The sequence below is a fragment of the Drosophila serrata genome, unplaced genomic scaffold (genome assembly GCF_035046125.1).
Source record: "Drosophila serrata isolate PLE 108 unplaced genomic scaffold, ASM3504612v1 contig_78, whole genome shotgun sequence".
Taxonomy (NCBI): domain Eukaryota; kingdom Metazoa; phylum Arthropoda; class Insecta; order Diptera; family Drosophilidae; genus Drosophila; species Drosophila serrata.
The window spans coordinates 2,048-70,393 of NW_028256976.1; the positions used below are offsets into that span (position 1 = coordinate 2,048).

General features: G+C 40.1%; 2 protein-coding genes across 6 annotated transcripts in view; both read left to right on the top strand.

The window, feature by feature from the left end:
* beat-Va (beaten path Va) overlaps positions 1 to 6,713 on the top strand; it is an 8,220-nt gene extending 1,507 nt beyond the window's left edge. The window contains exons 1-6 of the mRNA XM_020957295.2: positions 1 to 37; positions 3,722 to 3,875; positions 3,945 to 4,153; positions 4,221 to 4,354; positions 4,456 to 4,711; positions 4,892 to 6,713. The exon at positions 1 to 37 is cut by the window's left edge and continues 1,507 nt beyond it. Of these exons, the coding sequence (XP_020812954.2) occupies positions 1 to 37; positions 3,722 to 3,875; positions 3,945 to 4,153; positions 4,221 to 4,354; positions 4,456 to 4,711; positions 4,892 to 4,998 (897 nt within the window). The 3' untranslated portion in view covers positions 4,999 to 6,713. The remainder of the gene's footprint in view (positions 38 to 3,721; positions 3,876 to 3,944; positions 4,154 to 4,220; positions 4,355 to 4,455; positions 4,712 to 4,891) is intronic.
* A 25,587-nt stretch (positions 6,714 to 32,300) lies between these two features.
* On the top strand, positions 32,301 to 38,397 carry LOC110187757 (calcyphosin-like protein). 5 transcript variants are annotated; one of them, XM_086839508.1, is made up of 6 exons: positions 32,382 to 32,582; positions 34,160 to 34,280; positions 35,772 to 35,920; positions 37,621 to 37,740; positions 37,847 to 37,904; positions 37,960 to 38,397. In XM_086839508.1, exons 2-6 carry the CDS (start codon positions 34,266 to 34,268, stop codon positions 38,272 to 38,274), a joined length of 657 nt encoding a protein of 218 aa, XP_086695634.1. In that variant the 5' UTR covers positions 32,382 to 32,582; positions 34,160 to 34,265; the 3' UTR covers positions 38,275 to 38,397. The 5 variants fall into 5 exon arrangements, with proteins under 5 accessions (XP_020812879.1, XP_086695634.1, XP_086695643.1 ...); XM_086839517.1 differs by having other exon boundaries at positions 32,431 to 32,582; positions 33,913 to 34,280; XM_020957220.2 differs by lacking the exon at positions 34,160 to 34,280 and having other exon boundaries at positions 32,301 to 32,582.
* The last annotated feature ends 29,949 nt before the right edge of the window (positions 38,398 to 68,346 follow it).

Consider the following 68,346-nt stretch of genomic DNA (forward strand, 5'->3'; position numbering starts at 1 on the left):
GGCTGGCTGATGTTTCTCTTCGTCGCACTTTTAATTGGTAAGTTTTTTCGTGACTCTCCTCCGGAACGGAGGAAATTATCATTGTTTTTAATTTGCTTTAATGTTTTTTCCTTGTTTTTCCGCGTAGTACAATATTTGTTTGCTTAATGAAGCGGTGGCGCGGATTTGTGGACACCGCGGCGTATACGTAATGTGAGCCTCTGTCAGTTTGTTTGTAGCTCCCTCGCCGGGAATCGGTTTATTATTATTATTTTAATTGTTATTGGTGTTTGCCGAGAACAGCAACCGCAAATCAATATTGGCAAACTTTTTGCCCCTGGCTCTTTTAATGACTTTCGCCATAATTCCAACGGCTGTTCCGACGCAGTTGCAGTGCACTCCTACCATCCCTTTTGGCATTTGGTAATTTCTGCTGGCACAACTTTTGCAGCAGAAGCAGCAGCAGCAGCAGCAGCAGCACATCTTGAGTGCAGTTTAAACTTAAATTGTATTTTTGAAATGTTCGCAATTAGGCAGACTGCCAAAGGCAGTGCCCCTTCCGCTCGTCGAGCTCTCATTCCACCCTCCTCTCCTGCACTAAAATTGCCAATGGCAATGGGGCAATTAATTTGCAGCGCATTAAATGAGCTGGCTGACTCCCCTACTCCCTCACCGCCCGACGAGTGCTCGGAATTGTATTCCATCATGTGTGCCGGCGCTCTGGAAAAGTTTAGGAAAATGCAGTTGGTAAATTGGAAAAGGGCAGCTGATAGAGCCGGTTCTCACTTTGGCCTGGTTACGTCGAACTTGGTACTTACCAAGTGCTGGGGGTTTGTTCAAAAGCTCGATGAAAGTAAATTGAGGTAATGTTTAATTTTATTCTTAGTGGTGAAATGAGAATAAGCTTAACATATGTATACTATAAAGAAATAAATTCATCAAAATAAAACATGTTAATTCATCAATTAAAGAATTATTACGGGCACTCAAACTAAACATATTTCATATTATTCTTAAGGTACCACAGCACCACTTTTATAGCTTAATAAGCACAAAAGTTTAAATAATTCATAGTTAATTCATACATTTTATTGGGTATTATATTAAATTATTGACTATATATTATATATATATTCCCTATTATACCTTTAGACACCTAGCTCAATTCAATGCTAAGTACAAATTGAATATACACTTGACTGACCATTTGTGAAAGTCCATATGCAGGGTTTCATTTAACCTATTTTGCGATTTATCCCACTGTGGCTGACACATTTTCCGCACACACTTTCCACACACACACACACACACACCTGAGTGCAGCAGCTGGGAACAGGGAATCCATGCAATCCAGGACACGAGCACAAAGGATTGCCCCACAATGAAAGCCAGAGAATGGAGTCGCAAGAAAAGTTCTGCTGGGGAGTTGTAACTTTTCAATTCATTCTATATTTCGAGTGTTTGCCGACAACAACAATTTGGACAGCCTAATGGAATTAAATATTGTCCATTGTGGGACATCCAATTTACGATGTCGCCCTGGGAGACCACAAAGCAACTATAACAAATAACAAATGGCCAGGACTTGTTTATTTACATTGGAAATCAGTTGGACTCGCTCTCGCTTTCGTCCTCTGTCATTCGGCACCCAATTAATTTGTGGACTTGGTTGCAACTAAAATGGGAAAAACACTTTTAGTATTTGCCAGTCTCTTATAGATTCTTTTTCTCCACTTTGTGGGTTTTAGTGGCTGAGCTTAAGCCTTCCGATGAAATAAATATTTATGCATATGGGTGGAGCCCGAAAGACAAATGAATAAGAATACACTAAGGAAACTGCAATCAAGTATATTATTTATAAATCTGAAAACAAGAAACAGAATCCAATCACAGGAAAAAGAATTATTTGCAACAATTACTATTATTATTATTATTAGAAGAAAACTATACAATTTATGAACAATTTCTCTTCTAATAAACATTCTTAGCTAGAGTAGTATATGCTATTATAACCGGAACTGCTTTACTTAAACATTGTATTCTTTGGATACATATTGTATGTAGCGGTTGAAGAAAAACTACTCCCTATCTGAACCACAGATAGCTTTTAAAAAAAAAACATGCCACAGCAAAAATGTTTGCATAAATGTCTCGTCTCGGCCTCTCTAAATGAATTTATCACCAAAACTTGGACGGCCTGGGTCCTGCCCCAAAAATTCGTCTCTGAATTCAGGCTCTTGTGTGTGGGTTGGGATTTTGTTGAGTTAGTTTTGGGGTTGGTCGTTGTCTGTGTGCTCTTGCCGTTTCTCGAATGAAATGTGTAGGTTAATTATCAGCAAAGTTTTCATGTGCTGAGGTGTAAATATATCTATGTTTGTATCTCGGTCTGGGCTTAGCCCCTTCATTCCATTCTGTGTGGTTAAGCGGGTTCGGAGGTTAACCCACAAAAAAGGTAGGGGTTTCTGCCCCTGCATAGCTTAAACAGTTTTAAGCCGTTAGCTTGTTATTTAAAGATGCCAAAATGTTTATTTAATTAGAATTCAATTCTGAGGATTCTAAGGATACAACTACACTATCTAATGTATTTGTTAATAATGGGATAAGCTATTACCTTTGATTTGAAATGTTTGAGCAAACAGTTTCAAAAATGCTCCTTCTTGCAACATTACAAAGCTCTAGTCTCTTCGGTTTGCATTTGAACAAAAATACCTTATACATCAATGACAAAATTGCAAAATTTGTAGCATTGTAACATTTGTAATTAAAGAACCCCAAAGTGTAGTAGCAACCGCTTCTGATGGTAAAATATTGTCAGATAACCGGCCAGTCGAGCGATTTCCTGCCATCGATTGTGGGGCGTGGCAAATGAACGCTCCACAGGGGATGAGTGCCAGTACTTTACATGGAATTCTACCATGTCCGTGCAGCGGACACGAAAACCCACTGGCCAATGACAAAATTTTGGTCACCAAAGTCCAGAGACATGTTCGGCGGCGGTGGGTGTCGTGTGCGTATGCGTAATTTTTAATTCAGCCCAGGTGACTGACCTGGGAAAATGGGAAATGGGCGGAGGCGGGGCCCAAACGTGGGATGTGGGACATGGGAGGCGGCAGGTGGTGCGGGTGGTGCTTTGTGGCCAAGTTTCTGGCACATGAGACATCGAATAAATTTGGAAATTTCATGAAATGAATATGCAAAACAGTTAGTTAGTCAGGTAGCCCGGCAGCAGGGGCAGCCTGAGAGCTGGTAGGTGAGGTGAGGGAAAGAAACAAAATGCAATGGATATGGGGCCATATGTAACTGGCATATGTAGTTTCCAGTTTCCCTCTTACAAGGTACTTCTCTAGAGCAGGCCACCGCTGACCGAATAAACAACGAGCAGTGCTGGGTGGTGGTGGGGTCCGAAAACTGATAAGAAATGCCAGCAAACCAAAATGTCAAATGACTCGACTTTTGCCTTGGCAAAAATAAATTTAACATGAGCTGGGAGATGCGTATGATGCAGGAGCAGAAGGATTGTTAACCGAAGGGAACATTGCCAGCAGGACATGATAAATATTCAGCAGCAGAAAATCTGTTTCGGGAACTTTCTAAATTGAATCAGGCACTGTTTGCAAAGTAGAAGCGAATATTTAAGTAAAAAATAAATTATAATTACTTTTACGTTTTCTGTTACTAATCTTTTGGTTCAAAAATCCTTGAGCAATAACAATTACACATTTTATGAACAACTTTTTTATAGATTACCCAATCGCCTCCGCCCTTTTCGTGACGGACATCAGTGTGCCGGAGATTGTGGATTTCCGGGACAATGTCACATTATCCTGCAGCTACGATATGCGAGGACACACACTGAACTCGGTCAAGTGGTACAAGGATCACGAGGAGTTCTTCAGGTACTTTCACCAGGTGTATACTCTTTTGTAGAAGCTTTTTTTACCAGCGAAATCCTCACTCTCTGTTAGGTATTCCCCGCTAGCGAGTCCCATTTACATGACATTCGGGGTGCCAGGACTTCAAGTCCTGGACGGAAAGTACATGTGCAATGAATCGAGCTGCAGGCTGGATCTGAGCTTGCAGGGAGCCAAATCGACGGGCCTTTACAAGTGCGAGGTCAGCGGCGATGCTCCGCATTTCAAGTTGGCCGACAAAGCGGACAACATGACGGTGGCAGGTGGGCATCCTTTTGGGCTAACTTTAGGCATAAATCACATTGATTGCTGTCTTCAAAATACTTATAGCTTTGCCGCAGAGCGACCCGCTAATCGAGAGCTTCAACTCAATGTACCGCATGGAAGAGTTCCTGAGCGCCACCTGCTCCTCGGACTATTCCAGCCTGCCCACGCGGCTCACCTGGTTCATCAATGGCGAACAGGTAAGCAAAGATATATAAGAAGCATTATATTAATGGGAATACAAAATATACAAAATTATTCTAATAATAATAATAATAATTCCATTTTTATATTTTCCCAGCCTCTGATGGGCGAGCTGCAACCCACTATCGACACCAGCATAGCGGCCCACGACTATGTCCTTCGCCGCCAGCGACTGCAGGTTCACTTCTACCTGCAAGGACAGCGCTTCTTCCAGGCCGGCAAGATCCTGGAGCTCAAATGCGTTGCGGAAATCGAAAATTATCCTGAACTGAGGCGCGAGACGTCACTCAGTGCATCACTTTCGCAATTCGACAATTTCAACAACCAAATGCCACTGAGACATGCGAATACAAGTGAGTTATCTCCACAATATAACCCCATGAATAAATATATATTTTCAACTAAAAATTCAGTTCTTTTGTTTAAGATTTGTTCAATATCTTAATTTAATTTAACTTCGTTTATAGTTTCAAGGCAATTAACTAAGCTACCTGACATTTCCTTTTGCTTACTTTACCTCTCCACAATTAAAGACTCGGCAGCGACACAAAGGACTTGCATTGGTGGCGACAGGACATCGCTAATTTCCGTCATCCTGGCGGCAATCCTGCTCGTGCAGTTCTGCCAACGCCCCTCATGAACACTGACATTCACAAGGAAATTGGAATCGGAGGACGAAGCAAAGTCCCTGGATTCATAAGGGAAATCGCCGCGTATGGCAACTTTGTCAACTATATCATCACGTTAGTTAGTCATTCAGCTAGTCACCTAATTAGTTAGTTAGTTAGGAGAACAGATAAAGGTAAGACCGCGATCTAGCCAATAAGGAGAAGCTTTCGGTTGCCAAATGTAAATACGATTTATGGAATAGTGGCAACTTTAAAGGTGCCAAAGGTTACAAAGTTTGAAAGCTCCAATGAAAACTATAGTAAAATTTAAGCATACAAACACATTTAGTATAAATTCAATTTATATGGATATCAAAGTACAACTTTAAGTTAATAACTCTAAGTTATACATATTTTTAAATCAGTTAAAATGTTTAAACATTTGTTAATATCCCAAGTTCAAATTAAAAGTTTGAATTGCTAAGTTAGTTATGACAATGGTATTTTTTCTGACTCTTTGATATTTATGCACTGCGACAACCGTTTAGTTTTATATGAAGTGACACATTTAATATACCAAAACATGAATGTTATTTTTTTGTTAAGGTCATGTTTTACTTAAAATAATATATTTTCACGTCGGTTAGTTTATCAAGCAAAGAAAAAACAAATACACTCCAAATTGAATCGAAGTAAAACTGCCAGAAAAAATTGTTTTACCTGCCTGACACTGATACTAGCCAAAATAAGTCATTCTACAGCAAACCAAACGAATTTCCGATGTATATGTACATATAGGGGTGATTTTTTCGATTGTTGTTTATAAATTGATTTTCATTCGTATTGCACATGAAAAGTTTTTCGAGCAAATATATCTGTGCACCCTCCGTGCCGATGGCATGGGGTAGAGAGTATGAAAAAATAACACGTATGAAAAACAATAAAAATATATGTGGAAGAATACAAGCCAAAATAAGGGAATAACATGCGATTTTATCAGTGAAAAACAAGAATGCAGATGCTGTAAAAATCATTATAATTAAGTCTAGCATAAATATGCTGTAAATACAATTTTAAACATTCAAAACACAGGACAAACAACTACTATAAATCATGTCCCAGAGCCACACTCAACCAAATACGTATGTATGTATATAGAGAGCTATTCACTATATCTCAGCGTGTATTTAAAGCCAACATGAAAAACAATCAGACAAAAACCTAGCAAAAAGCAGTAAACATTTCAGTTAGCTGAGCGACTACAAATAGACACTAAACATTATCCGCCGGGTCAAAGCCCTCTAAAAAACGATCTGGCCGCAGATAGCCGACTAAAAAACATATATGTATTTATCCCATTATGCCGCAGTCCGATAATGCAATGGGGCCTGGACATTTCTGAAATCACTTTTTGTTAATCAGTATATCCAATTAAAATAAAACTCAGAGTGTGTGATGAACAAACATGCATAGTATATAATATAATATAAATGTATAAATTAATTTACCTACTCATTCGCACATCTTTCGGTTGTAAAGAATAAAAAACTCACACGCAAATAAATATAATAATAAACGAGAGCAAATAACGATAATGTATATAAGAGCATTTATTATAGTTTTTCATTTTGGCGCATGGCCGTTAAATTGTGTAAAATATTTCAAAAGGCGAACTGCATCGCATTTGTTTTTTGTTTCCTTGCTGTTCATGAAAAATTCAAATAAATAAGGTAAATAAATAATTCAATTTATGGATTTCAATGCGTTTATTCAAAGTTCGAATCGCTAATCTGTATTATAACAGACAGCTTGGAACTCGACTGCACCGTGTCGGTTTTAATTGAAGGGCGGCACCTGGTAAATGGTAGTAGGCTGGTTGAAAAATATATTTACAATGTGGGCACTCGACGGATTAAATCAGTTTTAAGCCCCTTCGGAAAAACTCGTCTATTTCACAGCTGTCATTCAGCAATAGTTTGAAATCAAAAAATGGTTTGTGGTGTAAGTTTAAAAAATATTTTGTTTACATTACATCCTGGCTTATTAAGTGCAAAATGCCACTTTAAATTTTAAAGTGCATTATGGTTTATTTTTTCTAGAGTTATATACCCTTGGTGATATTTTATGTTACCTCTTTATTTCCCTTTATTTTCGTTACTGACAAGAAGTCACGGGGTAATTTCAAAGAAATTATGATTAAATTCCCTGACAATTTCGGCTTCTTGACGGTGATGAAACGTACTCGTTTAATTTGAAATAATAACTTGTTTAACTACGCAAATTTGCACAATTAATTATGCTAATGAGGCGCGGACCCGAAAAGGCAACGGGCTCTGCTCCGGAGGGCCGAAAGTCGAAAGCCGAGAGAGCTTAAACAATAAAAAGGGTTAAATAATTAATTTCAATGCTGCTGCAATTAGTTGCCACTAAATGTTGCATGAGTTCTGTCCTAGAGATAGGATACACAGGACACACACACACAGCAGAAAAAGGGCGATGCAAAGATGAAAAGCCGAGACGGAGAAAGGACGAAAACTAAGAGGGGTCACCCAAAAGTGAGGAGGACAAAGGCCGGGACCTACTAATGAGACCCTGGCCCTGGGAGCTAATCAAATTAGACGGCCCATGGACTTTTGATCAAAAATGCCAAACTTTTCGCGTTTTCGCTCCATTTCGCGCTCTCAGCGGCCACATGGCGTATGCGTAATTTATGGGATTTTAATTAGCCAACTTTTTGTCTTTTTGAAAACATGCATGACTTATGACGCATAGCTGTCATATTCATGATTCGGCAAGTCAACCTAATTGAAATTAATTTTGAATTATTTGTCCCTTCACATTTTTAGGGGACTCCGTACACTAAGAGAAAAATGTTTACCTCTTATAAAAAGAAAGGAACCAAATAACCATGCATTTTCTTTAATATTGATGTTTAAAGTCAAAAGTATATATTTTGTATTCCTAAAAATTTATCCTTCATTTAAATGTAATTTTCCAAGCCATTTTTATGCTCAGTGTAGTGCTTATTTCGAGGCCGACAGTCGGCATGGAATTTCAAACATTTTCAATTAAGAAACGGAAAGGGAGAGACACAGACAGACGCTTATCAAGTGGAAGTTCTTGAGTTGAGTCTAAGTTACCGAAAATAAAGTGAAGTGAATTTTTCGCGCTTTGGCATTTGTCAAAGTTTCTTTTTCCCGCCCCCTTCGCTGCCAGAGTGTCCTTTTCAAATTTTTTGCCTTATTTTTCGCTTATTTTTTTGTATTTTGTGCTGCAATCGTCGCCTGTTTGCGATTCATTAAAATCCATTAAAATACTGCAAATCAAATTAAAAGTTTCAGCTTCGGTCTGGCAGTTGGCAACGCTGTCAGGCCATCATCAGCCGTTTAAGGATCTTTCTCCTCATTTGCATGCGCAACTGGCAATTGCGAATCCTGTTGTTGTGCAGAAATTACTTTTTAATTTCTTCGCTAATTCGCTGAATTTGTGTTCGACCAAAGTCCGAGCCGAGCAGCGAGACAGTGAAGGCCATTGTTTATTAATTACATGTGGCAGGGCCAGCCGGGGGCGGGAGTTACCAAGAGCCAATATACATACATATATCGAAGCGAAACGAATCTGTTGTGACCCGTTGACCCATTGAGGACTACGTGACCCACAATAGCTCATTTGTATGTGGCCCGGATTCGAATGGCAACCTCATCGCTCCGCCTGTCGCGCATACCAAGCAGTTGTTTCTGCCTGCTGGATGCTGGATGATGTTGATGTTGACGTGGATGTTGACACAGGCGCTGTCAGCTGCGAGTTGCTTATTCCCAAATTGATATGCAAACAGCACAGGATGGCACTGAATGGCCTGAAAGAGGCCGGAACTCGGTGGCAAGGTCGGGCTCCCCAGCCACCTAAAATATCATTGTCGACGCTGAGATTTCAATTTTGATTCAAACTTGTCCTCTGAACGTTATAATCACAATTGGTAAATGCTCCTGGATTTGGTAATATCGTATAAAGACTTTGAAACATGTTTTGCCAATTGATTGTTAACAATAGTGTGAGTAGTTGAAGAAGCTTTTTTTGTCAGTTCTTCATTAACCAACTCCTGACTTTATTCCATTCGACACAACTTCTTCTGACAAATCCGAGCACTTTTCACCTTGAGCCAAAATGCCATATAAAAACCAAACACAAACATGTTAATCAAGCCAACGAAATGCACACCCATTCAGAGATCACATAGAATCCAATGCCACTTTACAGCACAAAGAACACACAAAGAAGGCCCAAACAGAAAATGGCTTGTAAAACGCCCTGTAAGACAACAATTGAAAAGAATTACCTCCTAAACCGGGTGCAAAAGCACACACGCACATAGAGTCTCTCCCTCTGTCTCTGGCAAATGTATGCAAAATGCTTTTTTGGCAAAAGAGGCCGACACAGCGACTACTTACGACTCTGACTTCGAGTTGGGGGAACTCGGGGGCGGGAATGCCGATGGCAAAACGTAAACTCTTCAATAATTGAACGTGTAGTCATGAGGAAGCGATAAAATCGAATTGCTTCCTTAATGTGTGAAATTGATACAGGAAACAATTTTCCACATTGTTATGGCTCGCACATGGTGCAAACGAAGGGGCAAAGGCATCGGTATCGGCATCGGCATTGGCACTCTGGCATCTTCATCGGTGACATAGGCCAGCTATCAGTTGACGCTCCTTAGCCCGAGATTACCAACAATCTACACTGGCAAATGCTTAGAATTGCCGCGCCAAATTCAACTAAAACCAAAGGAGACTTGGGACTTTACTTTTGCCTGAGTGCATTGCCTGAGGTCGATTTCAAGTGATTTTGGCCAGACACAAAGCCAAGGGCTCAACTCACTCGCAGTCGGTCTGAATATTATATTTCAAGGCCCTTGTCTATTGTACATCACCCAGTGATGGTGGCCCAAATCCTCTCTATTCCCCTTCAGCTGCGGTCCACGGTCCATCAGTGCTTGCAAATATGCTTTTGAATTGGTTTACGGCCATTGAAGCGCGCACATTAGAGAAGGAGCTGGGAACAGGAGCAGGCACCACGGCAGGAGCAAGAGCAGGACCAGGACCTGGACTAGAAGCAGAAGCTTGGATCCATTGCACGATTGCATGACCGCTCCTTGATCCGCTCGCTGCCGTTGTTGGCGCGGCTGTTTTCCTGCTAATGGCGTGGCTAACACGATTTGCGGTTAAACAGCAACCAAAAACTCAGAGAAAATGCACTGGAAATTAATTTAATTTAAAGTCGCTAAACCTATAGAAACTTTCTTTCAATAAATTACTTTTTATGCGAAATATTTCGCAAAGTTTTAGACAAATTAAGCTGAAAAATATGCTTCCGTGTTCCCATATTTAACTTTAAGCTACTTACAAAAGTGTATAAAGACTGCTACTTATAAAGTATTTCTATAATTAAGAATTACAAATATAGAGTCCCCTAATCATTAATTTTCGCTCAGTGTGCTTAAAGGGCGCGGCTTCCAATTGCGATACCGATGCCTCTCTGGTTCTTGTGCCGATGGAAATGATGAGCCAAATGCAATGCCTTATCAAACATTCCGATTGGTCGGAGCCCTGGACCCTGGTCAGGCTGTATATCCTGGATATCCCGTGACCCAAAGTCGTAGGGTCCACTTCCATCAGCTCTAATGTGCGTCAATTTCAAGCGGTGTGCCAGCCGAGAATATTAACAACGAGAACATCTACGGTGATGTCAGCGGCGGCAGTAGCAACAAAACCTGGCTAAAAACATTGTTAACTCGCAGAGAGCCGTGTGCCGTTTACATAGCTCGCTGCACTGTGTAAGGTCCTGGGAATTCCCACGGTCCAAAGGACGAGCCGGGGCATGGGGCGCAGGACGATAAACACAGGAGAGATGGCAAGACGACGCGACGTTGCGCGACAATTTTCCGCTTGAATTACGCTCCCGGTTCATGCTTCGTTTGCACAGGGAGTTGGGCGATGGAAGCAGGTGGAAATCGGGGAGGCAGCCAGGGGGAGAGAGGGGTATGGCTCGGAAAAAATAAATAAGCGGTAGCAAATTTCCATTTTTGCCAGGCCAAAGCGAAAGCCACTCCTGAGGGATGGAGTCCCGGCTCACGCACCATATACGCTTAGCCAAAAATCCATTGAAAGAAATATGATCTTTTTGGCAAATGGATTTCTTTATACCTGGAAATATCATTTAAGCTAAGATAGCATAGGTATTATCTTTTCGGGAAATAGATGAATGATTAATAGATTTTTTTTACCTAGAAATATATTTTAGGCTTATATAACGTAGGTACTATCCCTTAAGTTTGGTGAAATAACAAAAGAAAAGTTCATAAATTCAAACTGAAATTTTTTCTATTTATGTTATTAAACTCCATTTTAAAATTTAAGCATTGATTACGTTTCATTAATTTATTACAAAATTAATTTGTTATCAATTTATTTTTCTTGTATGTTAAATTCAATATTTTTCTCCCGGTATAAAGGAGCAGGTGCGACAGGCGATGCGACAATCGACGGTTGTTTCTTTTGCTCCTGCTGCCTGGACCACGCCCCCTTTCCCATTTTCCCATCTTGCTTTCCCCTCGTCTCCCCACTTTATACTAATTCTCCCCAGAGATAAGCCCTATGCAAATAATGAAAAACTATAAAAACTCATGTGCGGCCAAGCAGAGAGAAAAGCGAGTGCGGAAACGCGGGGGAAATGCTGGAATCTGGTTACAGACAACGGCGGGAACGTTGAGAATGAGCCATGGAAATAATATCGGCAAAATAAAAATGTGCAAAAAGGCGGAAAATAATTCAACTAAACAATGTACACGTATTTACATAAATGGATGAAGCCGCTATATTCAATTACCCAGCTTAAAGGAGTCGACAAGGGGAGAAACAATGGCGATAAAATGTTCTAGCTCAAGGTGAACGAGATACGCGGACAATTGAGCTTGTCATCTGTGCAGTTGGTTTTTGCGCTCTTGAAGTTTACAGATATTAAAATATATAGTTGAAGCGGATACTAATATTTCTAACTTATGCTTGTATACCATTGCAGTTTTTTTTTTTTTGATCATAGAGAATCAATAGAAGAATTCCGCCCAATTAAAAAACATTTATAACATTAAAACATTTTCTTCGGTCTTATATAAATTGATCGATGATAAAATTTAAAACATTTTAAAATAGTGTTAACACTTAAGCACTTACATTAAAAAGAATAAGTACTTTTGGTTTTTTTTTATATATCGTTATATTATATATTTATAGTATTACATTTACGACTTTATATTTTTCTATACATCAATAAAGCCGAAGCCTGGTTTATTAAAAATAAATAAATAAATAAAATAAATGCGTACAAAATTGCCACGTCTTAGAGTTGATTTAAATATATTACAAAACGGAAAATGTATTTTATTTTTTAACAATTATCTTTTTTCTTCTTTGAATTCTGTTTATATAGTTTACATAATATATACATACAACAAAAACTACATTATCATATCATACATATCATATCAATTAACAGAAGGCCAGTAAAACTTAGGCAGCTTAAACTAGTTTTCCACATTCTTTTGATTTAAAGAAATTAAACATTGTCTGAGTTCGAGTAAAGGGATTCATTGTGCGCAGTTTTCCGTGCTCTTCTCCCTTATCAGAGAAGTTTAAATAAGAAAGACTATGATTATCAAATACATTATAACACAATAATATATATTGAAGGATATTAAAACCCAGCTTAATACTTTTGAGATTATCGAAATCAAACAGTTTAGAAGGACCACATCTCGTCATTTTCGAAGCAAATAGAAACTTGGAAGACTTTTGCCATTTCGCTTTTAAATTGACAATTTTATCGAAGATATCCTTTGCCCTGGAAAAACCCCTTTTAGTGAGTCCTTAGCTCTTCGGCATCTTCGGCACGCACAGAGACCATATCAATGGACAACGTAATGCGCGCATATAAAATGATGGCAAACATTTACAAATGTATTGCGACTATAAAGATTTTACGCAAAACGCAGAAACCAAAAAATCTACAAACAAGAAACGAAAATCGAAATCTAATAAAAATTTCCATTTTTCTGTGCGCATTTAACTTTATGCGACACTTGTGTGCGTTTGCGTGTGCGTATGCGTGTGTGCACTTAACACTTTCCACACACTCGTACACAGACGGACAACAGGCGAAAGGGCAAACTTTTGTTTCTCAGTTGCAAAGCGACACGCCCACTTTTCCCAGCCCCCATTTTCCTGGTGAGCCGAGATCCCCTCGCTCCATAAACTCGCAATAGGCACGCTCCAGCGGCAAAATGTGCGGCACAGTGGCATCGAAAGAGTTGTCGGGAAATCTGGTCAATATATATTCTATATTTACACTTATATTTTTAGAATATAAATATATTTAAAATTATTATCATTAAAATTCCCATTATTTAAAAGAGATTAAAGAAAAGTAAAGTTGAGAAAACAAGACTTAAGGCACACTGTTTTATATTTTGCTAGTAAAATGCTTATGGCTTACACACACACCCAGCCGGACAATTTAAATATATGTATATGGGTGTGCTCCGTAGATACATGTATACATTTATATATATATATCCTTTATCTTGGGTAAACTTTTAACTTTTTTAAAACGCCGCGCCAAAGCCGAAATGAAAGAATGCCAGACACACTTCACAGGCTTTTGTTTTGCGCAATGGAAAGGGGGACAGGAGGCCATATTCCCCGCTGAAAGCCATTTTGCACGCTGGCAAGCATTATTTTGGTAAGGAATATGCCCAGGGCAATGCACATAGATCGGGCTAAAAAAGTGGAGGCTGGGGCACTTGACTGGGGGCAGGAGGTGTTGCTGTGGCTGTGTGCGAAAAAGTATGTGCAAACTTTCGTAATTTATGTCATACGAAGTGTTAACCGCATGATGGCTGCACGCCGGATTGGATTTACATAGCTGAGACTCCGGCAGCCGAAACTTCACCCGGCTGCTACTCCGGCTCCTGTAAAGGCAACTCCGGCCACGGAACAGGGACCTCGGCCACAGCCATGTCCTGCTCCGGCCGGAGAACTTTCTTTTCGCACCCTTCAAAAGGGTGGCTTAATCACAGAGTCATGTGGGAATATTACAAGGATTCGAATTCTAGACAAGTTTTTATACATATCATACGAATTTTAAGTTGTACATTTTTTAAATCTACAAATCAAGTGAAAGCAATAAGTAGAAATTTCTATTTACTTTTGCTTGAATTGTATAAATACTTCCTATATCTAAAAAATAAGCTGTTTACGAAGTAAATTGAAATTAAGCAAAAGCCAGATGGAAACTCAGAAGCTAACTTCGGGAAACCAAAGCTTCTATACCCTTGCAGTCTGTTAATGAAAATTATCATAACTAAGCAAAATATTAATGAATGTTCTCTGCTAGGTTTTAGAAGATTAACAAAGCTGCATGCATACTCAGTTTTGAAATTTAAAAAAATCATTTTTTGACTAAATTTGGCAATTTTGATGATGTAACCCCTTACAAAATTTTCAATTTTCGGAAAAATGTCAAAAATTTATTTTTTGACCGGACATGGCTAGAACGACTGGGCTGTTGATGCTGATCAAGAATATATATGGTTTGTAGGGTCGGCAATGACTCCTTCTGCTACAAGCTGCTGACTGAAATTATAATACCCTTCAAGGGTATATAAACACGCAGAGAATCTTCAATCCTTATTTACCTTAAAATGTTAGTACTTTTATTTATGCTCAGTGCCATGAACTTTTCATTGGCAATAACTTGCTTGGCGAGGGTAGCTACTGCGGTTCGACTTTGTGTAGCCGCCTAATTGTTTTCAATTTAATGGCCTGAACTGGAGATCAAATTTAGGTTGTGTGCAATGTCCTGGTCACGTTTTAAAGAGGCCACCACGCCCCTCCCCCACTTGACCCTCCTCACAACGCACCGACTAATGAAAGTTGGTAAATAAATAAATAAATAAATAAATGTCCATTTAGTTGCGCCCTTTTTGTGTATTTTATTTAACTTTTCGGCTGAATTCCCTTTGTACTGGCCGCAGCAGGTCCTCTACCTTTTTTTCCTTATTTATTTTTTTTTTGTGAAGGAATTTTCTCTTGAACCCATGGGCGGTCCGTTACAAAATTTGTATCTCATTTGGCATCGAGTGTCTGTGATTAATTGCCCTTCAATTTCCAAAAATTATTTACAAAAAAAAAATGGGGAGATGCCGTCGAATAAAAATGGAATGAAAGGCAGGAAGTCGGCCGACCCCAATGTGCGAGTATCTGTATCTGTATCCAATAACATTTGAATGGTCAGAAGTTTTGTGGTGTGGACGAGCTTGGTGCTGGCAATTTGTAATTTTCCTACTTTTTCGGTTTGCGGGTGGCTGGCGGTGCAATAAAAAATGGACTTTATGCCAAATTTAATTAGGCGCAAAGCGAGGCGGCCAAGAAGACGGAGTGAAAAACGAGCGGATGACTTCGATTTGAAATGTTGCCAAGAGGGCGCAAATTATTTTCGGGGCTCGTCTTTGAAAAGGGTTGACTTTCGACTCGCAGCTCGTTCATTTTCGCTTTCCTCTCATTTCCCTTTTTTCTTTTTTTTTTTTGATTGTACTTTTCGCTGGCAATTTAAAAATGCTTAAAGAGCCCATTAATCAAACCCTGTGAGCTAATATCCGTCTGAAAGCCTTTGTATTATTCGCTCAATATTTCATGACAGGTCCGGCACATTGCTCATACGCCGTGTGGCCGGCATGAATAAGGCATGGCGCACTGTAATTTGCCGTTAATAAGTTGAACAGTCCCCAGTGCGATTTCTGGCTTGATTTCTGGCCGACCATCCGGCCTGTGCGGCTGCATGTGAGTCGGCGAAAGAACAACAGCATTAAATTGCCAGCAATTACGTTTTTATTGTGCTAAAATGCACCTGTGCATATTCCTGATGGCGCAATTTCGAACAAAAACAAACGATATCGGAAAGAACAACATTGAGGTGCGGTGCCCGTTGCGATTGCCCTCGACGTGGGTGGGTGGATCCTCGGATCGGGGGCTGGCTGCAAGAAAACCAACAAATGTGGTAACAGTAGAATAACAGCAGGCTAACCCCAGTCCCTTGTCCACCAAAGGATGGTTTTAGGAGCGCGTGCCAAGCGTGCCTCTGCCGTGTGGAAAGGTCATGTTATTAGGATTGCGGCGGGAAAAGGAAATTGAATTTGCACTACAAGAAAAATAAAACCACGGCTATCTGAAATCAATATCGATTGGCATTATATATACCAATATGTTTATTAAAATTAAAACTAAAGAAGTCGTGAAATTTTTGGTTCAATAAATAATAAATACTAAGGTTGAATCATTACAAAAATTAGTGTCTTACTAATTTAAGTAAATTTGTAAAAGTGAACCATTTGGCATACTACACTCAGTAAGAATGAAACATACAAAATAAAGATAAACGACAAAATATTATATAAAGATATTTTATTGCTTAGAATTTTCCCAATCTAAATCACTATAATTTTCACCTCGACTGTCTGTCTGCATGTGAACAATATTAGCACAGGTAAATGTCCAAAATTAACATTGAACTCTGCCCGTGTAGAAGGAGCCGAGAAGAGAACAGAACTGGACTGCCTCGTACAATATTATTGCAATTTTCCGGGCCCCGCATTGGGCTTAGTGTTAAGCTTAATGCCGGGGCCAGACGTTCGGCTCCCGATAACAGGATATCCATGGCACCAAGGACTACAGCGACAACTACAACGACTGCCAGGAACACTGCAGCTGCAACTGATTTTGCATCTGGTCCGGCAAATGACGATGTCCGTGTCGCATATTGTGATAGGCCCGGGCCCGCATCAAATTCAGGAAGTTTGTAAAGGGATGACACAGGGAATGGCAAGGGCTGTGGAAATGGTTCAAATGGGATGGGTCGGAATTGGGGCGTCTGCTGCTGCCATGCATCACTGGCTGTGCAAACACGAACCTCACCGGTGGGTTGTCTATCACGTTGGGGCGGGGAATGGTGGTGGCACGGGCACGTGGATAATGGCAATTGTTGGGCTTAGGCCAAACCATACACCACCGTGGAGTTGCCTTATTAAAGAAGGGTTTCCACTTTGGGGGACTTACTTAAGGCAAATTGTTTGATTGAAGTTATTGAACTCTGTTTTCGGTTGATAGTGCATGGAATTTCAACTCTGTTCACTTTTATTTGTTTAATTTTATTGCAATACCTCTTAGACTTAGACCACTGTGCCAACGTCTTGTTTGTCTATCATAGATTGACTTGATGCTGTTTGGCCACGGCAACAGTTGCCGCTCGCAGGGCAAATTCAAAGGAGGACCGACTGACGCATCGGACTGCCAGAGTGGCACTGGGAGTAGAAATAGGAGTGGAAGCCGGAGCCGGAGTGGAAGCAACAATAGCCCGGCGCTGTTTGAACTTCATTAAGCAGCCGTGGCCGTGGCACTGAGGCTGCCAGATGGCGGGGCTTCGGGCGGCTGTTGGAGTTGTGGGTGGCTGGATTCGTATGGGTCAGATCATGTCTTTGATTTGCGGTGACTACTCAAAAGCAGCCGCAAACTGCGCATTATTATAACATTGTTGTAGGCTGGGCCGCAAAGGACCATCACCGGAATGGCGCACACAACTGTTGCAGGCATAACCGCAGAATTAGCAACATTTGCGGTGCGTGGCCAGTGCGTTAAGTTGGCAAATAATGCTTAAAGTTAACGTCAGAGCCTTTGCGGTTTGTCACTTGGTCAGGCATCGAAACCAAAGGTCCCTAATCCCTAAACCCACTCACCAGGGGACACCTGAGTGCTAGTGCGAATGCGATTGCGAGTGTGGTCGGTTGGCCATTTATGCAACACGCCTCAAATCAACTCCATGCCTCATTTGACCGACCAAATGTGTCTCGCTCGGCTTGGGGCCCAATCTTCGGACTTGTCATCGACCGTTGAGGTAGCTCATAATTTAATATTGATTGGGTTAACAGCTGGAGATGGAGCCAGTTGCAGGAAAGTCCCCAAGCGACCGTTGCCAGGCCATTTGGTTATGTATGCAACTTATTACGTGGGCCACAGGATATCCAGGATATATCTCTCGCAGCTGCTGCCAACTGCACGTGAAGAAAATATAGTAGCCATGTACATGCATAAAGCATAATAATCGGCATAATAGGCTCAGCCAAACAGGACACTTGTTGACCAGAGAGTATCCTCTGTGTGTCTACTTGCTTTCCATCTAGTTTAGGTAACACTTTGAGTGGTCGAATTTATGTTCAGCATTGGCTGTATGTTTTCAAGTAGCTATATCCTTTCGATTGGAATTCCTTCAATAAATCTAGTATGTTTGTTTATATAAAAACTATTAAGTTGAAAAAAGCAATAACCAATATTTGATTTGAAATGATCTCAGGAAAATTGACCATTAACTAAACTTTAGGTATTTTAAATTTAAACATTCTTTCTGCATATTTAAAAATTTCTCTTTTGACTGCATCATTATATTGCCGAAATATCTTGTAATTACTACTAAATAAATCCTCGCCTCGTGAGGAAATTTCATTGGAATTTTTAATACACACATTAATGTAAAACCACCAGATTACTTTAAATAAATCTTATTTCCTACGTTATTGAAGCCATAATATTCACTACACTAGACAGCTCAGAGAAACCTCTTTGGTTTATATAGTTTATATAGATACAAAAACATTCGGTTTCTCAACACTTGTTTTTGTGAAGTATCCTCTAATATTCACAAAAACTTCTCAACTATTTTTATTTATTTGTGTGCAAGAACATCAATGTCATTTTTATTTTATAAACTCATATTCCAAAAAGCTTTTTTGCGTTCGCTTTTTTATGCTTGGTTTGATTTCTATATATTTTATTACATCATGACATGACACAGTCGTTTTTGCCGGACATCAGCAGCTGCCAGGGCCATATTCATTTGATATGGAGCAAAAATCGAGAGGGGTCAGTCCTGCAGAGGAGTCCAGCTAGTAATCAGGCTTTGTCCTGCCAACAATGACTCAATTCGGGGACAGGTAGCTGCTGGTCACAGGTTAACGACAATAACGTGCAGCTTTAATTAACTCGAAAATAAAACGAAATTAGATAGAGACGGGGGAGCTGCCATTATGGATGCGAGTGGAGAGGGAGGGGGACTCTAACTTTACTTTTTATATTTATTAACCCTCCTCTGCCTGCCTTGGCCGCCACAATAACTGTAATTTCGCTTTATGACTGCAAATCACAACCGAAACATAAAGGCAATGCCATCAGGACAACAACGCACTCTGTCCTGTGACTTGTGTGTGTGCACTGAGAAAAAATAATTGATAAAATAAATAATTGAAAACGTTTAAATTTCAATCATACTTAACTTCAGATTATGTTATACAACTTTCTTCGCCTTTTTAGTTTAGATTAAGCTAATAAAACAAAGGTTAATGAAATAAATTTTATCTTTTTAAAGTATTTCAATATATACTTCTGTTGATATTTCCCCTCAGTGTGTGCACTCTATGCTACCAACCGGACAACGCTGCGTATACGCAACCTTTTCTTATGGACAATTGATGTCTGCACTGCTCCAGTTTTCTCCGTTTTTCCAACAGACCGTTGTTTGCCCGCTGGTGTTCAGTCCTCGGTGGTAGGTCCTTGGCCGTCGGTCCCCAGTTTTCGGTGCTCAGTCCTCGTTGGTCGTTTGTAATGTTGTTGTTAAGTCCGGAACATGACATTAGCCATTAACTCGCTGCATGCTCGCCTTCGGTTTACATTCGCAAATAAAACACAGGCAGGCGCAGGAAAGGACGACGGCTGCCCACAAAAGACAAGGGCAAACAGAGGGAATCACAGTTGAAATGAAAATGTAAAAAAAAGGACATTTGAATTGGACTTATGGGACCACAACACAAGCGTCCAAGCGTCGTCGCTGCTTCCACACAGAACCGCATAGAAACATTTTATTCTTATTACACGAACGCTGCAGGGAAGGGTGAGAGATTGTCCAGATACAACCAGATACAACTGGAGGATATGGAACACTGCATCCCACCGTTCAGCTCAGGCTCCTCGGACAATGAGCTGTCATTGTCATGAACCGATCTGGATCTGGTGAGCAGTGTAACCAGACAGCAGGAGCCAACGGCGTGAGCCAGTGCTTTATTGTGCTGGCGGATTAGTATTTACGTCATGATTTTCAACGTTTAGTCGGGACTCAACTTTTAGTAGTTCTATATTTTTGTAAAAAACATTTCCATCTGAATATATTTTGCAAAAATAATAGTCGAGCTAGAGTTATGCAAGTTTATACTTTATTCAAACAATTTACAAGGATTTGTACAGTTCAAAAAGTTTAAATAAAATCCTGCTTTCGATTTTCACGTAATATCGACGATATCTGTACGTCGGAGATCACAGTTCTTTCCGTCAGAAATCACAGTTGATTCACTTACTCAGCCCTGGGATTGGTTAACATGTGACCCAAAAACAAAGGACGTGTGTGTCTAAAAATAATAACGACTTGGCAAATAAAAGCCAACAGGGATGGCAGCCCAAAGTGCGTGGGCTGGGTCGAAGCTGAGGATGGAGTTAAGGTTGAGGTTGAGGAATTGAGCACTCTCTCGGACATTCACTCTGGCACACATACGCATCCTTAAGGATTGAGGTAGTTAAGAACAGCAAGACGAAGTCATCGTGTCGACGACTCCGGAGTTGATTTCGTTTGCGTTTTAGCCTCGCCTCAATCTCTGAGTGTCCCTGCACTTAGGAAATTCGAAAGTGCATTCAATAATTCAAGTAACTTCATGGAAAATCTATTGCTAAAAACCTATAAACTCAAAGGGACTTATAATAGAATCAATTTAAATTAATAAATCTGATATTAATTTAAAAAATAAATGTTTAAAAGATATATTTTACAATCTTTCCTTTAAAAATTGCTACTTCTTTACATACTTACTGCAGATTTTGTCCAGTGCCAAGCTGATCCTGGTCACTGGTGCTGATTCTGGTCCTTGTACGAGTCCTGTTCCTGCTCCTGGGCTGGCTGCTTGTTTTATAACCTTTTCACTTTATTTCCCTGGGGGCAGATAAAAAATGAAGAAATCCTTATCACAGCGTGTCAAGGATTTGCTTTTGTCCATTCCGCAGGACAAGCGCCTCCATAATACGCTTATTTGTAACGCATTGTGGGCGTGGTCAAATGGGCGTCCACGGCGGCTAAGGATAACGAAAGGGGGTGGCCTCCAGCACCGCTCCCTGGTGGGGGGAAGTGCGCAATAATGCGACTAGCAAACAAACAAAAGCAGCCGAGGCAACAAATAAAAAGTTAACGACGAGTTTGTTATGTTTATGTGGCCAACAAACAAATGGACCACATATAAGCACTGGCCAGAACGGGAAAGGTATGTGACAGAGAAGGGTATCAGAGGGCAGGAACACTGGAAGAGGCAGCGTCAAGTAGATTGAAGCAAAGGCCAAAAGGACCTGATGGCCAAGGACCAAAGACCCTGACCCACCAAACAATCAACGCAAATTTCACGACAAAACGTAAAAATGCGTAAATAAATTTTATGTGGCCCAACACCCCCCACAAAAAAAGGCATCCTTCTCTTACCCTTGGCCTTTAAATAAATAATGCAAAGCAACTTAATCACATCAGCTTTAATGCTGAAGCACTTTTGCATATGAAAATTAATGCCGTCCATAAAACGACGGCAGGCACTTAAATTCAATTCGCACGGCTTTAATTGAATTCTGCTGCAATTTCCAGAAAGAAATGAATAATATTTAAGATAATTATATATATTTATTCAAAGAAATACTGACTGCTTCTTTTATTAAAAGAAATCTTTAAAAATCTTAACATTTCCAGTGTGAAACTTGTAATTTAAAACACTAGACATATCTAGAGTTATCAAAAGTTAGATGTAATGTAAAGTTTCTGTTCCATCTGAAAGGGTTAATTACGTTCATTAGTAGATCGGGGGAAGGAACCCAGTCGGAAGCTGTCGAAGGATAATCAAGCCGGGCACAATGGACTTGGTAAACATCATCGGGCGACAACGACGTGACTCTGACAATTTAAATGCCTCCGAGTGGCCCCAAAAAAGAAGGAGGAGGACAAACGGGAGCCAGACCAGACTGGTCTCCCAGGGACCTCCGTGGTGAAGCCAGGCTGTCAAAACTATACCACAGACTAAGCCGAGTTATGCATGCATGTGTGACAGCCGGTCTGGGGATGGGTCTGGCGCTGAGCTGACTGACAGACGGACAGTCACACAGGACAGGACCAGAGAGGAGACGGGAACGGGACCGAGGACCAGCTGATAAAGATGTCCTTCCTGCTGTCGCCCTTAGCTATGCAGAGCGTGTTGTGCCCCCGGCTACTTTCGCTAGCCGGCGCAAACTTTCACCACTCTCACACATTCGTTGTGCTCCAGGCGGTTCATCCAGATCACGTAGGCATCGTTATGCCATCGGCTGTAAAATACGCACAGTGGCCTGTTTATCCGTTTGCACAACATTTTGGGTTTCACTACAGAAGAGAGATAGAGAGACATCTGAATTTGTTTCTGGTTAAAGGTATTTGCAATTACCCCGCCACCATGATATATAATATATTTTGGATAATTCTGTAGGCAAGTATGTAATAGCAAAGGAGGTATTTCTCCTGTTTCTGTTCAGTGTACTTGCTCTGGCCATGTGTGTGTCGTGGTCGCAGCCCAAAAATGTTGCAAATAAAAACACGCCCACACACTCTCCGCTTCGCAGTGCGCCTTTGATGGCGCTGATGACTTCATTAGAGCCGCTCTATCAGTGCAAATGGCCGGCGTCATCAGCATAGGATATGTTTGCCACGGAACAGGACCACGGGATGGCAGGACAGGCAGGGACTGGATTCGAGCAGAACGTGCCGGCTAGGCAAAGGAGTGAGTTAGGGGCCCAGAAAGTGACCGCAAAGTCGTAGGCCAGTGGTCAGTAGTCAGTAGTCGGGAGTCGGGAGTCGGGAGTCGGGAGTCGGCAGTGAGCAGTAGTTGAGTGCATTAGGCCCACCGGCGAGTTCATTAGCAATGGTCCGGCAGTCATTAGGCCAGTGTCACTGCAATGAACTCCAGGCTCCTGCTCCGACTGCGGACTTTAATACACGAGATATCCTTTGGGAGCATGCGACGCGGTCAGCTGCAATCTGCTGCGAAAATAGATTGACACGATTCATTGCCGGCGAATATGGGAAACAGTTGGGCCAAGAAGATGAACGTCCTATTCAAGACAGCATGGCGGAGTGCAGGAAGGAGTCTATAGTCGAAGTGGGGAGGAGTGTGTGCTCCAGACAAACACACATGCACGTTTGGCTAATACGTCAAACATGCTTACGCCAATAAGTCGTCATCACTGTGAACGGTTCTTATTGCCTGCTTGCTCAGCTCAGCTCACTCAACAGCCAGACTTGGCCAGAAAGAAATCAGACAGGCGGAAAGGCACCGCCCAAAATCTGCGAGAAATATCTGGGAGTATCTGTGAAAAAGAATAGGAAAACTTGTCACAAAACAGTATTCACAAGACGCTCTTAAAATATAGATTGAACGATTTGCTTTGTGGCTTAGGGATGATTCAGATTTAAATATGTTATATAATTCTCTCAGTGCACTATTGCAAACCTGATATGCCGGATTGGACCAGCACTTTTCGATAACTTCTTTATGCAACTTTTTATCTATTTGCAACTAGAGAGAGCTCAGCTCTTTCAGACGCTCCACGACCTGCAGTTTTTTCGCTGAGGAATCAAACGCATTACCTACCAAAGCGCCGTCTAGCTGGATTTCAATGATTTTATTTTTGCGCATTTTCCAGTTCCTTTTTTGGGGTAATGAAGGATATTGAAAGAGCTCTCACTAGGATTGGCAAGGGGTCGAGATGTGGATTTGCGATAGAAACGGGAAAGCAGAACAGAAAGTAGAACTGTTACCTGTGGTCGGAGCTATTACTGCGGAGAGTCCTTAACAGAACTTTGCACATTTTAGTTTGTTTGGCTCGGAACATTTTGGAATGGGTTAAGGCTAGCAGAAAGTTCTGATGCTGATGGATTTAACAATTATGTTGAGTGGCTGCCAAGGAGCGCAGAGAACTAACAACTCGGACCGAGGACAATAATTAGAACAGCCAACTTTAAGCAGCTCGCCAGCCAGGCTGCACTTTATATATATATATTTGAATATTTTCTCTATTTTTTGGTCAGAAAACAAAATGGGAAGGTCTCTGGGTTGTTAGCCAAGCCCAAAAATAAATAGAAACAAAATAACCCAAAAGGGAAACTTTGGAAAGTAAAGTACAAAAAATATGACACTTAAAGGAAATGGGGCAGAAAAAGAAAATTGTAAATGCAAAAGCATCGAATACCTAGCATACAAATAAATATAAATATTAATATTATTTTAATAAATTTCAAGAATAACTTATTATTAGAAAATATCCTGCCGAGTGATTATTAATCTAAGGTATAAATAATTAATATTTAAAGTAAGTATACAGGTATTAGCATAAAGACGATATCAAATATTTCGATAAATGTACTCACCTATCGACGGGTTTACCATCCCTAACGTATTCCATTGCCTGTCCTGTTGGCAGCCTTCAATACGCTCTCTCGCAAGGTTATTCAATTTGCAAATGGTTTCGGGGCAACAAAGCAGATGGAATACTGCAGCAATTATGCTTCTGCAGGGATCACATAAGGACGTACTCTATGTACACAAACGCGGGCACATGTGAGCTGACTTAGACTCTGGGGAATTTGGGAAATTCTTCTCCTTTTACTGGCTCGCCGACAAATTGAAGCGCGTAATTAAAAATTAATACCAAAGCAGACATTTCCCACATCTGCGGTCTGTTTTTCAGCATCGCTGTCTGCAGCTGCTTTTCCCCACATTTTTATTTTCGGTTTTGTTTTGTCTGTGGAATTAGAGAGGGTTTTGCTTTTGTTTGTGTGGGGGAAACCCTAAAACTGAAAGTACTGGCTTACAATTGAACTTTAAATAATTCGTTAATTGTTTTGGCAGTATTATAAGCGAGTGAGAGGGATTCTTTGCCAAAGTGAAAAATAGAGGTGGTTGTTATATTAATAAAAAAAAGTGTGGCAAAAACACCGTAATTAATTAAAAGCTGCTTATTTACATTTAAACGCAAATTTTACAAAACTATTTTGAAATCATGTAAGTGTTTTTTTCTACACTTCTATAATTTCCTGCATTGTTTTCGGTTGATCGTAGTGGTGTGTAAATAAAATACTCCGAAAAAATCATCAAAAAACACTAAACAAAAAGTTGATTTGAATGAGGCCAAAACGTATTCAAATACTTTGCACAAATAATATTCCGTGATTAGCAATCGAATGTGACATCGATTCATTACATTTAAATGCGATGCGTTCTATTTAATTTGAATTTGAAATGATTTAACGTGTTGTTTTCGTTCATTGGCATTCCTGGTCAGCTATGCGTGGCATACAATTAAAATTAATTATTTGCCATTGTTGCGGACTCAGTGGACTAATTGTTAACAATTTTCCGGCTCCCGTTCGCCGCCCACCGAAAATGCAGGTGTGAGTTTTCACGTTGCTATGACAGAATGCCGACCGGATCGCGCTAATTTGATATATAGTATATAGTACATAAATGCATTGAAAACGGGCCTCTAATTAATTTACAATGCGCACACGCCAAACTCATTACAATCACAGATAAAGAGATTGGCGGAAGACACCGTGCCGGAAGCGGAGGGGCGGGTCCTCGCATCCGAGAGGGTTCCTAATTAATTCAATGAACGCCAAACATTATTAATTATTCATAATCAAATATGCAATTGCCGCGCTTGTCGTCGACGCTCGATGACAGGCCCCGAAACATCGCCGACTAGTCCCTTCTGAGACCGAGGTGTGAGTCCAAATCATAGGGGATGCATATCAATCGAGTATTCCCCTGCATCCACACACTCCACAGAGCTGTAAAGGGAAGCCTAATCACCAGCTTACATGATTGCCAATAACGAATTAAGGGCCATTGTTCCATGTTGTTAAAGTTGATTGATAAAAAACAAGTAGCTAATAACGCAGCCCCTTCCTATGCATATCTTCTTGTTTAAATTAGTAGACATTGTGTAAGGCTCTCAGAGTCCTGAAGCTCTGCTTTTAATTTAACTCAATGTCCTAATTTGACTTCTATGACTCAATCAATTAGGATTACTTTTCACTTTCAAATTGATCATTTATTTTTGATTTAATGGTATTAAATTTGACAGTCTTGCTTACAAAGCTTTTAAAGTGTCTTAAATAAAGAATTTAAGCTCTTTTAATTTCGATTCCAGTGCGTCTAGCCCTGAGAAATTATTCAGTCAATGGGCCAAAACAAAACCGAAGCCCTGACCAAAAACCTGAACCCCTGACCTGCTGGCCAGCTGTTGGAGAGGCCGCAAATCTGCAATGTCCATCCGTTTTTGGGAGTTGGAATCGAGTGAGGTCAGCTGCTGACCCCCTTGGCGCCGTCGGCGGTGTTTGGTGCTTTCTGCGTTTGCATCGGTGCAATTTATGCAAATTGCTTTCAATTTGCTTAGTCCATTGCTTTGTGCGCCAAATTTTTGGCCTACTAGTGCCGATTGCCGTCTAAAAATGCAGCATCAATGGTAAGGGCAAGGAGGAGTGCGGACAATGGAATGTGCAGTTGCACTCGCCACATTTCGTGATCGCTTTCGGAGGCGTTAAATTAGGCGTGCCAATCCATTTCCACATTCCCATACTTGGCCAGATGGAATTTCTCATTATGATATTGAGCCATGGTCGACAGCGTGGCCTAAACAGCAATTCGGCCACGAGGGGGTTTCGGAAATTGTCAGTTGAATTGCATTTTGATATTCCGCAGAAGATACATACTTGATAATATAAATAGTAGCTCCTTTCAGAGTAACTTCAATAATACTGCATAATTGCAAACCCAAATGCCAAATTAACCATTTAAAGTAACTTCAACAGATATAGCCAAGCCTAGGAGGAAATTTGATTTCTTTTGACATTCTGTATTCTCTTCATGAATACACTTTTGACAGGACCAAGCGGATTTTCTCCCCCTACAACTCGTCCAGGATATGCCAAATGCATTAGAAAATGCCTACAATGGGCCTGAAGGTCTCAAAAATTCACATTTGCAACAGCTCAAATTTCCGGCACAGCAGGCCCGCCCTACCCAATGGAGAGCTCGTACTAGTTCTCCATTTTACAATACTCTCCTCGAACACATGGAGCACCTGGGCACCGGCCCAGGACTCACCTGCCTTAATAAAGCCTTCACCTGCAGATGAGCGGCAGGACAACAGTAAGGAAGCCAGTAGATGGAACAGGAAAAGGAACAAGGACTTTGAACGAGACTGAAAAGTTGCTGCAGTAACAACTTCACTCTACTTGGAGTACAGTGATGACAATGGCGACCTTTCCTATGACAAGAAGGAACATCGAGCGAACTTACTGAAGTTTTCATTACAGAAATAAATAATACTTGCATTATTAAAATCATATAAACAATTATGTCATAATATATTTATTTTAATAAGTGTTCTTCTAAGTTTGAAATTATAAAAGGTTTGGTTATATATAAACGTAAATACTTCATGCTGTTTCCATTGTAATCGCCTTGATAAAATGGATTCCAATCACCAACTAAAACCTCTGCATCACATACCGAACAGTTTCTACGATTAATAAAAAATGGGTATGAAATTGTATTCAGACCGTCCGCCATTCAAGTCCCACTCTCGTTTGAAATTTATTGTTGCAGATGCCCGGACAGGGATCCCGGTCCCATGTGTGGCGCATATGTTTCGCCTTTTTTGCATGCAATATTCTATTGAAATATTTGCAAATTACTCGGGGATCTCACCATCCCTGCCGACATCGGCGTCGTTGTCGTTGTCGTCGTCGTCCTGACAACGACGTTGACGCCCAGCCAGGACAATGGACAATTTGCGCCACAGAATCAGGTATTTAAAATGTGCACTTCATGTGGCTCTAGTTGGGCAGATTTAAGCTCACATATAGGCACCACTGAGTAGGGACAATGCCTGGACGGCAGCTAGCAGGAGGAGATGTCTGTGGCCATAATTTATTACAAGGAACAAAGTTATTTTAGGTGCTGCACACGCACATGTATGTATATCTGCCCTGCACTGAGTGAAATATTGCCTAAAAATTATAAGTCTCCATAGATAATTTTTCTACAACGCAATTTCGTACACAGTCAATGCCTAAAATTACAGAGAAAGGATGTAAAAATTGCCTAAGTTTTGTCAAGTTTAGGTTTCTATTAAATCAAGAGGTTATCTTGCTTTTCGATGATTTAATTAATACAAAAATTAAATATATTAATAAAGATTCAATGCAATTTTCATATAACTAAAATTCCACATTCCATTGCTTATACTTTATCTCAAAATATTCTCAGTGCAAGTGACGAGAGCATATCCAATGTCCTGCCGAGCCAGAACATTCATTAAATAAAATAAAGTTAGCTTGTAGTAATTGTCAACGACAGTTTGATGTTTTTGTGAAATATTACAAGTAAATTGTTTTGCCGGCAGCTCCTTCGATCCATGCAGATTCCCAATAAGAAAATATATTCAAGGCAGGTCCTTTACGGACAGTGTTGCAATTTGCCAAATTCGATTACCTCATGCATATGAAAGGGCCTGCCATGCTGGCCATCCTGGCCATGATGTATGAGCCGAGTGGCCGCTTTGGCCATGATTAATGATTCGCTTTGCGATTGTTGCCAAAGCAACGGAATTATGCGAACAGAAGAGTCCTCAATTAAGTATGCGGCAAGGTCAAAAACCAGAGCAAACTCAATTAATATAAGCGGCGGGTCAACAATCAACAAAACCGCGACATTTCCACTTTTCCACCGACCCTCGGGCAGGATTTTCCTTTCAATGGCCATAAAACGCGGCTTTAAAGCCAGCTTATGTCCTTGGCTCGTCGTTGTTATTGCAACGATGGGTGGCAGGGGTCGACGAGGTCGCCATTTCACTAATTAAGCAAATATTTACTGACCGCTCTCCGCGCGGACCTTCGCTTCGATTCTAGTGGCAAGTTATCTGGAAATTTCAGAAGGCAAAAGCTGAAGTCGCCGCCGCCTATCCTCCAGCTACCACAATAGGGACTAAGAATAATTCCATGTCAACACACTCATAAATAATGGACTGAGAGCTGATCCAGCCACCCATTCCTAGCCCGGTCCCATTCCCCAGCCTCCCCATCATCATCAGCATTGTCAGATTCAAGTGGCCAGGTACAGACAAAGGCAGCACAGTATTTATCATAAGCAGGACGAAAAATTTAAGGGGCACTACCGGATACCGTAGATCCCTCTTGAAATAAATAAATTAAAAATAAAAATAAAAATAGAAAATACCTGATGTACAGAAGTTAAACCAATAAAAAACACTCACCTTTTTGCTGCAAAATTTAGTTGAGCACAAAAAGGAGCAACTAGATTTTAAAAAATACTTCCATATCATTGTGGAATTTCTACCTTAGTTTCCTAATAAAAAAAACTGCTTTGTGCAAGGGCATCTGTAGCTTTCCAGAAGCATTTTAATAGACGACAAAATTTATCAGTGCCACAAAATGAGTTTCACTGACGAAGTCTCCTCCCTCCCTCACTCGTAGCCTAACTTCCACCATTTCCACCTGGCGACGATTTGTCATCTTTTAAATACAACAACTTCGCAGAGCACAGTGAATGGCTTTGGAGGGAAAGGACGTGGGACGAAGGACAAAGGACAAGGCAATAATGCGCCGCAGCATAAATTTTATTTATTTTATAAGCGCATAAAGCTCTTGCCATGGCCAAGAAAAGAGGTGGTTACACACAAAGAAATTAATAAGGATACTAGGATAATAGAATTTCACACTTTCATTTGGCATAATAGAATTTAAGCTATTATTTTATGTATTTGAAAACAAAAAAGCTACCTTACAAAATTTTTTGTATTTTGATTTTTTTTATGTTTTTTGTTCAGTCCATTAAGAGGACAAATAGTACACAGCCACCCTTGTATTTTTTCGCCCGATAGCTGGCAACTTTGTTTGTCTAATACCTGGGATGCTTGGCCAACACTTTGTTGCCGTGGCGCGGTATTCAAAATAGGTTTTTAGTTGACTGTCCTGCAGAAGGTGGAGTGCTGGCAGCCGCAGGAGTAGAAATGCCACACCCCCGTCCTTGTGAATGGCCAACACCCGCCCCCTTTCCCCACAACGACTGTGTGTGACTGTGCGTGATATGAGCAGCAGCCAGGCATCGCTGGATCTCAGGATCTCAGCCACTTCATGTCAGGCTTTGGGCGTAATTTTTCTTGGGAAAAATAACTTGAGCAGCGTCACTAAACGAGCTTTTTACGCTGTCCTTGTTATAAAAAAAAGAAAAAAATAATAATAGGGGACGCGAAGGGGTACTGAAGTGGGGGACAGGGACGCTGATGTCGTGGCAACGACGCGCTTGTAAAAGTTGATAGATTTGCATAAGTAATTTGATAAAATGTAGTTGACAGTAAAAAGCAGCGAGCCATGCACACATGCACAACACACCGAAGAATTCCTCTGGCAAAATAATATGTCGCGGGGTGTTAGGGGGACAACTGATGACAGCGGTTGCCCAAAAGGGAGGCGCCAATCCCCCCTACCCACGCCACAGGATGGGGCTATTTTTCTTACTTATATAGCCACGAAGGGGGGAGCAGGAGCCGTTTCATTACCCCAAATGAGAAATGCGGAAATGCACTGACAAACGCTATATTAAAATATAGAAAAATTGCTTTAAAGTTCATATGAAAGCATTGTTAAAGGGTTGTTTCAATGGAGAACTGGATTAAGTTTTCTTATGGAAAACCTTTTTTAAAGAGCTTATGAAGTATCTTAAATTAAAATATATTTTGATCTCTGAATATAGTAATATGTCCTCTTTTTATAGACTAGTTCGAGCATATGTTTTGATTATAGTTTGACAACCATCACTTTTTTACTATTAAAAGCTAGCAATGCACTTAAAAAGTTTTATGGGGGGAATACGTTTACCTTCTCTTGAATTCCCAAGAACTACTACTTCGTGTTTAAGTGTTCGGCCATAATAAGTCTTGTTTTTCATATCAAGAATGAAGCACTCTGAAATTGTGAGCAATTCGATCAGCTCAACCAAAATATATATAATATATCTACATATATGTAATTTATGTTAGACCTAGTTATATAGAAGTTCAAATACTCTAAAAATGACAACAAAAAATACAAAATTTGAAAAACATCTAGCAGATCATATTGATATAGTAAAAAGTAAAAAACATAAATTTTAAATCTTTTTTTATTGTGTTTACTTTATTCCATTATTTTATCAACTATGTTGGCTTATGCAAATGAATGGACTCCTTAAAAGGGTGTTAAAAGAAATAAGTAAAACACAACTCATAAAGCGCACATCAATTTGACATAACGGAAGCATGATATGCGCGCATAAATTTTATGCACTTCAACACCACAAAAAGCGGTAATGATAATGCCGTGTCGCGTCATAAAAATGCGATACACCCGATGTCACCCTCTTGGCCAAAAAAAAGTAAGGTAAGCACCCCAATAATAACCGGAAAAGGGGAGCCCAAAGAATGTACCTAAACACAGGACGACAACAAGCCACAAAAGCTCTCGTAAAAATGTATCTATACATCCGCTGGCGATTGGCAACGAAATAAGTGTGTTGCTAAGCTTTCTTTACACTACACTGAGAGAAAGCAAATTTGACAAATACAACGGGATTCGATATTAATATCTATCTAATATGTGCCTTCCTTCACTAACAATCAGTATTGATTTAACGTCATAATCTTTGATATCACAATCTAATCGTATGATTCTGCAATATACAATAAATAGTTAATAAAGTTACACTTTACTAAAATAATTAGTAAATATTTTCAAGACTTTCTAACTTGATACTTCAATCAGAAAAGAAACAGAATTTATTATAAATACAATAATATATTATTATTATATTATTTATATATTAGTTACACTTTACTAAAATAATTAGTAAATATATTCAAGACTTTCTAACTTGATACTTCAATCAGAAAAGAAACAGAATTTATTATAAATACAATAATATATTAAGTCAGAGTTAATTCATAAGATAAATTATTTATGTATTGAACAAATTAATAATTAAACTTTTTAAGTTTCTCCAGGTGTATCTGCTAGTTGGGTAAGGACGCCGCTTATGGAGATGGGTGTGTGGTCGGTGGGTGGGTGGGCGGCTTGACGGGGCGAAACTATCCACAGCTGCAACGGGTGAGTGGCTGCCCCGGAGGTGGTGGCTTTTCCTCATTCGTTGGCAACGCTCCGCTCACGCGACACGTGCGTGGAAAACTCAACTCCGTATTGTTGCGACATTGTGCATTGTGTTGTGAAAAGTTGGAGCTGTTGAAACTGGAATAAAATAATAATAGACACCGAGTGTCAGCAGCTGCCGGGAAAGGTAAAAAGTGTGGCAAAGAAATAATCGACATGTCTGTTAATTATGGTGAAAGTTTTTCCGCACACACGTCGCTCCTTTTGCTGAGCTGACTTTTCCTTTTCCGTGTTGTCTCTTTATATTTTTTCATTTCACTGTTCACTGTATTGGAGCGACAGCTGGCGGTGTCAGTAGCCGATACTCGTACTTTTGCTTGTTAGCGAAACAAGCGTCGCGTCATCGCATCTCTGTATAACATACTATAGTATCTGCAGTATCCCTGAATCTGGTTCGTGTCATAAAGACACGCACAAATCATGCTTATACTCGGCCTGCTCCAGGGTCCCTTTGCCGGCTTTTAGCGCTGTCCTTTTGCTTAACTCGCAATTTATGGTTAATCGATGTTGTCTTTGAACGTGACCTATTTGCTTTATTTGCCATAGGTCTTCAGCCGTTGTCGTGTGAGTCCCCGTATCCTGTGTCACCAGTGCCTCCAGTGTCTCTCTGTATGTGCCGCCATTATCCCTGTCGCACTCGGTGTCCTGCTGACGTGTTAAATCGTCTTTTTGTTTACCCTTACCCTCAATAAAGCCATAATTTATTTTTCATGTTCTATCGCAGTTCGTTAGCATCTCCCTCTTTCGTCCTCCCCAATTCTTTTTGCTCTTTCTTCTCGTTAGCTGTCTCTTTGCTTTTTGCATACGTGGCGTATGCGTTATATGTATTATGTGTGTTTGGAACGTCTCCGAAGAGAACCTGGGCCAAATCGATACTACGGACGACCTTGACTTCTACGGAGGATGCTGCAGTTTGCCAGTTCCGGTGCATTTGTTGCTCAGAAACAAATGTTGCCAAGACCCGGGAAATCCCCGCCGACAGAGCTTTACTGTTTGCCAAGCTCTGGAGTATTAAAAACAGCTGAGCCACTAAAACTTTTTTCATTATATGATACATTACGTATTTACGTATTTAGTACCATGGAATTCTATTTGTTTAAAAAATACACCCTCAGAGAACTATTTTCCCAAAATTATGTCATAGCTTCATATGACCTAAATATGCCAATTTTACTTTTGGAATGGGATTTAAATTTATTCTTTCCTCAGTGACCTGTGAGTGGACCTGCGTGTGCCATCTAAGGACACCAAAGTGCCACCTGGGGTTCTTAATTAGAGCACCGTTCACTAGTCAGTCGTGACTGTCTATCTAACGGGGTCATCAGCACAGGGAGCCCTAGCAGATATATAATTATATATACATGTGCACATAAATAGTTAGAATAAAAGCTTTGTGAGGTTGTCTGACATGCCAGTTATTCAAATCACATAAATCGATGTAATTTCGTCCTCGAAAGCCTTTCTCGCAGTGAAGGCCCAGAGACTATGCCAGTTGCTCTCCAATTCCGGGTGTTCGTTGGCCTTCTGAATAGCCAAATCAATGTTATTGATTCGAAAGACAAACATTTGACGATTCAGGACTGTTTACTTCATTACCAGTGATGACTACATGAAATCAAACGAAATTGGAAATTAAGTCGCTAGAGTTCGGGGTACAACTTCAATGAAAATGATGTAACAATATATTGTGTTTTGTGAAAACAGCCACTAAGAAGTCAAAGGAAATGCATGTATGAAAGGAATAATCAAATAATTTACTCAGTGCTTAAACACATATCAGGAGTTTTCTGGAATACACCGTGTCAGGACTATGTTCAGATTTCAAGTAGGTATTTTGAGAACATTAAAACAATCTCTGCTTTGCTGTAAAAACTTTAAACAATATCAAAACAAATCAACTAAATATTCAAATCAATATTAATTTATCTTCTATGCTATTATAATTTTTGTTTCAATCGGTTCTTATCTGATTAAATTCCCTATTAAGTCAATGAATTCCCAAATGAAGCATCTTAACGTTAATTAAATGCTTGCTTGGTGTGCAAATGTTGTCATCGCTCATTGCTACATATATGTATGTAGGTGAATCTGTTATTATTGTGATGTCATGCGTGAAATATTGAGGTGAGCGCACACACTTGCACCCGCCCGCCAAATTGAGTGCTAATCAAACTAGTTTGGACCTCGAGTCGTCACAGTTCATTGAGCCAAGTGCCACCTGGTCAGAGTTTATCCCCCGCCCGTGTGGGTGGCAGCTCAATGAAGATTGTGGCCCAGACTAAAGGTGTGCTTATCCACACAGAGAGAAATGATTGGGAAACACCTTAATATAATTTACTTTGGCTACAATACATAAGACATCTTAACAGCTACTAATTTTCTTCATTATTTTTCCAAGTACATTTTCCTCTGTGTGAGGAAACAACATCTCAAAGGTCAATTAGGCCACACAAGTTATTTTCTTGAAATGTACTTTTAAGGCTGAGCTACAAAGTAATTCCACATTTTTTTAACGCTGCTTTTCTTTAATTCAGATTCACATTCAAGATAGAAAACTGCTGGCAAGCCTTTGAGTGAAGCGAACCGTGTACTCGATGTGCCATAAATAGATGGCAAGTCATATTTGGCCAGATTAATTTAAAATGTAAATCAACTCGGTAAATTACAGTGAGTACTTTGGTTTCCTGGAGATCGTGCTTAATTAGGCGCCTTTGAGCTAAAGTAAATCAATTCCGAGTGTAGTCGCCCTCGGCCATGACTGTCATAGCCCGGCAACCGATGCCATCGCCCTTGCCGGGGCCAGAAAAGTATTTGCCGAGCTGACAATTATTGTGGCAGCTTAAACACAGAAATTAAATATCAAACAAATTCGCATTAATCGCCCCGGGCCATTGACGTCTTTTAAGCCGGCTTACAAGCAAAGAGAAATGGAATCTTAATTAAATCCACACAAAAATTGATAAGGGAAACGTAAACAGTTTTCCTTCCATTAAAAATATTGAAGCTTTAGCTATTACATTCAAAGGTTTATTTGAGTCTTGTAATATTTTTAGTTGGCAGTGTCATATATGTCATAGTTTCATCAGGCATTGTTACGTTTCTATCTTTCGTTTCTATTTATATACAAAGTCAGTTTTCAGGGTTTTCAAAATTGTTAAAAAAAAATTGTAACTTTTTACGATCTCAGCGGAGACCTACAGAAATTTCAATCGCTTAAATATGGCACCCTTATCAAGAGTATACAAAATTGTATTTGGCTTTCATTGCTTTATTATTACAAAAGTGTTCATCTTAAATTTTTTTGTTTCTTTCACAGATGCAACGTGAGAGCCCCTACTCGAAGGAGGCCGCCCTGAGTAACTTGGCCAAGCGCGAGTTGGCCAACGGCCTCGACAAGGATCCAATTTACAAATTGCGCCTCCAGTGCTTCAGTCGCGGTGCCACTGGCATCTTGGGCCTGGCCAGGTGAGTTAGCCACAACCACGACACCCGTTCGTACCTCTTTCCCTTTCGATGGGTTAACTTGATCAAGGAATCGAGGGTTTTGCCTAAGGTTGGCTCATTCTGTTTGCATAATGTTGGAGAGACCTGTAGGGATAGTGGACTGTTTGCTATTTGTTTCTTATCTGCACACTTGTTAGGAGTGGCACTGATTGTAAATAATACCCTTTAATCTTTCAAAGATATATATCATGTAGGGTTTTAAGGAGTTAAAGCACTGTAGAATACCTACAGTTTGGCCAATTTATTCCCCCTCGTGTGGGAAATGTACAAAGCCATGATATAGCAAAAAGTGTTCCTTTTTTTACCGGGACTGCTCTGATGAGCCTCTCGTGAAGCGCAACATACCCGGGATGGTGTATTAAAATGATGAAATTGTTGAGTGTCCGACAAGTGACGAGAACGGGAGCGAGAATATGTAGTATAGCGACGTGTAGGGCAGGTGAAGATGGTCGGTGGCAAATGAAACTGAAACTTTGCGGGGTTTGCTTGGTCCTGCCACTGCCCCTGATCCTGCTGCTGATGATGATGTTAAGTTCAGGCTCGCCTAGGCGCATGTAAATACGAGCCTGCCGAGAGTTCGAGTGCATGTTGAACTAACATTCTCGAAAGCGCTTTCAAGTGTATGTGCAGGCCGGGCAGGGAAAAAAAACACAGGGAAATGGCATAGAAAAAAAATAGAGAAAAAAAACTATAACTATGATGCTGTGGCAGTGAGACTGAAGCGAAGGCTGAGTGCGAGTGGCAAAAATCGCTGACTGAATGCAAACAAACATAATTGGATTTCTCTAGTTGCTGGTGAGTAAAGCCACACTCGAAGGAAATCTGGGATAAATCATTTGGTTGAAAAACAATATAAATGTTACCAATTTAAAGTTTTTGAATTAAATGTAGTAATAGAAATTAAAATCAACAGAAAGGTGAAGATTCAGGTTACCAAGTTTAAGTAAGATTGGAATAGAGCATTTAATTGATCATACATTTAAATAAGTCTAGGTATAATGAAAGCCATGAATTATAAATGATTTACAATGAAATAATTCAAGATCCATCTCATGATCTCAGCAACATAGAATCCAGTTTTTCTGGCAGTGCAGCGGCATGCCCGCAATCCACACAGTACGGGGATCGGCCCACTGTTAGTTTTTATTTCAATTTGAGCTCCGAGGAGCCAACCGCACCCACCTGCCTGCCACCGGCTGCTCCACCTTCCGCTTTACCGTCCTGGCCGTCCTTCTGTCTGCTAACAATTTTCCGTTTTGAATATATAGACATTTTGTACAAAATCCTCGCATCTATCTGCAACATATGTACGGCGTGGCGTGTGCACTTGCTTGTTTGTTTGTTGGTCGGATGGTGGCTGCGCCTATTGGCCTCGTCCTCGTGAGCGCGCATTTTCATTTGTATTTATGCAATTTGTTTGTTTGCCAGCCGGAAAATTCAATGCATCGAATGCATAGCTGAATGAGCCCGCCACCCACAGTCGCCCCACACTTTTCTGAGCATCTATCAATGGCATATTCTTATCCGGCGCTCTTTGTCCTGTGGCAATAATAGGAATATATTTCCATTTCGCCCGCCATATTGAGAATTATTTTTGCGGTCTTCGGTTCGCTTCGTTATGCTGATTTTCATTTTTTTGCTCTCTATTTTCAATTTTCCAGGACATTTCGAGTGATGGACGATGATGGCAGCAAGAGTCTTAATGCGGAGGAGTTCAAGAAGGGAGTCTCTGATATCGGCCTGGAGTTGAGCGACTCTGAAATCCAGCAGATGTTCACCAGGTTGGTTGAGCTAAGAATAAAGATAAACAAAATAAATTATCCATTTGATATTTAGAAAACACTAAAAGCAATCAAAAAATATTTCTTTACTCATTTATCTTTTCAGCTTCGATACTGATGGAAGCGGCAGCATCAATATGACCGAATTTTTGGTACAACTGCGGGTATGCACACTAAAACAGACAAGGTCTAAGTGTACTTTAATATTGTCGTTTACAGCCTCCCATGAACAAAACCCGTATCGGTATCATCGAAAAGGCATTTGACAAGATGGATGTCAACGGTGATGGGCAAATAACTGCCGTCGACTTGAAGAATGTCTACTCGGTGCGGGAGCATCCGAAATATCAAAGCGGCGAGTTGACAGAGAATGAGATTTTTGAGGCCTTCCTCAAAAATTTTGAGGCTGGAGCTCCGAATCCGGATGGCATCGTGACCAAGGAGGAATTTATCAACTACTACGCCACGATCAGTGCCTCGATCGACAACGACGCCTACTTTGATCTGATGATGCGACGCGCCTATAAACTCTAGATTGTGTTCCTTTCAGCAGTTCCAAATTTAACGTCCATTCGCCGTCTTTAAAGCTTGATGATCAGCGCACTAAAATAATAACTAAAAGCCAATGTTTTAATTAAAATAACTAGTTATGTTGAACGTTAAAGGGTTTTATTTAAAAAAGAGTAGTAACCATACCATTTTGGAATAAGATTTCTAATTTGCTTGTCAAATCCATTCAATACTTTCAATACCAATTTAATTTTCTATTCTTTTTTTTGTGATTTCCGACATCTGCTATTTGTCGGCTTTAAACCGCTTTTACTAACCTAATCTTTGGCTTTGCCCAGCGATTTGCGAAATGACAACGCAAATCAGTCGAGCCGTAAACATTCTATGTCCATCCCCTTCTTGCGACCGAGCTGCGTGTAGTTTCGGCCAAATAATGCGCTATAATAATTTATTAAATTAAAGCCGCGTGCTAATTAGCATAAAACTAATTAGATTACTTGTACATGTGAAGCCGCAAAGCACGGCATAACACTCGCTGAGCAGAGCGACAGGATTGGGGTTTGGATTCGGTTGTGGGTGTTGGTGCGGCATATGCGGCGTGCGGCATGCGGCATGAGGCATGAGGCGGCATACGCGGCGTATGCGCAATCGTTAGCCGTGTTTTTGTCGCTTTTAATAAAAGTCAGTTTGGCAGAAAGTCAGACCAGCTAACACAGACAGAACAAATAAGCCTGATTAGCTGGTATTTACATGTTTGGGGCTGTCTGTAACTGCGTTTATACGACATATCCATGCTTTTGAAATTCAACCCTAATTTCGGCAGTAAAGAAGAATTTAGGGCTCCAAAGCATCGTTTAAGATTATTTTTATAAAATATATATAATTTCCCTAGATTTCGAAGTAACACAGACCTTAGTGTGAAGGAATAAACATATTCTTGGAAAATGCAAGTGTCAAAATGTTGGTTGACAAGTGAGATTCCTGTGAAGCGGTTAGCTACACTCATCCGTAATTCTGATCCCCAGAGGAGGAGGTCCTTCAGGACCTTTCGGGGGATGCAAAGTAATCATCGGAAATGCTTAATTAGAGGGTTATTAGGCCGTGGCGTCGGCGGCAATTGGCAAACTCTAATTACATTCATTTCGCATCAGCGATAAGAATACCACATCTGATTATAAGCCGGGTAAACATGGCACAACATCCACCGATATCGATAACAGCTCGGCAAACGTCTTTTCGGCCTGATTACGCAGTCAAGTTTTTGTATGCCATGTAGGCAATGTTAAAAGTTTGCCTAAGTAATTAAATCACTTCGATCTTTGCTAATTGCAAGCCAGGAACATACAGTTAGCAGCCCGGCAAGAGTGTGTGCGCGTGCCTCCTTGACTGTGTCAGTATCTGCCAGACTGCGGGTGTATCTGTGAGCAGCTTGTTAGACAAAGCCCGCCATCGCCGACATTCTACATCCTACATCCAACAGCCAACAGCCGACAGCCGACAGCCAACATCCTCATCAGGCCAAAGGGCCAACAGTGCTGGGCAACAACAACAATGTTGACAAGTTACCTGCCAAATTAATGCAAACATGAAACGTGCGGCAACGGGAATATTAATTAACTAACTACCTGGGACACTCAAACTCTTGCACACACACATGCACGTAACACTGTCAAGTGCACTGAGCAAAACTATAGGGGTTATAGAAATTTAAAGGTTATATTCCTTTCATTTGTCAGGAGCCAATAAAAATACCTGCTGTAATTTGTAATTTATATTTGTATTTCAATTATACATAATTAATCAAAACTAACTAAAATGTATTCTACATGCTTGTGGAATATAAATATTTCTCTCAGTGCAGCTGAAAGTTCCCTGCCTCTGCCCGAGTGTATGTGTGTCCTTCGTGTTGGCAGTTGGCACTTGGCATTGTCAGATTTGAAGGCACATTCCCGGCTACGTTGTGCTCTGCTCTGCTCTGCTCTGCTAACTAACTTGATCCCTGGCCCCATATCCAAAATAATTTCGAGGCTGAGCCAGCAGCCCGACGCTGCCAAGTGGCGTATGATTAATGAACGTTTCATTAGCGCCACTCGCATTACATACACGGCTTGGCCCGAGCCGGCAAAAGGGAGCAATGGAGTATTTGCATTTCCGCAGGTTGCCGAACGTGATCACAATATTATCTCTTCATCAGCAGCCTGTCCGGTTTTCCTCGGAAGAATGTGGAAAACTGGGTGGGGAAATGCAAAGAGTTCGCTGTCCGCTTTTCCTACCAGAAAAAAACCGTGATGACAAAGCATGGTCTTCATTAGGCAAATCAAAATAGTCTTTATTATATTCAATTATTTAATTGTAGTCTGAAAATAATTTACATACATTATCCATTGAAAAATATCACTGGTAAAATACAAGTCTTATCTTTGTATTTGCTTATTTTATATTAAAAAAAAAATCACTTTTCGTGTTCTCAAATAATATTACAAAATTCAATTGTCAAAGATGTGCATTTCGCGCTGCAGTCGCCAGCCCTAATTAGGCTTAAAAGTGATACCTTTTCCATCCACCAAAAGCTCGTGGGTCTCAGCTGTCCTTTTTTTTGGCTTGATTTTCTGGCATCTCTGCTATCATGGCCATGTTCGACTCCTTTTTGCCGGTGTGAGGCCATGTGTAGTTGTTTTTCTTCAAGTCCTCGTCGATGGGAGGGGTTGGAATGGTGGCAAGTTACCTGGCTTGCCTCCACTGCCATTGGCAGCGGTAGCAGCGTTAACGAGTTACAATGATTTTCGTGCTAATTAAAATGGTTTTTGCATTTAGCTTACCGCATTAGCATTTCGTTTAGCTGTTGAGCAAGCACCTGCAACATCAATTACGCATACGCAGCGTTGCCTGAAACGAAAACCCTTCCAGAAGTCTGTATGTGTCGCCTAACGAACTCCCATCTCTTTTGTCACATTTTGTCCCACCTTTGTCGCATATCTACCATATGCATAAAGAACTATCCATTTCAGTTTCTCTGCACTTCATGATGCAGCCTAATTAGATGTTTGAGAAGGTTTGACAACTTTGGTTGGCAGGGAATGAGCTCGTTAGTGGTTATCAATTTCCAGTGAGTTGAAGTTGTGTTTGGCCCTGACAAGATAAAGCTTTAAATCTTTGAAACAGATGATTTGTCATTGTATATTATTTATCATACACTCTGAAAAATAAATAACCTAATAGAGATAATAAATATAATATAATATATATATTAGATAACATGAATTTTATATATATACAAGCTGGAGTGTTAAAAAACGATACAATAACACATTCAAAACCACAGAACTTTATGTAAAAATCTAACTTAATTTTGGTCAGTAAATTCCGTCTTAAAATAGCTTTAGTTCTCATCGACATTGATAAAATTTTCTAGTGTTTTGTTTGAAATTCCAAATAGTCATCTTGCCATTTCGAATATGTTTCATAATTGAACGAGTTATCTAGCAGTCCAGGCCGAAAATATAGACCAAGTACTCGTTTAATATCAAAAATCCAACTTGACTAAACTGCTGCCACTTATGGCCCAATCTAAGTGAAGTTATACTTTCGAAAAATGGCTTACTCGATGCTCCGGGCACATGCCGTAACACGTGTTGCAAACTTTCGGATAAAGTTATTTTTTGGCCAACAATAAGCAAATGCGGGAAATGCTACCAAGTATTTTCATGGCTCCTAATGCAGGGCATTTCATTGTTGCCCCACACACACACACTCCGAGATCCAAGAACTGGCAACTCGCATGCCGGACACGTGTAAAAGTTCGGTTTTAAACACTTGCAAACAGCAAAATGTTTTCGATTTTTGAAGCGTTCCTCGCTTTTGTTTTATGAATCACAGCAGCATCTAAGCAGAGAAATCCCCAGAGCAGGGAAAAACTTTTAGTTTCGTATCGCCCACGTTTACTGTCAATAAAACTTTGCTTGAGCCGGTAAAATGAAAAGGGAACGAACGGAAAATCCTTTTCCAAAAAGATAAAAATAAATAAAAATATTACACTTACAGGGTGTTGGTGAAACAAACACAAAAGGAGCCGCATAGATTCTGCCAGAGAGACAGAGATAGACGGTGGCCAGAGAGATGTCTTATAAAACATGCAAATGCAATGAAATTACACGTTACGTATACGCCCCGTGCTGCAGCAAGAGAATGTAAAGAAAACAGCAAAGCAGGCAAAGGAAGCCAAACTCCATATAGCAAAGGATTATGCAAAATTATGCAAAAGAAAAAAAGGAGCAAAGAAATGCGAAAAGCAAAATCCACGCACATTAAATTAAAGTGCTTTCAATAAAGTCAAATCGTGACTTTGGCTCTAATGACGAGGACAAAGGACGAGCCGGCAAATCTCTTTTCGGAGCTAACAAATTGACTTGCAAATCTCTTTTCACTTTTTTCGTATTTATTATTATTATTATTTTGATTATTATTATTATAATATCTTTGATTCGGCGCAAGTATTTCATAATTTTCGATGGGCGTAGCCAAAGCGGATGCCGCACTAAAAGCGCACTCAGCTCAAAGACATCCAGCGGAAATAGTTGGAAAAGCGGGCTGGCAAAAAGAGAACAATATGCGACTGAAATCTACACTGAACACAAATTCCTAGACACTTAATATAATCATTCCATTCACCAGTTTATCGTTTACTTAGAGTAGAAATAATGTAGACGAAATGTAATATCTTCCGGAATGCTGCTTCGCTCAGTGTGTTCGTTGCATGGGCCATACAAAACACGCGACCCAGACGAGTCATAAGCAGCTGAAAATCAGGATCCAAGGACGGATCGGGATGAGGAGGCTTGAGCCATTTCGGTGGCCGACAATGACCCGGGACCGTGGAACCGTGAAGCCGTGGGGCAGGACCAAAGGGGTTCAAAAACGAAAGCCGCAGCCAGACGACCGCCATTTATAGCGAATGGATTCGGATTTTTCGGATTTGCGCACAAGATAATGTGCAGCCTTCCCCCCTTATACCTATCTCCTATATATATATATATATATATGTTTTATGCATCCCTTCCCCTTTGGCCCGATCGCCGAGTTGCATGCAAGAGGGCTAAGCAGCAGCTCGAATGCAACGGAAATAGTTTTGTGTGAGATTTATTGCCACTCTGGAGAGTCATAAAACGGAAATTGTACACAAAATCCTTTCGGATGCTCGTTTAAGTTGCCAGCTGACCCCCTCTGTGTGTGTGTGTGTGGTGTGTTTGAGCATTTTTATGTGTTGTGTCATTTTTGTTTACTTTGCTCTGCTGTTAGCTTGTCCAAATGTTTATGTAAGTCATCGCTTCGTTTATTCGATGACCCCCAGCCGCCCATCCCCGGTATCCTATTTTGGAATTATATTTTTGCCCATTTTGTGGAAAAATGCTTCTGATTTTCAGCTGGCTAAAAACTCTTTGGCCTGCAATTGCAATTGCAGTTTATTTAGTTTATTTACCACCCTTTCAGTGGGTCAAATGCATTGTCCACTTGCTGCCTCCCTCCCTCCATCCATAAATTCACCCTGGCTCTCGCAGAGACACAGATTAAAATGCCCACTTTGCTGAATTGGTTTAGAGTTCAGAAATAAATACAAAAAAGAAAAAGGAACACTACGGTGCTTTGTTGAATGCAATACCAAAAACTGCATTAAACTTTTAATAAGCTAAAAACTCTGCAAAGTTCTCTATACTAAATGAAGGAACCTAAATCAAAGGGGGAACAATATTGTATGAGGTTAAAAGACATTCTTTGACTTTAAATCAAAGTTTGTCACTCATTATTTGATTTGCAGGTTAGAATACATTTTTCCACAATACAAATAAGACAAATTGTACCGCCAAAATGTAAATTCGATTGGATTTTGAGTATTTCGTCGCTGAAGTCATTACGATTTTGCCAACTCTGCAAAAGTTAAAATTCGTAGTTCTTCATTCATTTCATTTCAATTCCAAATCAGTTCTGTCAGCTCTTCTACTCCTGCCCGATCCAAAAACTGTTTCGAGTAATTTGGCTGAAAACCAAAATCCCTGCCAGCCCCTGCCAGAGCCAGTGAGTCGAAGACTTTGGGACCAATGTCTGGCAGCCGCTGGCTTTTTGATGACAACCCAAAGATATCGCACTGGAAAAGTGGCTGGCCAAGTTACGCAGTGAAAACGCTTTTCTATGGCCACCAAGGAGAAGGCCATTACCATATATCTAACGGTGAACTTATAGACAAACCCCCAAGTAGTTGCCCCTCAGCTGCAGCTCCTTTGTCATCTTGCGTAAACAGCAGAATTTTCTCGGATAAAAGCGGGAAAATCGAGGGGCGATACGCCACCGTCTGGCAGAGGTCCCTCCTCCCCTCATCACGGACGGAACTAAGGGGATTTTCGACCTGGAGAACCGAGTCACCAGTCGTCTCCAGTCTGGTCTGGGCCTGGTCATTTCCATTTCCGTGGTTGACAACATTTTTGGCAAACGATTTTCTGCTTATTTGCCACAAAAGGAAGCGAATCAAATAAGAGCTAGAGATGGAAATTAAATTCATCTCGTCGTCGGGCATTAAGGTATCGAGGTATAGATATTTTTGAAATTAGTTGTGTTACGCATCTCTCTTTTTATGATAGAATAATAACTATTTAAACAAGTTCCTCCGAATACTTTAACCTCTATTTCATCAGAAAGATCTCTACATTGGCCTTCAGGGACACTGTCTCATCTGAGGGGTTGTTCCGCATTAAACATAAAGCTTTATTTTATCTCCAGGTGTTTTTTACCTTCCCGTCTAACCTATCTGAATGACCATCTCTAACCAAATTCATTTATCTCCCTTTAATAGAGTTGGCCAGACCCGGCTGCTTAGCACGATGGACGAAGGCAGGAGAACCGTGGACTGGAGACCGTTGAGCTGGCACTGCAGACAGCCAAGCAGGATAATCATTTTTTCATAAAGTCATTATTGTTGTGGTTGCAGTCGGAACCGCACTGTGTCCCCTTTTCCCGTCTTTTCGCTCATTTTCTCCCCTGGCAACTATTGTTCTCAAGTGTTTGTCGCTTGTGCGATTGTGGCAAGACGAGAGAAATTATGTAGCCGATGGCCAAGACAGCCGCAGAAAACAATTTCCATTTAGTACATTCCTTTTGCAAGTAAACACGTTTCATTCTAGGGTCTTACCTATATTTCCAAGGCACACTGACATCCAAAATTAAATTATAAAATTATTAATTGTCAGAAATTTGATAGATACTATAAGTATTATTAGGAAAATAGGAGAATTTTAAATGGGATTAGTTTGGCAATAGCAAGAATACAAATTTTAAATTATATTTAAAGGATTTACCACAATATGATATTGGATTTTCTAAAAATTTTACATAATTTTATAAATAAATTGTTTAAACTTAACGTACTTGATGAAGAAGAAGTTTTATAAATTCAATTGATATTGCGACATATTTGGTCATGTCATGACTCTTCTCTTTATGGAGTTGTTACAATATCTGTACCCGCTTTGATAGGGTATCTACGAGTTGGAAATCCCTCGAGGCTTTTCCAAGAATGTGTTGAAAAGTGCCATGGTATTCTGCGTTTGCTTTTTCCCTTCGTTCGACCCGATGCTGTGGTGATGAAACTGGCGACAGCCGCAAAGTAAATGAATAGAAATTGGTACGGGTAAAGGTTCAGGGTGGAATTTGGGATGGAGAATGGCCACAAGGACGACTGGCACTGTTTTCTTTTCCATCGCGGCAGTCGCATTGGCAATTAGCCCCTCTATATCTCTCAAGGCTTAGCCCTCAAAATTAATTGATCGAGCCGCTCTGGCTGAGTAACCATATCACATTTCAGGCAATTAGGCAGGCGCTTAAATTCGCACTCCCGGCCAAACTAAATATTCATTTTGAGTCATTTGCCGCAGTCAAATTCTAATAGGGTCAACTGCAATAATATCATTAGGAAAATTAAACACGAGCCCGGGAAATGGGAAATGGAAAATCGAGGGGGTGGACAGGCAACTGAGGAGGCCGCAAAGTTTTAGCCGTCGAGCAACGACACCCGGCCAAGTCGAGCGTATTATGCCTAATTGGGCGCTGCCAGTACCGGGAAAAGATGCTGGAGCACCTAGCTGTCGCCGGTTTTCCACTTTTCCACCGGAAAATCCCTCGCCCAACGTGTCTCCCCATCGCCATCGCCATCGCCTTGGCTTTTGCACGTTTTGTCTACGCGAGTAATTAACTTTAATTGCGGCCATTAAAATAAATTGGCAGATACCTTTAAATATTGTTATTGTTGCATACTTGGGCCAAGGGAAGGCGATGGTGGTGCCATGTACCGCTTCATATTAGCACCACTGGAGGAGGCCAAGGACTGGGCGGAAAATGTGGGAGGGGGCTTACCCAAGAGTGAGAATGAAAAAATGAAATTAAAAATACGCCCTGCTGTCTCTTGACCAGTGGAGAGCAATTCTGTGGGGCATTTAGAGAGGAGACCGAGTGTCTTTGGAATCACTTTAAAAATTTAATAGTTTTGCTTTAATAGGGGAATTAAAATAATAAAGAGGAACACGAAATTTTGATCATAATTAAGATAATAATGCCTTGATTTCCAATCGTAAAACTTGTCTTCACTAGTTTCTGAATAAAATAATAATACTCTGCAAAATTCTATAATAAAACAAATAATATTTATGTATATTCAGAGGAATATTTGTGTTATAAAACAATAAACAAATATTTTAATAAATAAAGCCCAAAGGTCCTCCTGCCTGGTTTATAATAATAGGTAAAAACCTTTGTATATCCATATTTAAATTCCCTTATTTTGGTGCAACCTTTTAGCCCATTCTGTGGAAATAGTATCTCGTTATGGGCTTGAGAAATTGCTTTCGACTTGCCTTATCACTGCACACTTGCAGTGACACACGCAATCAGCAATTGAATATGCATGAGCCTCTTGTTGTTCTCGGAAAAGCCAAATATTTTGCCGCATACTTTTCGGCGTTGCCTATGATGACTTTGCATTCCGCTTCACTTGGCAAAAATGCAAAATATATTCCGTGTACGTTCTTCTGCTTCTATGTTACATTCCCTAGTGTGTGTATGTGTGTGTGTAGGGTATCAAATGGCGGGTACAAGGGAACGGAAAGCGGAGACAAATTGCAAACGCAAAACTTCTTTAATTTTGTTGAAACGCTGCAAGCAAAAACTCCGCTCGCTAGACAGTGGCAACGGAAAATGTTTGGCCTACGGCAATAAATGTCAAACAAAGTTTTGAGCGCAGTTCTTTTTTTTTCAATTAGAACTATTTGTGTCAGCCATAAGAAATAAAACGAATTTGTTATACCCTTGCAGAGTATTATAATTTTAGCCAGAAGCATGGTATGCAGTGAAGGAGTCATTAATAACGTATATATATTCTTGATCAGCATCAACAGCCCAGTCGATCTAGCCATTTCAGGCAGGAACAAATATTTTAAAATTTTATATCGTAAATTTTATCAAGGATTCGAGAAAAATTTAAATTTTTACAATTTTAATTTCATTCTGATTTGTTAATCTAATAAAAACTACCACAGAAAAGATTTCCGATTGAAAATTAGGTCATTTTTAAAATTTTTACGACCAATTTCCAATGCAAGGGTATATACATTTTGGATTTCCGAAGTTAGCTTCATTTCTTGGTTTGATATAAAATAGTTACCATTAAGTTGCGTATACGCAGTGGTAGCATGGATTAAAATAATGATATTAATGTAATAAATTTTAAAGCTCGCTAGAAAAATAAAATTTTAAAAATAAGCTGTTCTCGCTCTCTCTAGCAGTTCCTTTCCATATTTTATAAAATCAGATACAGCTCATATAATAAAATAGGTAAAACAATACAATAATGTATGAATGCATTATTTGTTTTAAAAAAATTACTAAAACCCATTTGTAATAATTATGCTTGTCCTCAGTTTCACCATTTCCATACTCTACTTTATTCCTACCTCCAACTCGTAGACGAAAACAAGTGCTAAATAATCTCTATAAAGTAGGTCTTTGAATGCCTTTGGTCATAGCATTCAAATGTCATTTTCGATTGCCTGGCGAGAAATAGTAAATTGAATACTACAAAGGAAAAAAAATGGAAAACTCCAAAAACGAAATCCTTCCGGTCCATGGAACTGATCCAATCTTAGAATCGGAAGATCGCAGCGACAGTCCAATTCTCAGCTTTGGAAGTATTCTAGTCCCTAAAAAGGAGAAACCCGATGATGACGAATTACGTCAAGTGCCCGTGAAGATTAAGGAGCAGGATCCGCAAGCAGCGGTGGCCCAGAAGCGAAAGAGAGAGGAGAAGCCAAAGGAAACCACCAGGGTTCCTGAGCACCGCATCGACGAGAAGACCATCTCCGGACACTTTGGCTGGGAAGAGCTGGAACCGTCAAAGCCCGAACTGGCAGGACCCAATTTGAAGGTAATTCCCTACTTTTACCGCAACTTGGAGAAGTTCTGTGCTGAGAGCATGCTCAAGGTGAAGCTTAGGAATTTTCCTCTGCACCCGAACATCGCTAAATGCGGTCCCAACGTTCGCAAATACAAGATCCTTGCTTCAGAAATCAAGTTGATAAATGAAATCAATTCCAAGCACTGCAACGGGCAATTTGGAGGCAAGTTTACTCAAAATGAATTCTTGATGACACTTAGAGATGCCTTGGACTGTTACCAGTTCCGATCGGAATGCTACCGGATGTTGACTTCTGATTTTGCTGACACCCCCCAGAATAAGTGTGGCTTTATTCACTTATCAGGGGGCTCTTTTATTTCGTATATTGTCGTTAATGGAAGGCCAGTGGTTCCACTTTCTTATATAAAGGACGTTCCTGATGAAGTAAAGGCCAAGTCGCAAGTAGTCCGTGGCTGGGATCTCTCTTATCTCAAATTTTGTGCCTTGGTGGAGGGCAGTACCGCGAATACCTTGGCAATTGATAGTATGACTGTGATCCCACTCGAAGACGCTAGAGAGAAACTTAATGAGGAGGGGGAAATCGAGTACTACTGGCCCAGCTCCGATGTGACCTCGGAGTTCCTGGCTGACTATCAGCTCGGCTAACTGACTGAATTGGAGGAAGCCGGCTTGAATAAATCTATAAATAAATGTATTAATTCAGCAAAATATCGAATTTTATTTACTAACTTTTTTAAACTAACTTACCTCTTAAAAGGGAATATAGTTTTAAATAAAAAGTGGCACACAGGGAAACAGATAGTAGTGTATATATGGTACAAGTCCGCCGAGTGACAACTGAGCCATGCAAACCCCATATACTGAATGAATGTGTGTACATATACACATGTGCACTGTGACATTAGAGCGACAAAGGGCATGCAAATAACTGAAAGCCAAAAACAAAGGACACGCTGCCCCCACCGGGAACCGGAGACTGATATATCAGACGCCGAGCACTTTGTTATATAGAAACTTCTGGGCGAAATGGAATCTCAGCCATTATTTGTTTTGGCCCCAGACGCTGTGAATGCCGAGGAAAGGTAGCCAGTGAGCTGCAAAAAGCAAATACGAATCCGCATCCGAATTCGAATTGCTATTGGAAATACGCAGCGCACGCACAAAATTCGCCGTTCGATGGCAAACTTCCGTTTCCGCTTTTAGTTTCTAGCTGTTCTCCAAGTGGAGAGCCGCAGGCGTTAACTTGATATTTACTTTGTTGCTGTTTACCTATACCATCCATCCCGCCGCCGCCCATCAAAGTTTTCTTGCCTCACTTCCGTCGGGTGTCCGGAGTCCAGTGTCCACTGTCCGCTGTCCGCTGTCCGCTGTCCGTTTGCCCGCAAGTTGTCCGTTTGTCCGCTGTCCGCTGTCTGCTGTTCGCTGTCCGTCCGGTGAACGCGTCCATCAAACTTACGGAAAAAACCCTCCCCTGACCACGCTTGACCAGCAAACTACTTGCCATCACCATCGCTCGGAAAATGTTTTCGTTGATGAAAAAACTTTGCCTGCCTTCAACACTTCTCAACTTTTGTGTAGTTTTGTCCTTTCTCTTTCTCTTTTTTCTCTCCTCAGATACATATATATCCTATATATATATACTGTAAGCCTATCCGTTTGTGTTTTCTTGACCCCGCCCTGACCATGATTCGTTCCATCATTTCGGTGTTAATTGTTTTCGTTTTCATCACAAAACATATATCGAAGGGCCATTAATGGGTCGCCGCCCAATACGCATACGCCGTGTGGATCGTCTCAGTTCCAGTTTGGCGCCACCAATAAACTCGAGATGAGCTTCCGCTGGCACTCAAGCTGGATACACTTGACAAAATAATAGAAACATACGCAACTTAGGGATATTTACATCAAATTAAGCTAGTTATTTAGTAATGAGATCGAACTAAACTTAAGAATTACCCAATATATTAAATATATTGGTTATTAAAATATATAGAGCGAATATTGAAATGGTTTAGCATACATTCTTAAAATTAACTCGAGTGTCTTTTTTTTCGTATCCACCATTGTGTGTGTGTGTGTATAGAGCACAAATGCGCTTAATCACTTCAAGGATACTCACATTCAGAGGAGCAGGAAAATAGGGTCGGTCACCAAGTAACCGAATAAGGGAAAGCAATCCCTTCGATGATGAGGATCCCACAGCGAGTGTATGTTTGCTTGTGCAGCTCAAGATTGTGAAACTATGCGGATAGAAATTGAGAGAGACACTAATTGCTTTTCTTTGCAACCAACTCTTTTTCTTTTCTAATTACTATATGCATGTGACTGTGAAGGGGAGACGGGATAGGGATAGGGACAGGGCAGACTGCTGGCGACTGTCGGCACACATTCTGCTAAGTAGGAAAATGATAGTTTGAATGCTTTCAGCTGGAGCGAGGGGAGAGAATGGGAACTCTGGTGCCGCAGACGGAGACCGAGACAACGACTTGGACGCATTTAAAGCACATAATTCGGTTTTGATTATGTTTTGGTCTTACACAGCCATTGCCGGCGCACTTCAGAAGTTAGCAACTTCATTATGGCTAAAACCCAAATGTGTTGATATTGCGGTCGGAGTCGAAGTGAATGGCAATGGGGGGTGGTAGGTGGTAAGGGGCTTTGCCTGCCAGGGACTTTGCCTAAATGAGTGGGCCACTACTGGGCATGTGGGCAAATATGAGCGTTTGTGATTATTTGCAGCTTAAGCCATGTTTACCGGCAGATAACAGGAACCCGTCCTGAAAGAGTTTTTCCCAACTCGCACACTCGCTTACAGGCACTGGAAGAAAAATGTTGCACTACTTTGAAATGGATTGTTTTAAAAGCAAAGAAAATAGGTATTTGAAATAATGTTAACATAGAAAAGCTTATTTTAATTTTGACTTTTTTAGGAGCTTCCCATTGTTCGCAAGTTTGTTTTGTTCATCTGCGCAGCCGCACCACGTTACCTTAACCTTCCTTTCTCTTTTCATTATATCTGTTTGCCTCTTTCGAACATAAATCCTAAGCTTCAGGGCTACGAATGCACAAGAAGTGTAGAGTCATTGTATCTTCTGTCTACATGACTACGAATAACTAGGTGGCATTTGCATAAATAGATACTCTTATATTATATTAGTATTATATTGATAATTAAACATATTCTATACTTTTTTTAAGACTTTCAATTCGACATTAAAATACAATATTAACTTGGTTTTTTAGAATCTAATTTAATATTCCATCTCTAGCATATATATATAAACTAATCTTTAATTAGTATTCATGTTTTCTTTCGTCTTATCTCCTTTATTTTCAATGCTTTTCTGTGAGTGCACGTCCTCTGAAAGCCACAATGAATCTGTCAATATGGGAGTAACTAAGAGAGGGCAACTCCAATCCGAATTTCGGTAAATGGAACTTCTTTGTACGGTGGTCATCAGTTTGTTTCCCTTTGAAAAGGGTTATTGACTGTTTTTGTTGAGCCAGAGCACTATTTAGGCTCTCGACTAATTACTTTTGGCCGTAAAGCTAACTGCGTATTGGATAACCAAGCTGTGTCCCTTGCCCTTTGCCAATATCTAATTTCAAGTATCAAACTTGTATGTTTTAAGGATATAAAAAGAAAGCACTTTAAGATAAAAGAATAATAAAAGATACCTTTATTTATATTGATTAAAGTAATTCCTATTTACTGTTCAGTTTTTAGTATTTAAAACAACAATTATATTGAACTTTTAAGTTGACTTCCTTCCTGACTTACCCTTATTACTTAAGCTCTTTGCAGTCACATAATTTAAGCTGTTTATGCCCGACCTTCCCTATAAATTATGTACTAAAAGCCTAAGCGTAAATCAGCACATCATTTCGGTTGCACGAGGCTCCCCAAAACGGGGGATTCCCCTCGAGAGCCCGGAGGTCTCTCAACGGAAGTGCGTGAAAGTCGCGCAGGAAATCGGCGTAAACAAAAAAGGCACCGAAAAACAAGAAAAAGGTTAGCGCCATAATTTTGAGAGGAAAAAGAAAATGTTACAGAAACCAGAGTCGCAGGCAGATGCTAAATGAAAAGCTGTCATAGGCGTGGTAACAGGGGACGCCGAGGGATTGCGCTATAAGGTATGGGAGAGGGGTCCTAGCTGGGAGACCTGAAGGCCAAGCCAAAAAAAAAGGGTAGCGAACAACAGTAATAATCAGAGCCACGCGAGATTTTAAATATTTTATGCTGCTCAAATTGGCGGCCAACTGAAAATTCCAGACAAAAAAGGGCTACGAAGATAATGCAAGGCAAAAGAATAGATCGACTATATAGTTACTTTACTATAAAGACTGCAAACTAAATAGGAGATTATTAAATATACTTAAAAACAGTAAAACATTTGTGCGTATAATATAGTTATTTATAAAATGTTAATAATTATTAAAGAATAATAAATTACCTTGAACTTAAATTCTGTTGCCTTTTATATTTATCAGCAAAATAAATAATATTCCATTAATTTTAGCATTTTCTTGTATATTTTTTTTGTGATAGTTTTCAAATTTTCTATCCGCCAATCAATAGCCTTCAACTTTGGTCCAATATGCTTTTCGGCCCATCCAATACCGCGATTGGGAAAAAGGACAAAAAATACTACGGCGAAGCACAGGGCACGTGCTAAGCTGAAGGCGGGGGAAAAATCGCTGGTGACAAGTGCGGCGGATGGGGGAGTTTTCCGGAGTTTTCTGGGGCTCGCTGGCAACTTGAGCCACTTTGATTTTTGCTCAAGCGTAATTACAAGTTAAATGAGGCCAGGACCGCGGCTGGGACTTGGGACTGAAGCTGGGAAACCAGGGGAAAATGGAAAATGCGGAAAATGGTTAGGAGTGCGGGAATGTAAGAGAAGGGGTGACCGTGGGGGGCTGGGACACTAGCAGCGGTTATGGTGGCCGCCAAAAACAGTGTCATCATGCGGAAGGATGCGCGGCTGGCAATGAAACGGAAGGAAGGAAGGAAAGACGAGCCAGCGGAGGAGGACGAGCAGATAGACCACCGGATGATGTACAGGCGGCGATTGCAGGACACCATCCCGGAATGGCAAGGACCGAAGGGACATAGGACAGCGGGACAGCAACCAACAACAGTGCAGGCACATGTAGGTCATAAAAAGACGCTAAAATGTGGAATTTTAATAAAATAAAATACTAAAAGGAAGTACAAAAATACATTTTTTGCATCAATGACTTAAATTTGTACTTGAAATTATAAGTAAAGTAAATTAAATAAAAATACTACACAATGTCTTAGTGGTTTTCAGCTTTTTATTTTGTCTAGAACAGAGGAATATATAAATATTTATAATGCTAAAATTCATATATTAGGATTTACAAAAAGAGCACAGATTTGTCGTGATCGAGTTGGCAGCACTGGAAAGGACAACGCCACGCTGCATGCAACCAAAGCACTGGTAATGAATGGGTGGCATTGTCCTTTGCCCATGTCCTTTCGCCCATCCTGGGCCCAGAATGAAAAATTGCGCCTGGCGACTCAAGCTTGTTTGGCATCCTGGCCGCGTAGTGACGTTGTTTGTTTTCTGCTGAAAAGCGCCGCTCGAAGGAAGTATGCAGAAAGCGGAAAACAGAATAAAAGCCAGAAGGAAGGGGAGACCGGAGCTGGACTTGAAACAAAACAAGAAATAACGAAGCGCAAAACAAAAATTGCGAAAACAAACCGCATTAGTGAGCAGATAGGCCTGCACCACAAAAAAGGAGCAAAGATTTAGGGTCCTAATTTTAAGGGGTTTTAAAGGGAAGCACTGTGAATGTTAATTAACAGAGAAACTTTAATTTCCAACCCTCTAAAGACCATACTTTTCGATATATCAATGTAAATCTCTCTAATCTATTAAGTCTTTGGTTAATACCACATTATTTTTTGCAGTGTGACCACCACGATAGAGATGGGAGCGGAGCCAGCGGATGGGGCTATGAAATGTCCTGTGATGGAACGTCACGTCAGCCCGGCCCAACAACCAACAGCGGACAATGGCGACAACGAAAGTGATGAGTCCGCGGGCCGAGGACCGGCTGCTGGATGGTGCTGAAAACATTGTCGTCGCAGGGATCCATTCCGGATTGCCCAGGAACCGGCAGCTGCTATTTGCCCAAGCCTCAGTCTCAGTCCCAGTGGCAGTTCCAGTTCCAGGTCCAGTCCCCGGCTCCAAGAAGTTCATTTTGCAGTCATTAACAAATTGTGAAAAAAAAAGACTGAAGAAGAGAGAGACGGGACGGGAGCCTGGCCAGCTGGCAGTGCATTTTCTCTGGCCAAGTTTGTTTGAGCGTAAGAAATTATAGATGCTGATGCTGCCCCCATTCCGATGGCAATCCCCTACCGCCCACTTCCTTGATGATAGTCAATTGCAAAAGTTCGCTTGACTATTAATATTTTATCCCGTTTCACTTCGTCGTCCATGGCCGGTCGGTCCATTGTCATCGGCACTTGTTGGGTTTGTCAAGTTAAAACTTTTGCACAACTTCAAAAAATAGCAGCAGAGGAAGGGCTATAGCTATAGCTATTTCTTTGGTAAAAAATAAAGGAAAGAGGATGGTTCTGCAAGTGGAACTGATGTCTGCAAATGGAAGTTATTACAAGCAGCAAAGCCAAGTTTTGATTAGTTTCCCAGCCGTTGCGAGTCAAAGTCTGTGATTTGTGCAATTATCATAGAAATTGTGTGGAAAATGATTCCCACTCTGCGTGCCATGGAAATTAAATCTATTATTCAGGAGCTAATTTTGAAGAGTGCTTTAAATGTATTTCCGATACGAGAAATATAAAATAAATGAGTGATTACCTTTGTAGCAATTACATTTAATTGAACATACTTTATGGCAGGCCTTCTCAAGTCTCTCCGGTGTCAACTTGCCACTACTTTGGGCCTCCTTGAGAGCTCCATAATTAAGCGGCAAGTTGCTCGCACGCGGGTGGCAGTAAATAAAATAAAAAAAGGGGAGTGTGGCAGGGAAAAGCCAGGGTAATACTGGAGAAAAGGTGGCATGCAAAAAAGGCGCAGCCAAATGGCAAATGACAGCCGCCGTCAGCTTCGCGCGTTCACACTCCATTCACATGCTGCTGGTTTTTCCTCGGGTTTTTCTTGGCTTTCTTCTGCCAGACTGCTGCAGCACATGTGGCAACAGTGTGCACTGTGCAGTCTGCTGTGTGCTGTGTGCAACGTGCAACGTGCAACATGCAACACGAGACATCGGCTGTGACAACGCCGCAAAAGCCATGTCAACAAAAGCGGCAGCAGAAAAGATGCCAAACTGCCGGAGAGTTGGTAGCTGGAATTCTGACACAAGCCCGCAGTCTGTATAGTCTGTGGAGGAGGTCTGGTCCGTAGAGCTCAAGGGGTTTGAGGGCTCTTCCTGGCCAAATCCCGTCCTGAAGCTGACAGACACTACTTGGCATCTCGACTTTAATGCCGAGTGGCTCTCTGTTTATGAGGGCTTGCCAGTACAACGGACAGTTACTTGGCCAGATTTCCACAAATTAACATAATGCATTGTGTGCGGATCAACAAAAGCTGCAACATTTGCGACTGACATGGAGAGGTGTTGAACTGAAGGGCCCGTCTTTTGTGGTCAAGTTCTTCGGATGCACCGGAAAGTCGGAAAAGTGCTCTAATTGAGATGCGAAATTCTCTAAAACAAGGTTCGTGAAACTTGATTGTTTTTAACAGGGAACTATGTACTTGATTAATTGTTGAATAACTTAAAACATTTCAATATTATTGTTAAAAGACAACAAACAGTAAACTAATTTAGATATTTCGTACAACTTTAATATAGTTACCTAAAAACTTATGTTAAAAAAATAAGACAATATTAGTTACTATATATTTATAATTCCTAGTAATATGCTTTCATTTAACAGATTTATTTACTATTTATTGCAAGTCAAACAAGGCAAAGGGGTCGTCAAAGTTGCAGCTGAAAGTTTTCCCCAAATTCGCGAACAGTGGGTCGTTGGGTATTTGCTCTGCTCTTCGCTTTTGGACCACTTTTGTCACCCACTGTGCCACTGCCGCCAATTTGCATGGCTCGTCACTTCGGCGAAACTCGAAATCTTCGCGCATTTTGCATTTTAGTTGTTTCGCTTCGTTGCATAAATAACTGCAAGCAGCCGCCCCCTTTTCAGTCAGTCAGCCGCGCCCTTTTTATTGTTTCAATGCGCCATTTGCATGTATGAGAGGAGCATTTCCCTCTCCTCCGGTTCCCCTCCATTTTCCACCCCGCGAAAAACTCCCGTTTCACAGTTCTAAGCACAAACAGATTTTTGTTTGCAGAAACTTTATGGAAAATGGAGAAAGGAGGGAATGAGGGGAAAATAAGACTCCCAAGTGCAGCAGCTTTTGCAGAATTTTTCTGCTTGACTCGGCAAAAGTGTCGTAAATTTTTGATTTCATTAAAATGCGTGCCCAGCAAACCGACCCCAATACACAGGGAAATGTTATAAATATAGGTTTAACTATGAAAACTAATGATTGAATTTATAATTTTATATATACTTAATTAATTAGATTCATAATTCAATCAATATATTTCTCCTTTTCAGGATCCTTCATTATATTACTCCTTTTCAATATAAAAAGTCTCCCAAAAAGCTTGCTAATGTTCTGCTATAATAATTTGAATATAAATATCAAGTAATTATATATCTATGAATCAGTATTAAGTCCCGAATATATTTATGAAAAAAACAAGTACCAAATCCGGAAAAGGAAACCTATTTTCTTCAAGTGCTTAGCTACATTTCAGTCTGAAGCCAATTGGAGCATAAAACGAATACTCTCTCATCTTCCTGGCTTGAAGTCAAATTCGAACTCTATCCAATAGAATTGCATAATTAAGACAATAATTTAATTCGAATAGCCCAAGAGGGGATGTCTTTAAGATCCCTCCGAATAAATCATCCACCCGGGTCTCATAAATTTGTCAATTACGAACACAGTCCGGCTGCAGTGGCCTGGAACGCGTCCTGCGAGCCGAGTGAAAAGTCCGGGCAGATAACAGATTTGCCAAAAATCCTTTTGGCACGGGCTCAAAAGTCTCGCCAGAATCGCCGCAGCTGGTTAATCGGGAAATGCACGGCAAAGAGCGGAGAGTAAAATGCTGCAGAAAATCAACTGGAGGAATCATTTTTTGAGCCAGCTTTCGTTATGCTCGCCTTGCCAACTGATTTGCACTCGCTTATCGGGGGCTTTTCCAACGAAATATGCCAAGCGCCACGCCCCCGGGGGAAAACCCCTGAAAAACGCCCACTTTGGTGCTGCTGTTGCTGTTTGGCCAGCCAAGTGCAATGGCTTCGATAAAGATTGACGGCGCTGTAAATTCTCTGATTCTGTCATTTCGGAAATTGGTAAAATTTCCGCCAAAAGGCAATGGGGGAATGCGTGTCGGCATAAATACTACTTAAATATGATGTAAATAGGGAAAATATATTCCAAGTTATGGGTTCTAGAATAACTCTGGGAAACGGTATTAACTGTCAATGCGATTAAGGCGTTTAAAGAAGGTCCTGGCCGGAAAGAGGATCATACAGGAACTCTATGGGAATATTAAAAAATATTCATTTAATACAATTTATGACTAAGCTTAAACTTTCTACTTTGTCTATGATATGTATCCCCTGACTCCTGGTAGGTGCATTCACTCATCAGATCTGCAAAACATTGGCATTCAAGATTGTGGAATTGTCCTCGTATTTGCACGTTGCAATTATTATTTTGTCTCGATAAAAATTCATTTGTATACAAATTGAAATTTTTCCGTGCACTTGATGGCGGTGGTGGCACTGCCCCAGGCGAAGATCATGAAATATTTAAAAATCTTTCACCGATACAAATACGGGCAAAAAGCAAGACACACGAAAAAGGCAGCAACAAAATGGCAACGACAATGGGGGAAAAAATGGACGATGGACGGACGGGATGTGGGGCAAATGGACGACGACGGGGAATCCCCAAAAGGAAACGAGAGCTAACGTATGTTCCAGCTTGTCGTTTGTTTTGCGGCCAGGGCGAAAGGCGTCGAGTGTTTGCACCAAAGTGCAAATAGAACACCAACAATAACAATTGGAAAGAATTTAAATTTGCATTTTGCGCAGAATTGTAAGAGGCTGCTGGTCCCTCGTCCCTAGTCCCCAGTCCCTAGTCCCATCCTCTACCTCTCTTTCTGGCAGTTGGAAATGTCGTCATTAAAGCGAAGAGGTCCGGCTTGGGTCTAGTCTAGAATTTTACATTTGTATCACTTTTTTTATCGCCATTTAAATGTAAATTGTTGCCGTTCAGGGGGAGCACCCGGGCGAGGGGCGGACGATGGGTCGCAGTTTATGTGAGTGCGACGACTTCCGACCGCAATTGAATTTTTTAAAAGCGCTGAGCATTGATAACCAAAACAATAAAAGCGGGGACACCGCACACTCGGGCACACACACGGAAAAAGAGAGTAACAAATGTTTTAAAATCGCTTAAATATGCAACAAGCTTGTACAATTGCGGTCAAAATGATAGCTCTTGTAGTAACTAGTTAATAAAAAAAAATCATTTTGTATTTGGTGACTTTGTTTATGAATGTAACTATGCGTTTTTAATTATAAAATTTGTATTAGAAGACAAAATAACACCTTTTTTATTTTCTGAAAAGGATCAAGGTCAAACTCTACTTCTTGTTTTGCTTACTTTTATTAGTAATTACAAAAGCTACATTAAAAGGGTTTTAAAAAATTTGTTATGGGTTATAAGCCATATAGTATTATTATTATTTTATAACGTATAAAATATAAAGATGTTAACTTAATGGTATAAAATATTTTGACAAGAGCAAAAAATATAAGGTTTACCTTGTCGCACTAGGATATTCAAATAAACAAATAACATAATGTAAAGTTCCGCAGTTTTTGGTCCCGCTTAAAAACAAAATTGCACTATTTCTTTAAATTTGATTTCAAAAATAAAATTTTAACTCTTTTATGTTAATTTCTATCCCTATATCCCCAAGTATATTAAAAAAGGCAACCAAAAAATATACGTCGCAAAGGCACAAAGCCCAAATCGGCCTATAACAAAATATGTGTGTTTGCCTACAATATGTCCTTGTCCCCTGTCCGTGCTTCTGCTGGTTCCTTTTTTTATCATTTTCCCAATGCCTCCTTCTGCGTCACACACCCCCTTTTCGACCCATTTTACCACCCACTAGGTCGGTCCAAAAAATACATTGGTTTTTCGTTGTGTCTGCGGCATTGTGAGGGGCCGTTAAATTTTATATGCATTTTGCAAAAATTTGTAGAAATTAACAATGAAACGTGACCGGGCAAATATTTTGGGCAAAAGTCAATTTAATATTTGATATACTATATATATAAAGACAGGCGGAAAATAAAACATGGATGTATGCATATTCAGACATGTATCAAAATATCGATTGCTTAAATTCAGTTTCATATTTAATTTATTTTTTTAAATAGTTACTTTAACAAAGTAGCCAAAAATTTAAATTCTAACTTGGAAATTGTTAAGCTTTAAACAATAGATAGCAAGTTATTTAAATAAGATTCGTTTATTTGTGTATTTCAGATTCATATTTTCATAATACCATAAATTAGTGTTCAACCACAGATTTTAAAAATCTATGTACATTTCCAAATAATTTGTTAGCTCGTAAATAATAGAAACAGGGATTAAAAGCAACACAAATTATTCACTTTAAGGCGGGGATAAAAAGTGATTTAAAAAATAATTTCATTTTGCAGGCGTAAAGCCCAAAATATACAGGAATTTAATCGCGTTACAAATCTGAGGCAATAAATAAGCTGCCAAAAATAATTATTATTAATTATCGGAGGCCATAATTATGCATTAAAGCCGCCGAAAACAATGTAAAATCCTGCAAATGTGCATTAAGCTCAGCACGGAACTCGCATTCCATTTTTTCTCGGCATTCAATTCCATGAAAACTGAAATTATTAAATTACTGCAATGGGTTTTGTTTAGCTTGGCATTTAATGCGCCATAAATAATAAAACTGCAGCTCCGAGAGTGCGGGCCTTCTGCAATTGTCAGCAGGCATTACGTTTTAAATATGCTAATTTGCATTCATTAAGTTTTTGGTTATTTTGTTTAAATAATATTTACGTTTTTTGTTAATGGCGTTCGACAAATAAGGACAACTTGCGGCTTACTGATGAACACAAACAATTTGCAGAAATTCATGTAATTTAAATAAGTGGAAAGAAATTAAACAAATGAAATGATTTACAAAAAAAGAATGTAGTTTGTATTATTGTTTTAATTATAAATTATGCAGTTTATATTTTTAATTACTTAGTTTTTATATCCACTTATCAATATATTTAAATAGAATTCATGTTTATAGCCAAGTGAATCACATTGCCACAAAACAAGGACAAGTGAAATGGAATCACGCCTGTTCTAATTGTTTTCAATCATTATAATAAGACTCTTGCAGTGATTCAGAATTCATTCGGCACAGGGCCAATCATGAAGCTGGTAATACCCTGGACGACACTTTCCCATAGCCCAGTATCTGTATCTGCATCTGTGGAGGGAAGTATCTGCAGCATTTGAAAGCTGTCTGCGTATTTTACGCTCCTTAACAATAGACGGACATCCCGTACGTGGCCTGTGAATGAAATGAAATAAAATGAAGTGAAATGACAGGACAGTACAGTACAGGACAGGACAGCTGGGTGGCAAAAGGACAACCCTGTTGCGTCCTCAGTGGCAATGTTAATTGCTTATCTACGTGATTTCTTACCAAATTAATTTGAGCAAATTGCAAATGGCGAGTGGCGAATGGTTGGGAGCATAAATCAGTTAAGTTGCTGTATTAACATTGAATACATTTACCTAATTAAATCAAGTCCGGTTCGGTTGAATAGACTCCCGATCAAAAGCTTTTCTTTTAATTGGAAAACTGAGGGGGTCCTCTTTTGTTAGTTTAATATTAAATTACACAATAATCATGCCAAAAATAAATGAAATGATGTATATTTAAGATAAGTGATAGAGAAAGCAGAAAGCCCCTTCCCTTTGAATATTAATCTATTCAATAGCATAGCATAATTCAAACGCATAATAACTTGCATTGCCAATTTCCCTTTTTGCAATCTTCCAATGTATAAATTTGTCTCATCACCGCTGTTGGCATTCGACTATGTTTTCCTTTTGTGATTCTGTTTAACCGAATTGAAACGACACATGCGCACATAAAATGCAAAGACAGCAAAACTAACATTAAAATCAACATCAATCTGCGCCCTCCAGCTTCAGGAAAAAGCCCAAAAAAAATTGGAAAAGGCTCCTCTGTACTCTTGTTTAGATAGGACCGGAGCATCAGGGTAATTTGTTTGGGACATATTTCGCATATGAACAGATACAGACACAGACGCAGTCACGAACCAACGAAAATAGGCAACTCTCTCGTCCTGACAGGACATGCCATCCATATGAATTCCTGCCTGATGTTGACAAAGCATCCAGTAAAAACATTTAGTCCACCTAGGATCGAAAAGAGAAAGCACGCGAATGTCAGTGATGTCAGTTAAATATATTCTTTTCAAATAGCTAAGATATATGGAAATAATTTATGTATTTCATTCATTAATTTTTAAATACATGAAACATAGCTTTATATATTATTTAATATAAATAAATAACTTACAATCAACCTTGGCTTAAATATATCTAAAAGCTTATTCTTCTTTTTATTCTGTTGTCATTTTTAAATAATGCATTTTCTTAAAAATAATATATGAGGAATAGTTCTACTATGCAATTTCCTATAATTTCTGAAGTGAAACTGATTTATACAATATTTATATTTGTTTGATATTGTTAGCTCAAAAATGGTCAAGCTGCGAGCACTGGGAAAAGTAAATACAAACAGCACACGCTGCTAGCCAGCGGGAAAAATAAACAAAAACATTGCAGCGAAATTATTTTGTTATCGTTATGCGACATCAAAACAATCCGTCGAGTGGCATATGAGTTTTCTGATTACTCGCTTCGTTGCCAGCGCCTGTGATTTATGCGTTTATTAAGACACACCCAATCATCGCGCTGCCAATAAATTCTAGCCACTGCACTGCCACTGGCCAAGAAAATGCAACAGTTCCCGGCTCAGTGCTCGCTGCTCCTTGCTCCGTACTCGGTGCTCGCTTCTCGGCTTCTTGGGTAAGTAGATCAAGTGGCTGCTCCATTTTCCTCGTCCCGGCTACAATGGTTACAATAATATAGCAATCTCGCTCTCCTGCGCCCTTTCTGGCCACCCTTAGAGCCTGGTGGCCCATCAAATGCTTAACCCATTCAGCGCCACTCCCTGCACAATGCGATTTCTGTAGCATACTTTAGCGCAGCTCTTGACACTGATAACACATGTCGTCTGGGAAAGACGGAGAGACTTTGGGACTGAGAGTCCGAGGTCCACAGTCCATGTCCCAGGTCCGAAGTCTAAAGTCCTGGCACATTAAACAGACAAAAGGTCCTGGCACACGGGGGCCTGACATTATGCAGCCAGTTATCCTGGCACCGTGAGATGAGCTTGCCTTAACTCGAAGCTAATTAAGTCACTTTTGGCAAACTATTAAAAGAAGTTTGAAGGAATAGTTCATAACAAAATACTCATGATTATAAAATGAATAGAGTTTGGTGATTTTTAAGATTCCAATAAAATCATATAATCTATAAAATCCATTGAACTTTGTAAGCTAGTTAGGTTTCAGAAGCCAGTCATTACTTGTATCATTAGTAGTATCTTTCCCATTCTTTATTTTATTTTTACTTTACAATTGGTTATATATGTAGGTAGTTCAAGTCATTGTTGCACTTTTAATAATCAAAATATTAGTTGTACAAAAGTAAAATATCTTTACATATTAAAATATAGCAAGAAATGTATTTTAAATGAACTTAACTCCATAATAACACACTATAATATCTTATAAACATAATCATATGAGCAATTAAAACCCAATCCTTTATGAGATGTCAACTGGAGTCACTGTGCCAAGTAGCAATTGAGGTTCTTTTTCCTCTAGCCTTCCTGTCACATTGTGCTCGGCTTGTTTGTCCTGTCCTGAGTCCTTCGTCCCTCGTCCCGCCTCCTCCCCGTCCATCCGTAGAAGTGTCTCTGTCTTTTCTTTTTTAGCCGCCTTTGTCCCGATGTTGCATTCAGCTGGCATTCAGCAACGAGTATTTACTTTACTCACAGCATTTGCATGGCATTGTGCAACGCGACTGCGGCTGTAACCTAATTTTGTGCACTTAATTGTTTCATTCTGTCGCCGCATCAACAAAGGGCCCGAAACCAAGAGACGGGCCTGGCAGTGCAGGGTTGGGAAAGTGCTCCAGTGGAAATGGTGGAAATGTCGAAAGAAAAATGGCCGGCAAAAGTGCAAGAGAAGATTTGAAAATAACGTAACGTGTAACGTGGCTTTGACTTGATTGGCCGGCCTTTTGTGTTGTCGTTGCAGGCCAACCGCATGCAACCTACTTTGTGCGGCCATTGTTTGTTTTTAATTAGCCGCAATAAACGCACACAAACACAGAGAGAGAGAGAGAGAGAATCACACACCACACACACTTACGTGCAATGGGCCCACTTAAAATAAACAATCGCAAATGCCATTGCACTAAGCAATTGAATTGAAGCCAAGGCCTTGAAACAATTTGTGCACAAAATGCGAGCGAAAGGCTCTTGTTTTTGTTCGTATTGTAATTGCACTTTGAGAAAATGGGGATAAAGAATATCCTCTTTTCGAGTAAATATATTCTGTAATTAAATAATAATTTTAAATTATTTCTATTCTTTATAATATACATAGATGGAAATGCAAGGTTTCTTTCTTACTCTTCATTTTATATTTGGAAACTTTTTAGTAAATGAACTTTGCTTTCTATAAAACTTATAATTAACTTATTATATATTACTGCTGATCCTTTTTTCTTTTGGTGTAGAACCTCCCGTCTGTTTGTGTTAATTAACTTGCACACCATGTCCCTAACTTTGAATCCATTTCCATTTAAATGCGCTCCTCCCTCCGACTCTTTCTGCTTTTCTGGACTATGTGTATATGCGGTCTCAAAATCAAATTAGTCTGATGGCGCGTAGTCGGGTGAAATATAAATCTGCTGATTTACACAGAAATAAAGTCAAAGTCGACCGCTTTTGGGGGCCATAAAAGCAAATTAAGCCAAAATGTTAAATAAACAAGTTCCACAGAAACCCGCTGACAGACGTAAGCCAGCGGCTGTCTTCTCGGCCATCCCGGCCAATAGAGACAAAAGTTATCTTATTAATTCCTTGCCACATTTCACGCACTTTCCCCTATGAGAGGGGAGTCCTATGGGATTTTCCCACTCCAGGGAAAGAGAGTTTTCCCTGTCATCACGCCCCACTAAACTCGCCGTTAATACGCACAATCAAATGTGATAAATATAACGGAATATTGTAGCATAATTCTGGGGGCAAACTAAGCCGACAGAAATAACACTTGAGCAAATATTAGATCAGCCTTGGCTCACAATTTTAGCCATCTTCTTGGCCCTCACCATCGCGCTCTCTTACCCACACCCACTAGCCCTTTTCATTGGACGCACACATTTCGTTTTTCCATTTGCCGGCACTTGAAGAAAAAACTAATTTGCAAGGCAATTCTAGAAAATATATTTATATTTTGGAAATAAATTAAGTTTTTTCAATGCTTTCTAGAAAGAGAGTAGGAGTGATGATGTAAGATATGCTATAACATAACTATAGTGATTCAATAACTATTGTAAGTATTATATAGTCGGGTAATCCGATTTATCGAAATTATACAAAAATGTAAAAAATATACATATATACAAATAATAGACGCTGCAAGGGAACTAAGTATAGTTCTTAAAATACTTAAAAGAAAACAAATTTACAACTGAACTTGGCTCCTAAATAATTTTGTCCATACCTTAAGAAACATTTTTAAGAGCTTTCATTTCTGCAACTCTCTAGAACTTCAAGAAGTAAACTATCAGTTTTTCTTCTTAAATTTAATTTTTTCCGTGTACCTATTAGGCAGTGTTTGTTGTGGCAATTTCTGTTTCGCAAAAAAGGGGGGAACGGGGCTAGCATTGTGGATGGGGGAGTCATCTATGTATGAGTAATCGCTTTCATGCTTGATGACCGAAATGATTAATGGATTTTGGGGAAATCGAGCCAAGTCCAAGATTAAACGCAACAGTTTCCAGCATTGATCATTTGTTACGTCCCACACAAGAACATCTATCCAATTCGAAGGATTTTTTTCAGAGAGAGAGCCTCAGCTCAGTCCTTAGGTCTTTAAGTGGCCTGAGAATAACTCTACCAGGAAGTATTAGAATCGTTTACAATGAGTCTTTATAGATTTCGATATATTTTCCCTTTGGAATTTGTACATAAATTACAAACAACAAAATTTGAAGATGCAGATGAATATTGTAAACTATAATAATTCGTAATGGTACAACCACATTCCATTACCTTTAGTTATTCCTGAAGAACTAAGTCATGCATTCCCGAGCTAGGCTTAAGCAAATCAATTTTGTGAATTCATAATTGTCAAGCCGAGTATTGTTGCATTTGAATAATTTGCACTTTGCAGGAGTCTGGCAAATGCAAATGGCTCCTTATTCCATGAAAGGATCAGCAGGCCATAAACAAGCCAAATGGGAAAGGCAAAAAGGACTCTGTCTTTGGCCTTCTGGTTCCTGCGTCCGTCTGTCCGACTCTCTAACTATGAATGCTGTTTTTCACCATTTCCCAGCCGGCTCACAGCAGTGGTGGCTCTGATTTTTGGCGCTCTCTTGTTTTGGGCCACTGGTTTTGTCATTGTTTTTGGCTTGGCATTTGCTTGCCGCTGCTATCTCAGTCCGCAAGGATTAATGGGGTCAATTTGCCAGTGACACGCAACACCCCCTGCCACCCACTTTCACCATCGGCATCGCCAGCAAAGCTGCAAATGCAACTGGCTTATAAAACATACACGGGGAAAAAGAACTATTATTTAAAACTTTTCCAGTTCCCTTTTGAATAGACCAAGTTATTGAGCCTTTTTACACAACCTTAAGTTAGTTTATTTATTAATTTTGATAAGAAATTTATATTAAAATAAATATTTACTAATGTTTTTGGCTGTGTGGCTGCGGCTCATTTCACGCCACTGGCGAATGCACTTGGCATCAAAAACAAAAGCCTGGCGACTAAGCCAAAGACGAGGATTCCGTTTCAATTTACTTTTTTAAATTGCAAACTTTTGCGACAAGTTAAAGCCGCCACACACCCACATAGATACACACTTTTTGGAAAAGGGAAAAACAAACATTATCAGGAGTTACACACACGCACAGCGCCAATAGCACGCAACAAGAGAAATGCGAGAAGAAAGTTGAAAAACGAACCCAACGGAAAAGCGACAAATTCAACATGTCAAGCATTAGAGAGAGATGGCTAGCGAGAGAGAGAGAGCAAGATGGGGAGCTGTCACGAAGATGAAACTATTATCCACGGAAATTAGCGAGTTCCAATGACAAAAACACATGAAATGCAAAAACTTTCCCAGCCCTTCAAGCTCAATTTCCAAATTGTTGACGACATAGTTCCTTGAGTTTTTGGCCAGGATCCTGTTGCTTTTAGCCGCCTTGTTTGTTATTTCCCATAAGAGGTCTTGTCTCTCCAGGAAACTTCCTAATGTGAGTATGTACCAGAGAACTGCAAGGGTGGCATTTTTTGACACCCGACTCACACTCAACAAATTTCGGGTGCCGGTGCCACTCACCACCGGCAACTACAGCAACATGCAAACACCCACACAAAATCTTATGGGTGTTTGCAAACACCCGGCACATAGACACCCGATCAATGCGGTGTTTTTCTTCGGCGGGTGCCGATCACACTCGCACCCAAAACGAACGGGTAGAGCAGGCATGCGGTGGTAAAAACACCCAGGCAAAGAAAGGGTTGTGGCAAAAACACACAGATATCACCCGGGTGTCTCGTAGACACTTAGGTGTTTGTGACGTCATTGCCTGTGTGTTTTTGTCTCGAACTCTTGTTAGCGATCGGATTCAGACCATTCCTGATGTCTCAGAAAGAGGTCAGAAACGGCTGATTTATTTATATTGCTATGGTATATTAAATAAATATATAAATACTTTTTAATCGCAAAAAATACTTAAAGCAAAAAACATAAAAAATCCAAAAAGGGATAATGATTTTTAAAATATTTGTTAATAATCAATTTAGCTATTGTTTACATAAAGTAAAATATTGCTACAAAAAGTAAGTCTCTTTTAATATATAATATTTACGATATACTTCGTAATTATTATTTAAATTAGGACTTTGAAAATGTATAGTTTTAATTGCGAATATGTATCTTTAATCGAACTCGGATTCGTCAAACAGGCAAGAACAAAAACACGCACACGACCTTTTTTTGGGTGATTCTTTTCACCGTTCTTTTCTTAGACCATATTGCTCGTACCCATAATAAATGCATGCATACAAAAAAATGACCTGCGACCGATCGTCGCTTGTTGTGCCGCAGCACTCACTCCCACTCT

Excerpts from the sequence above, each read along its gene's own strand:
- LOC110187757 (XM_020957218.2), top strand. The coding sequence starts at position 35,675 with ATGGCACCCTTATCAAGAGTATACAAAATT. Across the intron at positions 35,705-35,771 it reads TATCAAGAGTATACAAAATT|ATGCAACGTGAGAGCCCCTA; the intron begins GTATTTGGCTTT and ends TTTCTTTCACAG. Across the intron at positions 37,741-37,846 it reads ATCCAGCAGATGTTCACCAG|CTTCGATACTGATGGAAGCG; the intron begins GTTGGTTGAGCT and ends TTATCTTTTCAG.